The sequence below is a fragment of the Glycine max genome, chromosome 13 (assembly GCF_000004515.6).
Source record: "Glycine max cultivar Williams 82 chromosome 13, Glycine_max_v4.0, whole genome shotgun sequence".
NCBI classification, from domain to species: Eukaryota; Viridiplantae; Streptophyta; class Magnoliopsida; order Fabales; family Fabaceae; genus Glycine; species Glycine max.
In genome coordinates this window covers 30573862-30645215 of record NC_038249.2, presented here as the reverse complement: position 1 = coordinate 30645215, position 71354 = coordinate 30573862, and the positions used below count along the sequence as shown (strand labels likewise).

General features: G+C 31.1%; 8 protein-coding genes and 1 long non-coding RNA gene across 18 annotated transcripts in view; 6 read left to right on the top strand and 3 right to left on the bottom strand.

Moving 5' to 3' along the window:
* The window catches only part of LOC100789552 (probable ADP-ribosylation factor GTPase-activating protein AGD11), a 6727-nt gene extending 2016 nt beyond the window's left edge, over positions 1-4711 (top strand). Inside the window, exons 4-10 of the mRNA XM_026125128.2 lie at positions 1-42; positions 725-800; positions 1862-2025; positions 2111-2354; positions 3263-3379; positions 3477-3572; positions 4196-4711. The exon at positions 1-42 is cut by the window's left edge and continues 43 nt beyond it. Of these exons, the coding sequence (XP_025980913.1) occupies positions 1-42; positions 725-800; positions 1862-2025; positions 2111-2354; positions 3263-3379; positions 3477-3572; positions 4196-4477 (1021 nt within the window). The 3' untranslated portion in view covers positions 4478-4711. The remainder of the gene's footprint in view (positions 43-724; positions 801-1861; positions 2026-2110; positions 2355-3262; positions 3380-3476; positions 3573-4195) is intronic.
* A 6544-nt stretch (positions 4712-11255) lies between these two features.
* LOC100779952 (uncharacterized protein At5g39865) lies at positions 11256-13397 on the bottom strand. Of its 2 annotated transcripts, none has more exons than XM_003542781.5 (2): positions 13008-13397; positions 11256-12851 (listed from the first exon to the last, which is right to left on the bottom strand). In XM_003542781.5, the coding sequence occupies exon 2, from the start codon at positions 12844-12846 to the stop codon at positions 12031-12033; it is 816 nt and encodes a 271-aa protein (XP_003542829.1). In that variant the 5' UTR covers positions 12847-12851; positions 13008-13397; the 3' UTR covers positions 11256-12030. The 2 variants fall into 2 exon arrangements, with proteins under 2 accessions (XP_003542829.1, XP_014621180.1); XM_014765694.3 differs by having other exon boundaries at positions 11256-12896; positions 13008-13345.
* A 9108-nt stretch (positions 13398-22505) lies between these two features.
* LOC100789023 (cytosolic sulfotransferase 15) lies at positions 22506-23646 on the top strand. The gene has a single exon (XM_003541549.4). It carries the CDS (start codon positions 22540-22542, stop codon positions 23524-23526), a length of 987 nt encoding a protein of 328 aa, XP_003541597.2. The 5' UTR covers positions 22506-22539; the 3' UTR covers positions 23527-23646.
* Positions 23647-30076: 6430 nt separating this feature from the next.
* On the top strand, positions 30077-31166 carry LOC100779412 (cytosolic sulfotransferase 15). Its single transcript, XM_003542780.3, has one exon. It carries the CDS (start codon positions 30077-30079, stop codon positions 31061-31063), a length of 987 nt encoding a protein of 328 aa, XP_003542828.1. The 3' UTR covers positions 31064-31166.
* A 1261-nt stretch (positions 31167-32427) lies between these two features.
* On the top strand, positions 32428-45601 carry LOC100788493 (flowering time control protein FY). Of its 3 annotated transcripts, none has more exons than XM_006594339.3 (18): positions 32428-32926; positions 34384-34475; positions 34590-34658; positions 34820-34924; positions 35674-35769; positions 35861-35943; positions 36075-36146; positions 36221-36318; positions 38145-38204; positions 38298-38358; positions 38436-38523; positions 39067-39130; positions 40490-40568; positions 41370-41459; positions 42102-42187; positions 42574-43031; positions 44564-44800; positions 45433-45601. In XM_006594339.3, the coding sequence occupies exons 1-18, from the start codon at positions 32701-32703 to the stop codon at positions 45472-45474; spliced, it is 2106 nt and encodes a 701-aa protein (XP_006594402.1). In that variant the 5' UTR covers positions 32428-32700; the 3' UTR covers positions 45475-45601. The 3 variants fall into 3 exon arrangements, with proteins under 3 accessions (XP_006594402.1, XP_003541596.1, XP_014621179.1); XM_003541548.4 differs by having other exon boundaries at positions 42538-43031; XM_014765693.3 differs by having other exon boundaries at positions 32788-32926; positions 34590-34662; positions 42538-43031.
* Positions 45602-48689: 3088 nt separating this feature from the next.
* Positions 48690-50957, top strand: LOC106795501 (uncharacterized). Its single transcript, XR_001384178.3, has 2 exons — positions 48690-49127; positions 50159-50957. It is a non-coding gene; the product is annotated as an uncharacterized lncRNA (long non-coding RNA).
* A 1694-nt stretch (positions 50958-52651) lies between these two features.
* Positions 52652-57939, bottom strand: LOC100787956 (cylicin-2). Of its 4 annotated transcripts, none has more exons than XM_041008240.1 (5): positions 57770-57939; positions 56677-57692; positions 56043-56115; positions 54505-54695; positions 52652-53406 (listed from the first exon to the last, which is right to left on the bottom strand). In XM_041008240.1, exons 1-4 carry the CDS (start codon positions 57857-57859, stop codon positions 54519-54521), a joined length of 1356 nt encoding a protein of 451 aa, XP_040864174.1. In that variant the 5' UTR covers positions 57860-57939; the 3' UTR covers positions 52652-53406; positions 54505-54518. The 4 variants fall into 4 exon arrangements, with proteins under 4 accessions (XP_040864174.1, XP_006594393.1, XP_006594392.1 ...); XM_006594330.4 differs by having other exon boundaries at positions 52652-53021; XM_006594329.4 differs by lacking the exon at positions 52652-53406 and having other exon boundaries at positions 54333-54695.
* Positions 57940-58836: 897 nt separating this feature from the next.
* On the top strand, positions 58837-64635 carry LOC102664664 (pentatricopeptide repeat-containing protein At5g38730). Of its 4 annotated transcripts, none has more exons than XR_005887926.1 (4): positions 58837-59087; positions 60241-62314; positions 62418-62536; positions 64295-64635. XR_005887926.1 is itself a non-coding variant. In XM_006594338.4 (4 exons), exons 2-3 carry the CDS (start codon positions 60368-60370, stop codon positions 62493-62495), a joined length of 1629 nt encoding a protein of 542 aa, XP_006594401.1. In that variant the 5' UTR covers positions 58837-59087; positions 60241-60367; the 3' UTR covers positions 62496-62536; positions 64295-64635. The 4 variants fall into 4 exon arrangements, 2 of the variants coding, with proteins under 2 accessions (XP_006594401.1, XP_040864173.1); XM_006594338.4 differs by having other exon boundaries at positions 60241-61983; positions 62483-62536; XM_041008239.1 differs by having other exon boundaries at positions 60241-62103; positions 62483-62536.
* A 3103-nt stretch (positions 64636-67738) lies between these two features.
* LOC100787436 (two-component response regulator ORR9) lies at positions 67739-69934 on the bottom strand. Its single transcript, XM_003541546.4, has 5 exons — positions 69532-69934; positions 69072-69172; positions 68898-68975; positions 68424-68494; positions 67739-68136 (listed from the first exon to the last, which is right to left on the bottom strand). Exons 1-5 carry the CDS (start codon positions 69632-69634, stop codon positions 67950-67952), a joined length of 540 nt encoding a protein of 179 aa, XP_003541594.1. The 5' UTR covers positions 69635-69934; the 3' UTR covers positions 67739-67949.
* Positions 69935-71354: the final 1420 nt, after the last annotated feature.

Sequence of the window (71354 nt, the reverse complement as noted above, 5' to 3'; positions counted from 1 at the left end):
CAAGTTTTGCGCTGATTGTGGAACACCAGAGCCAAGATGGGTGTATGTATTTGCCTGAATTTTTACAGGAATTTAGTTTGTTTGGCTTGTTTATCTTTCATGATTATATACATCATCATCAATTCAATCATGAACTAAATGTTATTTTAATGTCTTACCAAAAGAATTTTTTCTTGCATTTTCTAAGATAAACATGCTTTAAGGTTATTTAAACTTGACTAAACTAGCAACAACAATTTTAACTTGTTTTGTCTTTACATGTGATTCTTATCTCGGTGACTTAAGTTTTCAAATTCAAGCTAAGGGATAAGATTTTATTGGGTAAATATACAAACCATAGGTTTTGTAGACCATGGCTATCATTGGTACTAATGAGTGTATATAACAAATTAATCAAGTCTAAAATCACATTTATATATTCTTTAAAATCTCCAGATTCTAGTGGAGAAAGGCATAAATTTAATGTTAATAATTATTAAGGCAACATATTTTCAAATTAAAATCATGTTGAAAGAATTATATATGGTGGATTTACAAACTAGGAACAATGATTAATACAAAAATTAGAATATATATAAAAAGAACAATTTGTGCAAAATTGCTCAAATTTTTTTAAGATATGGAATGTTGTATTCAGAGTTCATTGAGAAGTTAGTCATATCTTAAAATTAATAGCTGATATTACTCGCACTTGTTTAGATGTGATAAATTTGTTCAACATCAGGTCTTCAAGTCTTGGAGTATTTATTTGCATCAAGTGTTCTGGCATACATAGAAGTCTAGGAGTCCACATATCAAAGGTATATTTCTAGCAAATTTTTTCTGATAATTTGTTAGTGAAATTATCATTTGATTAGATTCATTTATTATGCTTCAGGGAAAAATAAGAAGGTTGTTGGATTTCACAACGAACCGATATACACACACAAACATACATATTTGCAGAAAATAACTATATGCTTGCATTAAAAGAATTATGTTAAAATTACATATGCACTATTTCCACTCTCTCAGAAACATGTGTGTGTTCAGAGGACAGATTACTGTACTCTCTTATTTTATAATGTGCTCTAGTATATCTTGTGTATCAAACCTTCTTAAATTACAACTAGTGGCATACCTTTTTATATGTGCTCATCAATAATCATTAGCAAATAGAAAAATATTAATCTTACATCACATGACATAATATTAAGAAAAATACTTGCTAGATTGAAAAAGGTCACAAATTAAGATTGCTAATACTCAAAGCGAGTTCCATGTAAAACTACAACTTTATCTAATTAATAAATCAATGTCATCTTAAACTACTGTCAACAAGAAATAGACAAAATGAAATAAACTTCGGTAGCTTAAAATTAAATTAAACAGAAAGTCAGTGTGAATATATATTGCATATTCTTAAGAATCTTTAATCAAAATCAGTTATTAGAGTCAGTTTTAGTAAACTTCTCAACAAATACGTAAAAAGAAAACAAAAAGAATTAAAGTGGTAAAATAAATCAATTTTCTCTCATAAATTAAAAATAACTTATGCATCTCAACTTAAAAAAATTAGACCAGAAAGCTCTAGAAAGACTTGAGATACATAAGTTAGTTTTAACTTATGAGAGAAATTTAATTTATTTCTTTATTAATTTATCTTCTTTTATAAATATTTATTGAGAAGTTTATCCAAACTTGATCTTAATCACTCATATGAAAGCACTCCATGTTTGACTTTATCTTATTTTAATGTGATGGGAGGGGAATATTGAACCCCTTGTCCCCATTTCATGAGCCACCATTCACCAAGTTATTTGTGCATTAATAACTGGCACACTGAACAAAGAAATTCTAACACAATTTGAAGCTATTGTAGGTTCTATCACTGAAGCTAGATGAATGGACAGATGAACAAGTTGATGCATTAGCAAAGTTGGGTGGCAATACATTATTAAATAAGAAGTACGAAGCTTGCCTTCCAAGTAACATAAGAAAACCAAAACCACATTCATCCATTGAGGAGCGCTCTGAATTTATTCGGTAACTATAAGGAAACAAAATGTCTTTTTTTGTGTGGAGGAATTTACATTATTCTGATTTGGAAATATACTATTTGATTTCTCAGGAGAAAATATGAGATGCAGCAATTTGTCGACTGTGATGACAATTTGTCATGCCCCATTATCCCATCTCAAGGAAGAAGCATATCACTTGCTCTTGCTCAGAGTAGCACTTCATACTACAATTCTTTTATGGACAAGAAACCATCTGAAAAACAACAAAGCAAACATCGTATTGGGAACGCATTCCGAAACAGCTGGGGAAGAAAAGATTCTGAGCACAAGGCTGCAAAGAAGAGTACCTCTTTGGTAATTTTTTCTTTGATTGATGTCAGTTCTATTAGTCATCTGTTAAATGAACAGAAACATTACTTTTGGAGTCAGTTAATGCAACAAAGTGGGCTACATACTAAATTCTTTTGTTGTTCCTCGATCCCTTTTTCTCTATTTTTAGCCAAAAAGGGTGAGAGAATGAGTTTTAGTAATGACTTGCACGAAACTCTTATTGAATGAGTTTCATGCTCTATATTCTGGACAATATTTGTAAGTATAGTAGGGCCTTTGCCTTTTAATGTTATATTTTAGTCAGATGATTACTAAAACAATATTTAGAAAGGAGCATAAGCAGACAATTCATATCTAGCTTTAGTATAACTTTGTAGCTTTCCCTTATTCTTAATACAGGTTTCTATGTGATTATAAAATTTTGTATGTTTATTGAGGCAAATGAATAGAAAAATTGTTAGAGATAAGGATAATTCACCATCTATCATGTTCAACTAGGTGAGCACGGATGAAAAAGAAAGGAGAAAGATAAATTGAATAGCAACATGCTTTGTTGAAAAGAAGAACCTAAATTTGTTTGCTATTATTAAAATTTCTAAGAACAAAACATTATGTATATGATACATTTTATGATAAAACACTTTTTATCCCCGAATTATGTTTGTTAGTCTGTCGTGTGATAAAATGCACAACCTATACAAGATTCAGTTTTCATGAATTGCAACATTCAGCTTTTTATCACCTATTTTTCTTATGCGCTTCTGACTTTAGAGTCATATTAAGAAGCAGATGAGAATCAAAGCATAACTATAATGTCAAACATATTTTTCTGTACCTTATTCTGAATATAGAAAGGGAAATAATAGTTATTAAATGTTGAATGTTTTTATTTTCTGTACACTAAATCTTGTTGCTTCCATTTACTGTTATAGGCAGGTATGGTTGAATTTGTTGGGCTGATTAAGGTTAATGTGGTTAAAGGCACTCACCTAGCCATTCGAGATGTAATGACTAGTGACCCTTATGTCATCCTTTCTTTGGGTCACCAAGTGAGCATCTTCATCTATGACCTACTTTAAAATATAGATGGAATGAGAAAAAAATGCGACACTTAATATGAAACACTTTTTGTATTTGTTGTTGCAGTCAGTAAAAACACGTGTCATAAAGAGCAATTTGAATCCGGTTTGGAATGAGAGCCTAATGCTATCAATTCCAGAGAACATTCCTCCTCTAAAAGTGGTAAGTTCAACTTTTTTCTTCATTTTTTGTTAATCATTAATGGTTGGTATTGGTCTTATGGTATCATAGTAATACTTGTACTTAGTGAGAAAGTGAGAATTTCATGAATGCAGAATAATATATTTTGAGACTTCAAATACAGTTATTTTGTAATTGATCATTTCAATGGTTGCAACACTAATGTTCATTCATTGTCATTTCCCCTCGAACTAGGAATAAGGCTTTAGATTTATAAGATTAACTTGTTAAACTATACTGTTATGTAGAAAAGAGGTTCTTCATCTTTCCTTTGTTTGCAATTTATATTAAAGAAAAATTAGCTAAATATTTCTTCTTGATAATTTTCATCCCTTCTTTAACATTCTTAAAGCTGGGTAAATAACATGCATATCATGACACCATTATTACCTGTTTTATCTTTGGGAATTCTATATGCCTTCCTTTTCTCCTCAGAAAATGCTGCTAATGTCTAGTAGCATTGTACTTATCTTGTCATTATTTATGCATTACATTTACATGAAAATCACTTCTATTTTATTTATATTGTTGGTAATATTGCATTAAACCATTTTCTGTGTCAGCCAAGTTTGATTGATTAGGTTTGTTGGGATGTTTATGTGCAGCTTGTGTATGACAAGGATACATTTTCAACTGATGATTTTATGGGGGAGGCTGAAATAGACATTCAACCTCTAGTTATTGCCGCAAAGGCCTACGAGAAATCGAATATTAATGAGTCCATGCAACTTGGGAAATTTGTAGCAAGCAACGACAACACCCTTGTTAGAGATGGTATCATATCTCTTGATGAAGGGAAAATCAAACAGGAAATCTCAGTTAGGCTACAAAATATTGAGAGGGGTGAGTTGGAGCTTGAGCTTGAGTGTGTTCCCCTTACTCAATAGCTGGATAAATGTTAAGGATCATAACTCAATTGAAATCACATTTTGGAGAAATCACATTTTGGAGCACAAATCATAGGAATTTGTATGTGTAGATAGTCCTGTCTCATTCTCTCTTGTACATTATTCCATGACTTTGATGGGATTACTTCACTATCCAAGTTTCTAACTTTTTTTCCTGAGTACTGGTATCTTAAGAACCTCATGAAGAATAATATCTTAAGAATTTGGTCTTTAAGTCTAATGAGGTCATGTGATCCATCTCCTAGTGAGATAAAGTTTTTGTTGTTGTACTTGTATCTTAAGGAGTTACCTTAATTTGTTAATAATGTTTTATTCTGACAACATTGACAACTCATTAAAACTTTTGTTATCAAATGATGTCTTTTGATCCATGTAGTCTACCTTTTTAAGGTAAATAATATCTCTGAAAAATGTGTTCTTTAACCAAATTGAATAAGGATTTTGATGGAAAGGTGGAGGAGGTCTTTAAACGACCTTGGTCAATTTTGGAAAACTGAAATCTATCCAGCAATTTCTCAGTATTTCCTTCTAAGACTTCATAAGGTTATAGACAGATAATTGAATACATAAATTATTCAAAGCCTTGTTTGTTTAGACTCCAAAACTTCAATTCAAATGGTTAGGATTGAAATAGACCTTCAATTCAAGTGCATAGTCTTCCATACTTTTATCAAACAAGGATTGAACACGAATAATAATGACTTTTGACCATAAAACTTTATCACCTAATAATTAATGGGTTTGTCCAACTTGACGGGATTTCGGAGTTATTTCAAATATTCTTTTTATAAATACAAAGATTTTTTTTATTTAGTTATTTCAAAATACTACTTTCATTCCTTTCTTAGTGTCGTTGTGACACATGAATTAAAAAATATAATTACCATTTTGTTTTAGTTAAAATTGTTATCTGATTTCTTATTATACTCTTTATTTAACTTATTGAATAATTTCTGTCCTTTAGTATTTTTTTTCATTTCCTTTCCTCTGATTTCAAAATAAAAAAGTAAAATAATTAAAATTCAAGTGAAGGTTAAAGTACAATTGATAAAAAATAATAACTAATAATGAAGGGAAAAATTGTTATCAATGCGAATGTTTGACAGCAAAATACAGCTTTCATGAGATGAGAGGGGAACTACGAAATATGTTCCATCTCCATTAATGAAACGTTCTAGGGTGGTCAAATTCATTAGGTTGTCCACCCATGGACCCCAAATTTTACAATGAAAAGTGTCACTTGTTACACTTTTGAAAGAACAGATTAGATGTAAGATGATTATAATACCTCCATCAATATAAGGGATTTTTGTGTTGTGTTTGGTGTACTTTCCCTACTGTCACACATTTCCCTTTTATTATGTCACACGGTGAAGTTGCAACCCAACTAGATGGTTCAACATCTACTCTCCCCCTTTAGGATCCAACAATTCCGATTATTTTCCGTTTTTTAATATAGAATAATATTTTTAATACTTTAATAAATACTATTATCGATATAATAATAAATAAATAACAAATTTGAAAATGATATATTTGATTTAAAATATTAGTTAATTCAATAGTATATTTGCATTATTTATTCTTTATTTTTTAAAATTTATCTTATTTCAATGAAAATGGCATTAACAAGTTAATTCATGGGTTTCACACCCATTTTTCGGTGTACAATAAAACCTTATACTTTGTGTCTAAACTTTTATCCCACTACTTGAATTTATAGATCATATATGTGCAAACATGTTCTAAACCAAGTTTGTAGTTTTATGTCTGACTAATGAAATCGACATGTAAACACAATGAAGTGAATATTGAGGTATTTAAAGGGTAAAACAATGTGATATTCAGAGATACTTTTGCAAATTATTACCTTATTCCGGTTGAATCCAGTATAGATAACATGATTTTAATTATGATAAATCATTAGCAATAGGGACAAATTCAGAACTTTGTTAAAGGGGGCTAAAAAAATCTTTTGATGATGCATATTATACAATAATTAAAAAAAATCTAAATTTTTAGCAGAAAACATACTCAAAAGTAGTAGAAAATAGGTATGGAGTAAAAGGTGTATTGTTTACTAATTTGTATAATGATGTCATTTTGGTTATATATATAAAAAGAGAGAGAAAGACATTCATTTAATTTATATAATTGTCAAAAAAATAAAATAAAAATATAATCTCATATAATTACGCAATTCTTATTATTACACTATGTAGAATCAATTAGAATTTTTTATAATTAAGTAATCACGTTAATATGAATATATGTGTAAACAAAAACTGTAAAATTAATCATCTGAGAGGTTTCAAGAAGTTATGGAGAGAAAATAACTCTCACAAAAAATCTACATGATTCCTTCTTATTCTTTAATAAGGGAAAAATCAAATTTATATAAAAGTGGGAAGGTAAGTTACTAATAGCTATCTGCCTATCATACTAAGAATAAAGAAAAACAACATACTTGAATTAGAATGAAGCTATGCAAAGCTTATTTAAGAATGATAAAGACCTTAACTCTGAGTATCTCAACAATCAGAATGATTCAGAAAGAGTCAGAATGCATCATTGGGATAATATCAGAAAACTAAAGTCTAAGGGTTATTCTCTTATAATATTAATAATAGATAACAAAATCTATAAATAAATTAATGATAATATAAAGTTAAATTTATAAAATCCTCACTCTTTTTTATCTACTTATTGCATTTTTTTATATATAAAATAATTAGGACAACTATTATTTTAGGACAGAGACAAAAATCAATAACAAGTCACAAATAATGAGCTTCAACACAATACATGGCTGGTGTAGAAGATTTACATATCATTGTAGCAACCCTTTGCTCCAATGCTGTACAAATTCGTTGCTACTTATAGGAACTACATGGATCGGCCTTTTTGCTCCCTTTGGGCCCAATATTTTTGGACCACTAAGGGTACCGAATCTGCTTCCTTTTGGTCCAACATTATGACACCAACAACGAATTGTCATCCAAATGAGATCTTCTTCTATGATAGGGTAAAAAGGTCATTTCCACAAAAAGCAAAATCATGACACACTATTCACACATTCATAGCAAATTTCGTATGAGCCTTATCTTTTTTCACATCTAGACTGTCAGTGTTTCTCTAATTCACAACAATTCATATCGAACGATTGTAAAATTTTCGTGAAACATTTTAAAATATATTTAAAAACTTAAATATATTTTAAAATGTTTCACGAAAATAATAAGATAAAGCACACTTTTAATCTTTTATATTTCAATTATACTCTTTTATAATTTGTAAAGTTTAATGTAGTGTATTTTTAAACTGAGTTCAAATGATTTTTTTTTTTTGGGGCATGATTCTTCTAACTTTTTTTACTAATCTAACACGTGAAATTTGTCCATTATATTTATTTAAATGAATACTTTGAAACATAACTAATATTCAAACAAAAAAGAATCATAAATATGATGAAAATCATGTGAATAACGAGTTTCAAAAATAATTAGAAAAGAATTTAATATTAGATTTTTTAATTTTCTAATTTTTCATTGGATTCATTTTTTATTTCTAATTGGATTTATTTTTCACAGAATTTTCATCATGTTTATGAACTTTTTAAGTTTAATATCAGCTGAATTATGTAATTGTGATTATGTGAATTTAATGAGACAAATTTTATATATTGAATTAATAAAAGAGTTCAAATCATGTTCCAAAATAAAAAAATAACATGATTTCGAAATAACTACTTTGTCTCACTTAAAAAATATAAAGGATTAAATTAATTTTTTTAAAAGATAAGAAAACAAACTAAATATAAAAACATATAAACAACTAAAAATATATTTTAACCAAAATAATATAAAAAGTATAGTTATACACGAAATGCAAACACACACTACTATGCTCATTTACGAAAATTATTATCATTCTACTATAACATTTGCTAACTTAAGCGTTGAAATAAATTCACCGGGATCAACCTAGTGATGAGATTGGAGCATGTGAGTAAAAACTTAGATTCAATTTTTATCATCGCCATTGTAGATAAAAAAAAATCTTAAGCTTTTGAATTATTTAGTTAATTACACGTTAAAATATAATTTTCTTCGTCTAAATTGAAGTTACCTGCGGTAGCTTTTGCATTTTAGAAGTGATTCAGTGTGTGAAAAATATTTCCGAACACACTACCATAAAGCTTTGATCAAGACAACGTGAGCCATCTGTAATAAGCTTAGACTGGTCCAAGTCTAATGTATGATGAATTTAAAGTTTAGTGTAAATTTGACAAATTTTGAAGTAGTAAAAATATTTTGCTCAATAAAATAACAAAAGAAGTTGTAAATCTCATCAAGTGCACCACTGCACATTTATCGTGCAAAAAATAATATATATATTTATTGAATAATTGATTTATTATCTTTAATAAATTTTTCCTTTTCAATCATATTTTTATATTTATAAAACTTCAACTCAAGATCTTTTAGGAGATCAACTCTAATATTATTGAGTATCAACGACTTATTATTTGTTTGTAGTTCGTTGAATAACTAATGCATAGGGTTTTCCTTTTACCTTGTCTTTGTCTTAAAGAATGGATAGTTTCGCGTTCACTCCAACTTGCACGATATAGTACTACTTGTTTTCTCTTTGTTAAACATGCAAGTTTTGACCCCAAAAAAATGCAAGCAAACATGAGAATCCATTCCCCTATATCTTTCTCTGACAGTTGCCGAAAGTTAAGGTCATATTCAATACGAGGGACTAATTGGATTTCTACGATAGGGTGCCTTGAAAAAGAAGACAAAGCCATCAAATTTGTTAGGTGGGCAAGATCCCAATTCAATTGTTGCGTATGGAATATGAATTGATTGAATATTCAAATAAACCAGGTTAAATGCATTGTAGGTTATTAAACTCTTTAGAAATTTAGAAAAAAAGGGTTGGGATTTAACATAAGAGATTAAGAGATTAAATGCTCACAACAAAGTGAAGATTGAATCCTCTCACTAAAGCCATCTTCAATGGTGTATCTATCATGATATTTATCCATTGGAAGAAAATTCTAAATAGGATCAGGTGCCACACGTGCTAAAGACCATTTAGTTGGTTATCTTATCACATCAAAACAAACTTCTATAAAAAAAAATTTAAAAATTACAATCAAGTTTTTAATATCTTTATTTTTTTCAATTAGACATTTTTATCATTCTATCTTCTTTTAGATAATTTTCATGCATTGCTCCTAGCTCCTAGCAACTAACTAAAGCATTTATCTCTCCATCGTCTTAAACAACACTCTTACGAGAATATTTAATCCTCTTAAACACTAATCACTTTTAATTCACATTCTTTTATGTTTATTTCTAAATTAAAGTTTCATATATTTTTTTAAAATTATCAATAGTTAAAAATAACTTTATATTACAAATTAAATTATTCATTATAAATTAAACTAATATATTTAACAATATTTATTTTATTCTAAATTTTTATATAAATTAAACTTTTATCTTATACAATACTAAGCTAATAGCAAATTATAAAAACTCATTTAAAAATCTCTAAATAGTTTAACGACCTACAATTTAATTTACCCAATAAATAAATATTTACCTCTAGGTTATAGAAGTAATTGAGACCAATTTTAAGTGTTTACACCTCTCTCCCCTTAAGAGCAAGTACGAGGTAAATAACATTCACACTGGAAACTCAAAATCCCATCTAACATAGTATATTACTAATTATTTTGGTCTTCAATCTACTGTATCAACTATGCAGTAGTTGCCACATCCAGCCTCTTCATATTAATAGTATTATCATGGATATAGGAAAACAACCTCGTACCAACTACCAACATCAAACATGAAAAGGAAAATAAAACCTATGAAACATCGAGAAACATCAAGAGGGTGCCAAAATGTTCCATCAGAATTTATAATTTGAGGGGAAGAAATCGATAAGGTGACAGTACCCACAATGCAGAATCTTCATTAGCATGTATCAAAGCCACGAATATTACATGGAATTACCTGTTCTCACTCTACTTCTTAAGGGTATGGGAAAGAATAATCAATAATGTTCTTTAATTTTCGGTTTTCCCTTCTTTCTTTGGCTCTGTCTTCAAAATTCCATGAAGTCTAATTACATCTACACATATGAAGATGATGATAACCATTTCAATCCAAAAGTTTATAAAGAAAATACCAACATTTTCTGAAACAAAGAGTAATGCACTCGACTTTAGTAACATTCTTTGTCGATATCCTATCAGTTTCATCACCAGTTAAAATTCTGCATTGGATTAGAGGTTAAGGTGTTGGAAAACAACAGCACATTCAACACAACATGGCATACTATGATGATGTTCTCAAAGCAGCACAGTCAATACCAAAACCCCATGAATGATATTTTTTATATTATTGGCACATTTGCACATGTCCTATGCCCATCCATACATGGAGATAATCAAGATTCAAGACACAAAGCCTGAGAACTAAAATAAGAATTACAATAACCAGGAATCATTATAAAATCAATGGCCATTGTTTGCTAATCCTTATGATTGATAACAGGAGTATATGTTTCAATTTCCCCGAAGAGAAACACAATTCTCACAGATACATGCCATTTTCATATTTTTGACATGCTGCATTCAAACAATTCAGAACTTATGTGCCATCAAAAATTTAGTAAACACAAGAAGAAATATGTGATGACAAATAGAAACTCTCAATATAAACTGTAATGGTCAATATTTGCAAATCCCTTTGATAATAATACTAAATATTTACATTGTTTCGAGAAGAAACACTCCTCGGTATTGTGAATGAACTTCAACAGCCATCATCATACTCAAATCCATCTGGTATTTTTTTTGTGTAGAAGATAATAATCACACTCTTGAACAAAATGCAGTTCAAGGAGCTGAAAAAACAAGCCATCAGCTCATAACACAAAATAAAAGAAGAAAAAACACCCAATAAACAAAAAATTCAAAGAGTGTTTTGAATCACCACATAACCTTTAACCAAACTCATTCCATCCAAGCACCTTCACCTTCCTTCAAATCAAATAACCACACCTAAACTTGTGCATCCTATATATGTAAAAACAACTACCAAAAAAACGTACACACCGTTCTTCACATGCTTTCATGTCGTCCTCCAATCAAAATTGGAGTTTAATTCCGATAACCCACTTTGATCTTCAATGCAAACCTCTATTACACACATGAAACCCCAATTCTGAGCTTCACTACGGTAATCCAAGTTGATCTTCAATGCAAGCATTCACACCACACGTGAAAATCCGACTCTGATTGTCCAACAGTACCAAAAAAAAAGAAAGTAAAATTGGAGTGTTTCACATCAGTAATATAAACTATCCGCACTTGAAACTCCAACACTGACCGGACAACAACACCAGAATCATGTAAGGAACCGCATCTATGTTTCATGCAACAACAAAAAAACAACTACACACACCAAGGTTTCAAATTTTTCTTCTTTTTATTATTTTGTTTGCGAACTTCAAGAACAACAATTAGGACACCGAATCAAGCCATTCTCATTGCACTCCAAACACCTCTTCAACACCCCTTCATCCTCATCAAACACCTTCCTACTCCCACTGCAGTTCCCACACGGCACAAACCTCACATCACCACAACTCTCACAAACGAACCCACCCTTCGTTCTGGGCAACCCTTCCAGAACCTTCTCCAGCTCCCCCACCTCCCACATGTGCTTGATGACGTCAGCACCCCCCACGTGCCGCCCCCTTATAAAAACCTGCGGAAGCGCCACGTGTCCCTTCTTTTTGTTGTTGTTGTTGTTATTCTCTCCAAACAACACGCTCATCAACTCCTTACGGTAATTTGCGTCCATCGAAATGTCGCGCTCGTCAACCCAAACCCTAAATCCCCGAAATATCATCCGAACCGCGTAGCAATCTTCGTAGGTTCTTCGAATTCCACGCAAGCTAGTGAAATACAACACGATCCGATCCTCGGTTCCAGGTAATCGAATCGCCGGCGAGGAATCGATTGATTTCGCCGGCGAATCGAGCGATTTTACCGAGGGATCCGAGTTTTCGATCGATTTCGAGGGTTTGAGTTTTTGATGTTCAGAAGAGGAAGATTTTGCGGATTCGAAGAAGCTGCAAAGGCGCTTGACGACGCTGCCGCCGCCGCCGCCGCCGCGCGAAGATTCGACGAGCTTCGTGACAGAACGGTCCAGCTGCGGCGGTTTTTCGTTGCGGAGCGTCGTGAGGGAACGGTTGAAGAAGGAGAACCTCGACGACGTCGTGTTGGCGCCGTTGTTGTTGTTGTTTCCGAATTCAGCCATCGACCCTGTTTTTTTCGTAACAAAAAGGTTTAAGTTTTCGTCTTTTCAAGCTTCATCATGGGAATTTAAAACAGGTAAATGATTATAATTAATAATTAATAACAAGAAAAATAACAAGAAACATTTTTTGATGATGAATGTTGTGATGGATATGATGATACCTAAAGAGAGAGAGAGAAGATGAAGGCGGTGAGGGGCGGTGGTTGTGTTGTTTTGTGGCGGTTGTCGTTTTGAGGAGAGTGTTTGCGTTTTGCTGTTGGCTAGTCGTTTGGGTTGTGCTGTGTTGTGTGTGTTTGTTTTGTTTTCTGCGTTTCGGTTTTGACAGAGAGAAAAGCTTGACAAATTTGTTTCTGGGGAGGAGAGAGAAAGAGAGATTTTGTTTTCGTTGCTTTTTTTTTTGTTTGAAATTTAGAGAGAGAGAATCCAAGCTAAGAAGGCAAGAATTTGTACTTTTGTATAAGGAAAATAAAAAAATTAGCTGAACAAAAGAAAAAGAAACTGTGTTTTTATTTATTCTATGTTTCTATTGTAGATATAGTGAGAGAATCAACGAGTGCTTTTTGAGTAATCGTGAGACAGGTGCCAAAAGTTGGTATGGTGCTTAATTTACCTGACGTGTTAGGTATGGTAAGAAAACTAACTAAAGAGACATTTAATATAGTAATATTAAATGTTCATTATTAATTAATTAAATTAATATAAATCCTCATTTTCATCATTAAAATATTATTTCTTCTTCTAAATGGATTCTAAAATAGGGAAGTTATATAAATAATTTCTAAGTATTAAAAACGATACTGGTAATAAGTAAACTTTCAAACTTCAAATATTGAAAAAAAAAATTCAAAAAAAATATTGAAAAAATTATTAAATTGATCTCTAAAAGTTAGTAAAAATACCAACTCTTTTTTTTAAGAAAGTAAAAATATCAACTTAGATATTAAATTAGTAATTAAATGATAATATAAAATAAATACATAAATTTTGATCAAGTTCATAAAAATCAAACTCTGATAAGGATTCAAGAATTTTATTGATGAATAATCTTAAATATTTTTATAAGCTTTAAGTAAGTCTTAAAGTATATATGATTCTATTTTTTAAGTTATAAATCCAACTTACTTGAATTTTATTTGTAAAAAAAGAAAAATAGTGAATTTTTTTTTAATGTAGTAAAAATTAAGAAAAGAAACGATAAGGCAACAATAAATAATTAAATATAGAGTATGGGCATAGGGATAACCATAATAGCATAGGCGATAATATTGGACTTTTTAGATTTCTTTGTGGGGGTGGCAAACAAGGCAACATTAGAACGTAACCGACTTTTCTAGTGTCCCGTTCGTATCATGGAATGGAATATGTATTGGGGAGTGTACCTCACACTCTTTTTGAATCAAAGCACGCGCTTAGGCTTTTTCTTTGTCACCACCACACAAGCCATATTCTTCATAAGGTTACAATGATTTAACTTTATGCAATTAATTAATTAATATTGCTAAAGGGGATTCGATTTTTTACATGACTAATACTCTAATACTATAATTTGTTTTATGACACAAATGATTATAAAAAATAATTTTATTTTTTTATTGATAAATATTAATGATCAATTTATCAATTTTTATTAGTTTCAAACTCACGCCTAGTGTTACTACCAGATCACTACTCCTAGCCATATCATCTATGTACTAAACTAACAGACAGGTAATGTTTCGAGATTAAGTCAGAGTATGCTTAAAAACTATTTTGGTGGTGTGCATCAGCTTGTGCAGAATATGATTGATTTAGAATTAGGCAGAACTCACGATCCTCCTTTTTTTTCCTCTCTTTATTGATAAGTCAATTTTATATCCCAAAAACTAATTATGTTAGAATCAAGAAAAAAATTATAAGAAAGTCGGGTAAAATTATTATAAATGATATAATTTTCTTTCAATATTGGGCATATGATTGATTGCACCAATAATATTGGGCATATTATTATTTGTGTAATTAAATATTTGAAAATACTTACAAAAATAGTTTTAAAATTATTTTCAACTTATTTTATTAAGTCTTTCATGATAATTTATGAAAACAATTTACAACTTGTATAAAATACTCCTAAAACTATATCTGTTTTTATTTTTTTGAGAGGAAAAACTATTTACTCAAATATACCTTCCATTCGTCTTAAAGCATACCTTTCGCGAAGGGATAATTGCGCTGATCATCCTTGCAAAATTAGGATTTGCTACTAATGAGACTTGCACGTGTATCCAGGATTGTCCTCAGCATCTGCTTCTTCCTTTACTTGCTGTTTCCTTTCCCCCATGATAAAAAAAAAAGTTTAATTAAACTATTTAATCAAATATACCATCCATTATAATTAGGCAAACACTAATTAATTAGTGTCCTTAGTTTATTAATTAAAGAATCAAAAGGAAATTTTTATTTATTTAAATATGTAAAATTATATCGTTGATGACTACTTTTTATGTTCTCTTATTATTTATATAATAAATATTTTTTCACTTTACAGCAGCTACTTAACCAATGCACATCAAGTCCCGCCCCATATAATTAAACATACATTTTAAACAGATTAAATTGTAATTTTAATTCTTTTAATTTGATAAATTCACGATTTTAATTTTCCTATGGAACATTTGATCCCCCAATTTAAAATTTGATAATTTTGATCCTTTCATTAAATTATTTCTGGTAACTATTAATTTGTAAACGTTGATCATGTAATCAGTAGTAATCATAACTAATAGAGTTATTAATTTAATTATAAATTTATTAAAAACAAAAAAAAAAACATCATCTTCTTCTATAACATTTTTTATGCTTATGAAGCAAGAACAAACAAAAAGTTTAACGATTGCAAGATGAAAGAATATAGTTCCATCAGCAAGCGTGAACTCCATAACTGAAGAACATTCATCAAGAAGAATCCACAAACACAAACTCATTCTCTTCCCACATGCATGGTTTAATTAGTTAGCCATCTATTACCTTCTTACTTAGTTTAAAATATTTTAAAAAATGCTTAAGGTAACTTTGAAAGTGGAGTTCTACAATTTTCTTATAATTTTAACAAATATCTTGTAATTTAATAATTTTTAAAATAAAATTATATATATTAACATATATTTAATTTTCAGTTATTTATTTATTTTGTATGTTATATATAACTCTGTTTCCTTCCCTTCTAAAATTGTATTTTAGCCATAGGGTGCTTTTTGTGAGAGCATAAAGAAAAAGATTAGAAACATACTTTTTAATTAACACACTTATTATTGGTTGAAAAAAGAGAAATTAAGTATTTTTTTAAACTTCGAGCACATGTGAGTGTAATGTTCTTTTCTTTTTTCAGTGCAAACAGAGCTGATGCATTTTGACTTAGAGATTTTTTTTTTTAATATAATTTTATACAACATAAATTATGGATTGGAAACAATAAAAGAAGAAGAGTCAAAACACTATCCCTCTTGGGAGTTAGATGTGATTAAGAAGACTAGACGAAACTCACTAGGTTGGTTAGAGGTTGTTTTAATTATAACATAATCATCAATTATCATATTTGTGACAAAATAAAATTTTAGCAATCTTCTCCTTGTAAACAATCATATAGTTGTATAAGTTTTAGACTTCAAGGATTTTATGGTGTTGAATTTTCAAACTTTATATCTACTTTTTTTTAAAATATTATTTTATGTTTTAGTACTTGATAAAATTAAGTTTCATTATTTAGAATAAAATCTACACGATGATATTTTTATATCTAAAAAGAGAGTTCAAATGCAGTTTATGTTGACATAAATTTTATAAAAACTAAAAAGTTTAGTTTTTTATATATTTTCATTATAAATATTTTTTATACGTTCAACTAATCACAAATTATTTTAAATATATTTTTAAAAATAATTATTATGAAAGTTAAAAATTTACTTTTATGATAGTTTATAATTAGATAAGAATGTGAATGTATATATTCTAATTAAATTAAAATCCTAATGTTTATTAACTATATAATATTATGACAAAAATGATTAGTTGAGAGGGGGAACCATATGGCTATGATGGCTCAAGCACAACTAAATCTATTTCATAATAAACACATTATCTGAGCTTGTCACCAGCCACACCACACGTGTGAGTAAAGGACAGAAAAATTGAAGAAAAAGTTCAGATTTCTAAAAGCATGCTATGAACTGTCAGTGCCAGTGGTGCGATTTCATTTCATCTGGTGGGATTTCATTTCACTTGGTGGGGTTTAAACAATGAAAGTGCCTGTTAGAAAATCTAAAAAGAATCTTAATTAGGATGATCTAATAAGTGTAGTGCCCTATTTCTGAGAGAGGAGTATCACAATTTTATTTTATTTTTAAACAAAGGTGTATCACACATACTCATCACTATGTACCATGCAGTAGTTTCAGAAATTAATTTCCAAGGATTATATTTATATTTACATTTTATATATAAGTCAAGATATGGTGACGAATCTCAATATATTAAACATATATAGTACGTATTTTGATTAATAAACATAATATTGAAATACAAACATTTTCACATCAAAATAAACAAAACCTGCATGTGTGTTGAAAAAAGATTGGTTAATATCTAAATTAAAGAGTGTAAATACTTAAAGAGATAAAAAGAGAAGAAAGATGATTAATATGATTGATAATGGGTGTGACTATTGTTTCATTTGTTTGGATGGCAAGAGAATCGTTACTCTCTCTCTCTCCTTATGCATGTATATATGGTGTGTTGACTATATGCAAGTGTTAAGCATTCTGTAGGCTAAAAGTAACACTCACATAATACACAAAGATTCATATTGGGAAAGAGGTTTCTCTCTTGACAACAAGAGATATGAGACATTTGTCACGATAACTTTTAAATGGAAAATCAATCATAGAAGGAATTTGCTTTAGAATCATTATTAGTTTCATTGGCTTCACCTTTATTTCTTTGTGGTTATGTTGTATTAATTGCACAAACATTATGAGTTTGGCTAAAGTGTCATATATATTGTTATAAGTTGATGCCAGTTGTACGCTAGACATTATTGGATGAAATGGGCTTGGTTTAATGAAATTATGATGCCTCCCTTTCATCGCCAAAAGGAAAAGGGAAACCATAGCAGCAAATTTCAGACCATAAATGGTAACTTACCATGTGGTTGGATAGCATTTTGTAGGGTCTTTCTTGTATCAGAAGCTTTAGACTGGTCAAGATGCTCATCACATTTTTGCTTAAGTTGAAAGCAAAATCTCAATATATAGAGGAACAATTCTTTTGAATATTTGGAACAAGAGAGGGAAGACAAAAAGCAGGAAACATATTGAATACTTTCTAACCAACAATAATAAGCCAAATAGGTATTTTTGTATAGGGTGTGCAATTCTTGCACTTCAACTTTTCAGCAACGTTGAAACTTGCACAGGGTGTGCGAAGTTCCTAGGACTTACAACAAGCTTCTATTGCCTTCGCAAGACCTCCTAAGATATAGACTTCAACTCAAATGACCATGGCTCCAAACTTGAATAAAGTTTCTACAATCACAAGAAAATAATTCATAGATCAAACATAAAAGGATATAATCTAAAAATTCTAACTAAAAAAAGATTTTATTAAATACTCAACTAAAATTTACGCAGACAAAACTCAAAAGCATGAAAGATATAACATAAATTCCCTTAAACTACTATAAAATGTAGGTATACAAGATAATTATTGAAGATGATTCCTATCTGAGTTTGAATCAGATTAATTAAGACAAATATACAAGGTATCTCTTTTGTAAAAAACTTGAAGAGAATTGAAGGGCACTTTAAATATTCTAATAGAAAACAACGAATATGTTTATAGTTGTTCAAAATCAATTTTATGTTTTCTAAAGTTTTTTTTGTCTCCTAAAGTACCTTTGAAATTCCTGTTTTGTAAAAATTCGCCCATTGAGCACTTGGACAAAACACTCGAGCAAAAAGAAAAAGAAATGGTATAACATTCCCACCAAGTTTTTAACATACTTATTTTGGAAATAATATTAAGACCTTTATAGATTTTGGATGAGAAGATGATCAATTGGTACTACAAAATTATTTTAGAAAAAAATAAAGCATAAGTTTACAAGAACATATCATGATAATTTGATAAATCATTCATCTTATCATAGTTATAATGTTGAAAAATGAGTAGATAATAATTTTCAAGTACATGATAAAACAAGAACTAGAAGAAAATCAAAGTCATTTAAATTCACTTTTCATTGCCTATTGAACTAACATGCTATATCACTTTTCATTGTATAAGAGAATTAACCATAAAAGATCATTGTCAATTATTGCGTAGAAAAAACGAATCGATATACAATAATTTTACTTTTACGACAATTAAATTATGTAATAACCAAAAATTAATAAATTGTCTTTTTTGGTCTTTTGCTTATGAAAATGTTTAGATTTGATTTAGTACGATAAAAAAAATCTTCATAAATAAATATTCATAAATGAGGTGCAAAACAGATGATTTATTTTGAAATGTTTAGGTTTGATTTAGTACAATAAAAAAAGGTTTTATTTAGTAGTGTTATTTATTTAGGGGGGTTAGAATGGTAGATTTATTATGGTTTTGTCTTGCTAGGATTGTAGTGTGGAATATACTTCAAAGTGATAAAATTGAATTTAATGACATTAAATTCCATTCAAATAGTATAAAAGTTAATTTATACACCATAAATCTGTCACAATTTTAGTAAATATACAAGGTATCTCATTTGTAAAAAACTTGAAGAAAATTGAAGGCACTTTAAATATTTACAATAGAAAACAACGAACAAGAAATAGCCTGACCTTTTTAAAAGTCTAGCCTGTCTGATAGCCTATTTAAAAGTCTATTTAAAAATCTTCTTTACATTAAATCTTTAATATTCCTAGTTGTTTTTACCAAAAAAAAAAATAGCACACCTTCTATAATAGGCTAAACAAGGCCTTAATATATAATTTGCCTTAATTTTTAATCGAACGTTAATTTTGTTGGTAGTCCTAAAAATATATTAATAATATAAACAGAAATCACCAAATGATATAAAATAATCTAAAACAAAAAAAAACTTCATACTTGAGGTAGTGTCATCCAAGTCTATCAAACCAACATATTAATTATTACAACAAAAAAATAAAGCCTACATCTCCATTCTATTTAAACAGAACCGGTGCATAAAATATCTACCAATAAAATTAATAGTAACGTCATTTCATCATTAGCTCCTCCATATTCACCATAAGATAAGATATGATAGGATATGATTGATTTTTGTATATGAACGTAATAGGATATGATAAGATATGATTTTTTATAGGAACGTAGGATATGATAGGATATGATTTTTATTTGCTCTAGAATATAGTAACGTACTAAAAGAAAAAGGAAACCTAATAGGAATAGAAAAAGGAATTATTAACAGAAATAAGAAAACTAATAAAAATAATGAGAAATATAAAGAAACTCACATCTTGTAATTAAAATTTTACTTAATTATAGGAATGGAATTGCTAGTTTTTTTAAAAAATAATATTAATTGTACCCAAAAAATAATATATATATATATATATATATATATATATATATATATATATATATATATAGGTCGGCCTATCAGGCTTATAAGGCTTTTTAATAAGCTTAAGCCTGACCTATTTAATTTAATAGGCTTTTAAAAAAGCCTGAGCATAACCTTTTAATTAAATAGGTCAGACTTTATGTAGGCCAGATCGTAGGTCCCTGTAGTCCGGCCTAGTCTATTCTCACCCCTAGTTATCATCAACATTGGAAGGAGTTTCAATGTTAAAATAAGTTGGCAATTAATCAATATTTGTAAATAAAAACATTTATAATGTTACCAACTATCGTCTAGTGAGAAATAAAATTTCCATTTTTTAACTCTTCCAACTGTCATGAGTACATGTCAAGGTGTCAAAAAATACTCAACAAAAACTAATAAGAATCCTAACATGCAAAATCTTAATTTCAAAGATTAATTGATTTATTTGGTACTTTGTTGCAATGAAAGCGTGATCACAAACCATTCAAGACAAATAATTATGATATATAAAGGTTCCTCGAGTATCAGTAAATAAGAATCTATAGGAAATGAGGTATTAATTTTTTATAGTTGTCAAAATCAATTTTATGGTTTCTAAAATTTTTGTTTATCTCATAAAGTACCTTTGAAATTTCTGTCTCGTAAAAATATGTCTCTTGTGAACTTGAACGTAACACTTGAGGAAAAAGGAAAAAAATGGTAAAACATCCCCACCAATTTTTTTCTTAAGTTTTTAAAATACTTATTTTGAAAATAATATTATGACCTTATTAGATTTTGGATGAGAAGTTGATCAATTAGTGGTACAAAATTGTTTTAGAAAAAAAAAGTGACGAGAGCATGCCATGAATTTGATAAATCATTCATTCTTGTCACGATTAATGTCCAAAATGAGTAGATAATAATTTTCAAGTTAAGGATAAAACAAGAAAGTCATTTAAATTCAGTTTTCATTGCCTATTAAATTGACATTATTTTAACAACCTTATTAAGTTAATATTCACACCATAAGTTATCATATCATATAGGTAGTAAATAAGGATTTCTCCTATCCCACTTAAAAGATAATTCTCAATTACTGCATAGTAAAAACCAATCGACATACAATAATTGTATCTTTACGACAATTAAATTATGTAATAACCAAAAATAAATTTCTCTTTTTGTATTTGATTTATGAAAATGTATAAGATGTTGTCCTTGACCTTTATAGTAATATCGTATGCATAAGGTCTGTTATATATGGAAATGTAAATCTTCATAAATGAGGTATCAAAGCAAAAGATTTAGTTTTTAGTGATTAAAACCAAATATTACGTTATCTATAGGAAAAAAGCATATTTGACCCTAAATATAAATAGAATACATGATCAAGCATTTATGTTAAACTATAAAAATAATAATATGGTAGTTAAAGTTCATAAAAACAGTAGAATACATGGAAAGCGGCAAGGCCGTGAATATCTTGACTTAAAAAACATTTTAAAATATAAAATTTCGAATTTTGTTAACATAATTTAAAAAATCAGTTTACAAAAAATATTTTAAAACAAAAAAATTAAAATGCAAGATAACACATATTAATTCAGTCAAATATATTAGGCTAAAAACCAACATTGGTCGCCCTATTTTATTCAATCTATAATTTTAGTCTTTTATTTTTAAAATAGAGATATTAAGTTCTCCAAATTTAAATAAATTAATAATTTTGCTTCAATATTTAATTTTTCAAATGTTTTTGTTCAGTTGAGTCTTTATCTTAATATATTCATTTAAGGTATCATCAACAAATAATTTTGTTAATTACAATTAAACAAAAAAAATTAATGTGAGTAAAATTGAAGATTAAAAAAAACCAGGAGACAAAATGTCTCTTTTATAATAGGATATCCAACACTGCATGTTGGAAAAAAATATGGGGACCAAAGTTTTATTTTAGTCAATATATATATTTCAAATAATAATTTAGACAAATATTTGATTAACTTGAACCACTAGGTTGATGCTATATATTAAGGTTATCTGATAGTGAGTTAAATTCTCATCAACACTATTACTAGATTGTCATTCACATTCTAGCAACTCCAATGACTTCAATGGGTGGAATACAAGAGAATGAAGATGAAAAACTAATTCTCTCCCTTCCCAAAGAGAAACCATGGGCACAACCTTATGATCTTTATCTATTCCAAAATTTTTGGTGCCCAGGAATTCATATTCAAGCAGTAAACCGTTTTCAAAAATACTTTGAAGCAGTAAAAGATAGCGATGTTGTGGTTGCTAGCTTTCCAAAATCAGGCACTATATGGATAAAAGCCCTTACTTTTTCCATTGCCAACCACCATCGTTTTTCCCCCTTAGAGAATCATCCATTACTCACTACAAATCCTCATGAACTTGTGCCTTTCCTTGAATTTTCATTTGGTGGTAATATTCAAGACCAAATTCTTCACCTATCCAACATGACTGAGCCAAGAATTTTTGGTACGCATACTCCATTCACTTCATTACCCAAATCAATCAAGGAGTCTAATTGCAAGCTAGTTTATATTTGTAGGGATCCCTTTGACAATTTTGTTTCTGCATGGAATTACTTTAATAAGGTTAAGCCAATGTCTCTTCCTGCATTGACAATGGAAGAAGCTTTTGAAAAGTATTGCAATGGGATAATGGATTATGGTCCATGGTGGAGTCATATGTTAGGTTATTGGAATGAGAGCATAGCCAACCCAAACAAAGTTTTGTTCTTGAAGTATGAGGATCTCAAAGAGGACACACACTTCCATGTCAAAAGAATTGCAAAGTTCTTGGGTTGTCCTTTCACTCAAGAAGAAGAGAGTAATGGAGTAATTCAAAGCATAATCAAGCTATGTAGTTTTGAGAATATGAAGAGTTTGGAAGTGAATAAGTCAGGAAAAATAGGCAGAGGAAACATTGAGAAAAAAGACTTTTTCCGCAAGGGAGAGAAAGGAGATTGGGTAAACTATTTTACCCCTTCTATGCAAGAAAAGTTATCAGCAATTGTGGAAGAAAAATTAAGTGGATCAGGTCTATCATTTAAAAAGTGTTTTTAGAATTTGCAAGTTGGTGATGAGCTCATGAGTGGTCTAGCATTCAGTTGTAATGTGTGCTACATATGTTATTTTTGCTTTTCCTTTTGTTAAATAAATCCAAGGTGCCATTCTAGAGACTTAGAGGCTACCTTTAGTGTAATAATCCACGTTCAATTGAATGGAAAATATGCATTAATGGTTCTATTCCTCCTTGGTCTCCAAGCCCATTTAAATGATTATTTACTTATTTAGTAGAATTTTATGATAATTTCATATTCATCATTTGCAAACTTGATTTTTATACGAGGTTTAGAATTGCAAAGCAATATGTTATAATTAATTTAGTAATAAAAAATTAATAACAATATCAGTTTCATGTTTAAACACTAGCATTAAAATGGATGGGGTCTGGTCATTTTAAATAAACATGTTGTGATATTTTATATGTTCAATTAAGTCCGGCATTCACCTGTGAAAAAGAAAAATTATGCTTCTAAAAAATTCTTCCAAATTTTATGCTCAATATGAATTGAGATTTTTTTATTTAATTTTCTTTTAATTTAAAAATCACTGTATTTTTTACTTTTCTATCTTTAAATTTTGTATACAAAATTATAAAATTAACTTATTATCAGTATATCTATATAAATCTTTTGAACATACAATAAAAAATTAAAATAAAAAGATTTTCCAAATATATTCCCGTATGTAACATATAGTGCTCGTGCGTTTTCTCTTTTTCCTTTTTTCTTGTATGTTTCTTTTTATTTGTTTTCACTAGTTTGACATCAAAATGTTTAAGAATATTGTTATCTCAATAACTATGCGCAATGCTTGGATATTTGAATTTCAGAAGGAATTCATGATTTTCAAAGCAAATATTACTGGTATAATTTTTTATGTTTTAATTCTCATTTTATTATTTATTTTAAATTTATTATTTTAAAATTTGGTTTATAAAAAATAAAAAAATCAAATGTATGTTTACATAATAATAATAATAATAATAATAATAATAATAATAATAATAATAATAATAATAATATAGTAAAATATTTAAAATAAATTTATTTCAAATATTAATTTTGTCAATAAATAATTAAAACATTAATTTTGTAAAATACTAATTTCAAACATTTAATTTAGTCAAATATTGATTTAAAAATTTGAATTTAATCAATTTTTCATTTAACGATTAATTTAGTCAAACATTAATTTCAAATATTAATGTAGTTAAATATAAATAAAAATATTTTTTTGTAACCATCGTAATTAGGTCATGTATTGCTACAATTTCTATAACGCTTGATTAAGTGTTTTAATTAGATTGCAAGTGTAATTAAATTTAATTGAAGTATCGTAGTTAATTACTTAATTAATCATGAGGTGATGCTTTGTGAGGTTCCTATATCTGATTATGATTACATATGTGAAAACTTTGTTTTAGGTGTGAATAGTAAGTTTTAGAGTGGTTGGATCGAGACGAACGCGGCTTGGGTAATACAGATGGTGTGAGTGAGTTTAGGAAGTGAAAGGGGTATAATTAGAAGGAAGCGAGAGAATCATAAACCTTTCACAAACCTTTGTAAATCTGAACCATACTAAAAAAATGCCCTCATTTCACCCTTACCGTCTTCTCCAAGACCACCCTCTAGTGGAGAGTTTGAGACCCTGAATTCCTTTGCTCAAGGGACCTTGTAACGGTGTTTTATTTAAGTTTAAGGGCTAGTTCATTGGTAAGGAATCCTTCTTTTTTCCTTCTCATCTTTCATTTTTGTTTTCCCTTCATGAGCATTTTGGAAGTTCATAAAAGTTTTCATTTCCATGGTTTTGATGTGGTTTCTGTAGATTTTGGGGTTTAGGTGGTATAGATGGTGTGGAGTTACTAGTGAAGTTGAAGAAAGCTTCCTTCTTGAACCCAAAGTTTCTTCTTTTTCTTCTTCATCTTTACAAAGTCATCTTTTGGATTATGAATAGGTAAGGGAAGCTTTACCATTTTTCTATGCTTATGTTATTATGGTTTGATTTTAATGTTGCTTGAAAATGAATCATGTTTTTTAAATGAAAGTTTAAGCATTTGAGGTTTTGAGTTTTGAAATTGGGATTTTGGATTATTTGATGAATATTGGTGAAAGTTCCTACTGGTAAAAAAAGTTTTGACGTTGTTCATGTATTGTAATTGATAGAAAAGGATTTGGATTTTTTTTGGGATGATTTGGAAGCCATGAGAGACAATTCTTTAGAATTTCAAAATTCTACAAAATTCGCGTCCACTAACAAGTTTTGCGTCCACTAACTAGTTTCCCGTCTACTTGAAACCAACCATGAGTGAGATGTGTTGGGTTAGCTAGGAATCTAGAAGTGGGGTTTGAATAGATTCTTTTTAAATATATTACCACTTCATTTTTTAATTCAATTAAAACATCCCATCTTGATTAATCAATGTTTTCTCAAAATATTGTTTCCAAAATATTATCACAATCAAGAAAACAATGAAAATAAGATCATATGAAAAACTAAGTTCTATGACCTTTTTTTTTAACATTAATTTCATTACCAAGATGAATCATAAAACTAAGGGTTTTAGAGAAAGAGAATCACACAAGAGTTTATATTGGTTCAGTCCATACATGATCTACATCCAATTGTTCAAAGACCCCTCAGAACTTACACAATTATAGAATTAAGTACAAACACTATACACATACAATACCCTAGATTTTACTTTTTCTTTAAACCCTACAAGAGAGAGAACATGAGTTTAAACCCTATCATCTCAAAACTCTAGGTAACCCTAACAAAGAACTAGAAACTAAAAAAGAATTTTAGAATAAGAACGAATGCACCTGAATGTGTAGATCTTAATATCTTCAGGCTCTTGTCATAAAATTATCAAGTCATGATGGACAAATGAATGGATCTTTGGTTAATTTCAATCTCCATAAGAAATACGGTCAACCTTTAGATGACTTTCTTGAAATATTTTCTCAAAGATAAATCATATCAAGAGTCTCTAATGAAAAGAAGACAAGATGGCATTTATAAATTTTGATAGTTAAAACATATCTAATAGATTATGAAAAATGATAATTTATTAATACATTAGAATTTTCTTTGTTATGCATTTCCAAAAAATGAGTAATTGATTATAAGAAAAGGTAATTGATCAATTCATTTTAGACAAAGAGCTTCTAATGCTTTTGTGCTTTATAGAATATTGATTGTCTGTTAGGGTAATTGATTATTTCACCACACACAAAACTCCTTAAGTTTCTAGAAGCAAGGTAATTGATTATCTCAAGCAGCAATTGATTATCCTAAGCTACAAAGTCTTCCTTCTTCTGAAACTGACTTTCATAATCGATTACTAAGTTAGGAAATTGATTAATTTGATAGTGTTGCCAATATTTCAAGTAGAAGTAAGATAGTATGCTTTTACTTTGAAAACTTAAAGATCAATCCATTAGTATCACATTTGATCCTTACTAAGCATGTAAAAAGACCTAAACCATACCACACCTACATGCCAGGTCTAAAACAATAAATACAAACACCACATCTATTAAACATGTTTGGCATTGTAAAATTATCCAACCAAAACTAAAAAGCTAAGGGCTTCTGGCTTTGATCCAACAAGATGGTGGGTATGGATGTGTCGTACTTAAAACTCTCAAGGAATCTAAGTGCGGTTGTTGATGTGAGTAGGCACGTAAATTGAGGGTATTTGGTGGGCTCTCAACCTGGTGTTATAGGTTGGTAGTGGTGGCTAATAGAAATGGGCCTATAAAATGGATGGGTGGACGGATCCCTAGATAGGTTAAGGTCTTTGCAAGCCTTACCGAGGTAAGTCACTATGCATGATCATCAATTTTCGATAAGACCATACTTCATTCGTAGGGTTGATTCAAGTTTTCCCGAATGATCAAGGTGTGACTATGTTAAGGAATGTACTTGAGTTAATTGGTCATGTAGTATATTTCTCTATGGAGTAGAGTCTCTTGTTGGGGTTTATGATTGGTGTACATGATGAAGATGATTGATGGACTTACGATGATGATGCTTGATGGTTGATGTGTGATGGTGATTCTTGAATTGTTTCATGATGATTGAGTATGAGACGACTTACTTATATGTGTTGAATGTTATTTGTTTTATTTACAATCTAATACCATGAATTAAAGATGATAGAGCTTATATAATGTTAATTATTGAGGTTTTGAATTGTGCTAAGTATGCTTGTTTTTGTAAGTTTACATTTGCATGTGACATATGTGTTTGTGATTGTGATGATCTTAAACTTTGTGTTCGTGAGAACAAATAATTAGAAGGTGGATCATTTCCTTGGATGCATCGTGGATGGGCATGCTTGGATGTGAAGATGTGATCCTTCTTGTGTTCTTCTTTGTTAGTTTTATGTATATTTTGACTGGCTCAAAGTTTAGGTAATTTATCTTTACAAAGTTGTTTTGGCTTATATGTAGATTTTGAGGAGATTTGAGTTACTATGATGTTGTGTGTGTATGTATCTACGCGCACACACACACATATCATGTGATGTTTTATTCTGGAGTTGTGCATTTTAGCCTTTGGGCCTCTAAAAGACGAAAAGTTTATAAGTACTTTCATAATCAAATTAATTGAAGAGTTTTAAATGAATTAAAATAAAGTTTTTCGCAGCGGATCATTACAAGTGATCGGACTCCTTGTTTAGACTCTAATATATATTGAGAAGCTTTAATCTATTGGGTTAACTAAGAGATTAATGCTCGGACATAGTTATACTTCAATTTTTCATCCCTCTCTAAGGATGTGATGCATTAATTGGAAATTAGACTCAAATTCCCCCCCCCCCCCCCCATAAACTTAGTATGTGTTGTTAAATGAGTCACACCCATTGATCAAATATGAATTTAAATATATTTTAACATAGTATTAAATTTTATCCTTAATTATTAATTTAAATAAATTAATTAAAACTTATGCAAATATTATTTTACTAAATGAGGAGATATAAGGTTAGTCTAGTAGTAAAGGGAGAAGGGAAGGGGGGAGCCGTCACGGGTTCAAATCCCGTTACTAACAAAAACTAGCAATACTAACAACTAACATTTGTTAATTGAAAATATTTTTTTTACTAAATAGTCAAAGTCATTCTTCTTAAACATTTTGATAAAAAAAATACATTATTAACAATTTATTCAAACTCAATTAATGTCTATTAATGCACACTATTGATATTTTATTTTTTATTCAAAAATGTATCATAGGCTGCAGAATGTATTTTCAAATATACCTCCACCCACATAGATAAATAGATAGATAGATAGATAAAGATAAATTAAATTACATCTGTATAACTTTGACCAATTATTACATCTTTTAAAAACTTTTAATTGAATAATATTTTCTTAAAAACTTCCGTTGAATTGAAAGTTCATTTCACTTAGATTATATATACAAAATTTCATATTAATCCAAATTATTTGTTACCTCATGCATACAAATTAAAATTTTCGTAATATAAAAATTTCAAAAAATACTAAAATATAGATCATTTCATTGTTTGATTACCTTCTTATTATTGTTCAATCTTGACAAAATTTCTCACAAATAATTTTGACAATGTGTTGATATAATTCAATAGTTTTATCGATAAAAATTACATTCTATATCAAGTTATAAAATGATATAATAACTATTTAAGTTACACCGGTGTAATTTAATTCTTTACACACACGCACACGCACTTATTGATATTCCATTCATTTAATTATTATTTTTCACTCAATCACACATATTAATATTTTTTTCCATTCAAAAATTCATCAAAGGCTACAAAATGTATTTTCAAATATACGACCACTAGCTTTCTTTTTATATATATATAAATATTAGTCACACCCATTCATCTTATATAAATTCAAATATATATTAAATTCTCTTTAATTATGACTTTAAATAAATAAGTAAAAATTAATGCAAATATTATTTTATTCAATGGGTCAAAGTTATTCTTCTTAAAGATCTTGATAAAAAGAAATATATTATTATTATTATTTAAACTCAATTAATGGTTATTAATGAAAATATTTTGATATTTTTTAATTCAATTACTTTTAACCACTCAATTAATATCTATTAATACACACAAATTGATATTTTTTTCATCGAAGGCTGCAAAATATATTTCCAAATAGATCCTCACTTACTTCTTTTTATACATTAAAAGAAGATAGAGATACGAGATCCAAACTTGCATATTGACTTCACCAATAAAAAAAAACTTGCATACTGGACCAAATACATCAAAGTTTTATTTTAGTCAATACATATTTCAAATATTAATTTAGTCAAATACTAATTTCAAATATTAGTTTATGAGAATATTAATTGAGTCAATTATTAATTTAAACATTAAATGAGTCAAATATTTATTAAAAAGTAATAATTTCAACAAATATTTTATTAACTTGAACCACTGGGTTGATGTTATATATTAAGGTTATCTGGTGGTGAGCTAAATTCTCATCAACACTAATACTAGATTGTCATTCACATTCTAGCTACTCCAATGGCTTCAATGGGTGGGATACAAGAAAATGAAGATGAAAAACTAATTCTCTCCCTTCCCAAAGAGAAACCTTGGGCACAACCCTATGATCTTTATCTATTCCAAAATTTTTGGTGCCCGGGAATTCATATTCAAGCAGTAAATCGTTTTCAAAAATACTTTGAAGCAGTAAAAGATAGCGATGTTGTGGTTGCTAGCTTTCCAAAATCAGGCACTATATGGATAAAAGCCCTTACTTTTTCCATTGCCAACCACCATCGTTTCCCCTCTTTAGAGAACCATCCATTACTCACTACAAATCCTCATGAACTTGTGCCTTTCCTTGAATTTTCATTTGGTGGTAATATTCAAGACCAAATTCTTCACCTATCCAACATGACTGAGCCAAGAATTTTTGGTACGCATACTCCATTCACTTCATTACCCAAGTCAATCAAGGAGTCTAATTGCAAGCTAGTTTATATTTGTAGGGATCCCTTTGACAATTTTGTTTCTGCATGGAATTACTTTAATAAGGTTAAGCCAATGTCTCTTCCTGCATTGACAATGGAAGAAGCTTTTGAAAAGTATTGCAATGGGATAATGGATTATGGTCCATGGTGGAGTCATATGTTAGGTTATTGGAATGAGAGCATAGCCAACCCAAACAAAGTTTTGTTTTTGAAGTATGAGGATCTCAAAGAGGACACAAACTTCCATGTCAAAAGAATTGCAGAGTTCTTGGGTTGTCCTTTCACTCAAAAAGAGGAGAGTAGTGGAGTAATTCAAAGCATAATCAAGCTCTGTAGTTTTGAGAATATGAAGGATTTGGAAGTGAATAAGTCAGGAAAAATAGGGAGAGGAGGCATTGAGAAAAAAGACTTTTTCCGCAAGGGAGAGAAAGGAGATTGGGTAAACTACTTTACCCCTTCTATGCAAGAAAAGTTATCTGCAATCGTGGAAGAAAAATTAAGTGGATCAGGTCTATCATTTAAAAAGTGTTCTTAAAATTGCTTGCTAGTCGATGATCAACTCATCCCCAATGACCAAACATATAGCTGTGATTTGTGCTACCTATGTTATTGTTGTTTTTTTTTTTCTTAAATAAATTCAAGGTGCCATTCTAGAGATATGGGGCTACCTTTAGTGTAATAATCCACATTCAATCGAATGAAAAATATGTGTTAATGGTTCTATTCATCCTGGTCTCCAAGTTAATTTAAATGATTATTACTTATTTAGTAGAATTTTATGATAATATATTCTTCTTTTGCAAACTTGATTCTTTATATGACATTTAAATTGCAAAGCAATATGTTATAATTATTTTTAGTAATAAAAAATTAATAACAATATCACTTTCATATTTAAACCTAGCATTAAAATGGACGGTGTCTGGTCTCATAAATGAATATAATATAATTAGAGATTTGAAATAAACATATTTTTTTGGAACAATTTAAACACGCTGTGATATTGACTTAATATGGTCAATTAACTTTAAAAATATTTTGAAATCAATTTGGTCACTGGTAATCGATTACATGAAACTGGTAATCGATTACTAGAGAATAAATACTCTGCTAACTTAGAAAATTTTGAACAAACTCTTTTGTAAAATAAAATTGTGCTATGTTTGAATTTTTTGAAAAAAATACTTCCAAGTCTTGGACTGTTGTTTTTCGATTTCTTCTATTGAATCTTGATCTTGATTGTTTTTTAATCTTGATTGTTCTAGACTTGATTCTTGAAGCCCGATTCTTTGAAACTTATTTAACTCTTGATTCTTTCGCATCAACAAAATAATTTTGAAAGTCATTACTTCCACACAATAAATTAGCAGTTAAAATCATTTTTTTTTATTTCTCATCTTAAATTTCTTCTTATTTGAAACATCATATATATATATATATTTATTTATTTATTTTGGAAACAATATTTTTTAAATGGTAAAACATTCCAACCATTTTTTTTCTAAAGTTTTTAAAATAATTATTTTGAAAACAATATTAAGACTTTAATAAGATTTTGGATGAGGAGTTGATTAATTAATACAAAATTGTTTTGAAAAAAAAATGTAAGTAACAAGAACATGCCATGAATTTGATAAATTATTCAATTTTTCCACGAATATAATGTCTAAGAATGAAGACATAATAATTTTTTGAGTAAATGATAAAACAAGAACTTAAAGAAATTCAAAAGTCATTTAAATTCACTTTTCGTTGCCCATTAAATTTACATTCTTTTATCAACCTTGTTAAACTAGTTCTCACTATAAGTTATCATATAAGTAGTAATTAGTAAATAAGAATATCCCCTATCAAACTTAAAAGAATCACATGGAATATGAATTTAAGATAAAAAGTTTTAAGAATGGACACAGGTCCAAGTCTCTTCTCACTTTCACCCTTCTTTTATTTCTTTAAACCGAATACAGGCTAAATGTTCAAGTTCTAAACAGATGATTTGAGTAAAACGCCGTCGTTCCTTGTTTCGTTCCCTCCTCTCTTTCCCGCTCCGCACACTCTTCTCTTTGTTCTTCCCCAATCCCCAACCACATTTTGGGGTTTAGGGTTTTCCTCTCTCCTCTGCAATATCCAATTTCTCCCTTTCTCCCCCACTCTCTCCGCAATCCAGTGACAATGATGTACAATGATCCTCAGCAGCAGCAGCAGCAGCACCAGTACCAGCAACAACAGCAGCAGCAGCATTTCCACCACCAGCCGCCGGGTCCGGAGTTCCACCGCGGACCGCTGCCGCCGTCGCTTCCTCCGCCGGTGATGCGGCAAGGCTCCGCCTCGTCGACGAACCTCGCCCCTGAATTTCATCATCCCGGCCCCGGAGGACCCCCGCCTCCCCATTACGACGGTTCGGTTTCGCTTCCTCTTCCTCCAATTGCTTCTCATTCTTGTCATTATGATTGTTGACGAATGAAGGGAATTTAAACGTGAACGCGTTCGCTGTGGTTTTGATTTCTTGTATTGGTGGTATTGGGTGTGTGTGTGTGTGTTTGGATGGGGAGAGAGTTTCTAGAGAAGTAGAGTTTTTTTTTTCGAGGGAGAGAGTTTTTAGAGAGAGGGAACTTTGAGAGTCTTTAGAGAGAGAAATAGTTTTGAGAGAGGGAGAGAGTTTTTAGAGAGATAGAGTTTCTAGAGGATAGAGTTTTTAGAGAGGGAGATATTTTTTTTAAAGTGTAAATAAATAAGTGTTAGATTGGTTAAATAATGCATGCCTTGGAGTGTCTCAATGCTCTTTTTCTATTATTTGTTTTCTGGATGATATTGTCGTAGTTGGCGAGTGGAATGAAGGAGGAGTTGATTGTGAACTTGAGTTGTGGACAGGAACTTTGGGGTTAAAGGGTTTTGGGTTAACTAGATGTAAGATGGAGTGTGTGGATGTGAGTTTGGTATGACTCGAGTTAACATTGTTTTAGAGGTGGTGCTTATGAGTCCGGTGATTAAGGGAATGTATTGCATATGATTTGAGCTGGATGGGTGAAACTGAGAAATGCTTTAGGTGTAATATGTGATAATGTGTGTACAGAGCACAAAAGAGAGTTGTAACAGACAAATTATATGACTGTTATGCATGATGGCGGGAGGGAAATCTTTGGCAGTAAAGTAGTTACAAGACTAGAAGACAAGTGCAGCAGTGATGAGAAATTGAGCATGCTGAGGTGGTCGATTCACTGGAGAGAAAGATTAGAGGTGTGTTTGTATTCTGTTCGACCACGTTGTTGAACGTGAATCCAATGTGAGAGGAGGATTCATGTTCAATGTGCCTCGGGAAGTTCAATTTGCATAAAATGAACAATTAAATTGGGAACAAATGTGTTAGGGAGAAAGTTGGGTGGCACTTGCTGAGGAGGGACTGATATAAACTTGCCTAAGGTACATGTGAGGAGTTAAACAACTAAGGTTTTAGTTCCAACTTTTGAAAGCTCTGGAATCTTCTGAAGATGCTACTTGTGGAATGTTTGCCATAATTTGATTTACGTGGTTTCAATAAGAATCACTCTTTGTAACCATGTTTTCTTTTGATGGAATGAGTCATTTGTTTCTCTGCGGTTCCATATATGTATACTTCCGTTGAGTACTTGAGTGATTATGTTGTTCCTTCCCGATGAATAATTTTTCTTTTATTTTTTTCTTTAATGAAAACTGTGTTCTTTATTGCTTGTAGGAGATGATGATTGAGGTGTTAGAAAAATGTCTATCCTTGTTTTGTTTTAATTAGTTCAAGGCATTAAATTTATATATCTTGTGGAAATTTTGGGATTAGGTTTTTGGTGACCATTCTAATTTAACAGTGAATGGTTTTTGCAGCTCACAGTGATATTCATGGTGCAAAAAGAATACGGAAGCTTACTCAAAGGAAAGCGGTTGATTATACAAGCACAGTTGTGCGTTATATGCAGGTAATGATTTTTGCTTAGTAAAACACTTGTAGATTGTAAAACTTTTTGACTTGAAAATTTCCATTTATGGTTATTTCTATTGAAAATTTATGGGTAATCTGAATCTGCCATCAGATTCGTATGTCGCAGCGGGATTCAAGGGATAGGACAGTACTGCAACCCACGTCGGCAGCAGCAATTGATGTCAGTAAGCTTCGGTTGATTTTGTACACTTTTATTTGTTTTTAGTTTGTATACTCTTTCCCTTTATTCAAGTAAATTAACTTAATAAATTTTAAGGATTTTCTTATTGTAATTATCTATTTGTATCCTTAGATCATAACCTTATGCTACTTTTCATGCAGATGTTGCCAGCAGTTGGCTATCCAGACAATCCATCCACAAGCTTTGCTGCTAAATTTGTTCATACATCTCTAAATAAAAATCGTTGCCCAATTAATCGTGTTCTTGTAAGTTAGATTGAAATGTTGTGATTGGCATGATGTAATATATGTTTTGCAGATTATCAGTTACAGATGTATCAGCTCTATGTTTTTCTGCTGCATCCAGACATTTCGGAACAGAAGCTGTTTGCTTCTCATTTAAATTGATTTTGTCATTTTAGGGTTCTAGGGTAGTTTGATTTACAATGTTTTCAACTATGTATATCAATGATAAAATTTGCTGTCAATTATTTTCAAATGTTTATGTATGAGACAAAATAGGTATTCAGTTAACTTATACGCTAAATTGGATTGAATAGCAAAGAATTTTGTTTGGTTAATTTTGCTTAATTAGTAAAACAAGTCGATTACATATGTGGTTCCCGTTCAATTCAATAGTTGCCATTGACATATTGGATATTGCCTTTTGGTTCTCTGACTGTCTTGTTATATAAAAATGGTTTACCTTTACAATTGCATGATTTAGGCTGTTATTACAGATTGCTGCCTGCCTGCTTCTTTTAGCAAATTGTTTGATTGCTTTATTCACAACATAATCTGACATATCAGTTGTGTTATTTTATTGAATTTTTTTTGTTGTGAGATTTTTGCACACAATGCTTTATTATATTGGGTTGCAGCTAGACACATTTGTCTCTATAATATCTTTCAATTAGTTTAAAAAGATACTAATTATGCATTTTTAATTTTTTGAATGTGCCACTGGATTGGATTTGACTTGTGATGCTGCATCACTGTTTAATTTTCAAAAATAGTGGACTCCAACAGGCCGGCGACTTATTACCGGTTCACAGACTGGGGAATTCACTCTTTGGAATGGACAATCTTTTAATTTTGAAATGATTCTTCAGGTACACGACTTTAATTATTGTCTTAACATTATTATTGTAGTCATCAGTAGTTAAAAATACAAATCAAAGGTGGATTTTGAAACACATGCAGGCACATGATCAAGCAATCAGATCCATGGTCTGGAGTCATAATGACAACTGGATGGTCTCTGGTGATGATGGAGGCGCAATAAAGTAGATACATATTTTAATATATTTGTGTGGTTTCTTATAAACTTTATATTGCATATATTTATTTATGCAGATTTTGGTGGTTAAATGCACATGTGTAATTAAAAGTATTTGTATGTGTTGCATTTTTTTAGGTATTGGCAGAACAACATGAACAATGTTAAAGCCAACAAATCTGCTCATAAAGAATCAGTCCGTGACTTAAGGTATATGTTTTATTTGTAAAAAATAAATTGTAACATGCTGAAGGGGAAAGGTTCTGTAACTCTTTTATAAACAGTTTCTGTAGGACAGATTTGAAGTTCTGCTCGTGCTCTGATGATACCACAGTTAAAGTTTGGGATTTTGCACGCTGTCAAGAAGAGTGTTCATTAACCGGTAATGTGCTTTGGATGGACCATATCTGAAAATTAGTCTTGTCCGTGTCCTGAAAACTGAATCTTAAATAGTATTGTGTTTAATATATTTATTGGGGTCTTAATACCAACAATATTTTGTTAACCTTTGCTTTATTTTAAGCTTCCTAATTGGTTATTACAGATTGCATTACTTATGGACTTGAAATTGGATTCTCTTTATATTAAATAACCTTTTGTGTTTCTAGATGTTGGGTTGTTGATGGTAGAGGAATTGAAAGTTTTAGAAATAGATAATCTATTTAATTTTGAGAGTTATTCATGGCATCGGTTGACTCTACCAGTTTGTTCTGGCATGCTGCTAAATTATTCTCATTCTCATTAATTTCAATCTCATCTTATTTGTTGTGCTGTGAATAAGTTCTTGTGGATGACTATTTTGATGGGAAGGCTTGTCTACTGCTGTGGGTTGAATGCCATCAAATTGACCATTTTCCTGTTTTAGGGTTGGTAGTAATGATTTAGTTGATTTATTTGGATCAACAGCTTGGTTCATGTGTGTGATTGACCTGTGGGGTTGATGTTTGTTTTCTCTCCCTTTTTTTCTTATAAGATTTGTTATTTGGTTGGATTCATCTGATGACCTGTGGAGTCAAGCATTTTGATAGGCTCATAATACCAGTATATAGAAGGAGGGGGAGAAGAGGGGCTGTGGGAATAGAAGAGGGTATAAATGGACCTAAGAAAGAAGGCCCACTTGTGCATGAAAGAAGGAAAAACCAGGTGGGCCAGCTGAGGGGGGAAAGAAAGAGAGGGAGAGCTTAACAGAATGGACTGGTGGCAGCATTGGAATGGAGATGGGGATGAGAGAATCATGGAAAAGGAGGAGAGGGAGAATGGTTATTTGGAGGAGGGAGTAACTGAAGAGGGGTACTAGACAAATCATGAGTAAAAAACTATTTGGCTAGGCTGAATTGAGAATCTGATTCTTCCTCAGTCTCTAGTGTCTTATTTTCCATCTTGCTATTCCATTGTTGTAGTTTTCTTTATTCTTCTCCTATATTTTACATTTTACATTGTAACAGAGGTTACCCCACTGATTTAGCTATAATTCAGTATCAATAATACTTCAGGTTTATCATTCCAATTATGGTTCCTATCACATTTTAGACCTGGTTACCTTGCTTGATGTTTCAGCATTAAGGCCCGTTTGTCATTTTTAACTGTGTTATCATAATGATTGAAGAATGCTGGTGCCTTTCTTTTTTGTGTCACGACTCACAAAGGGTCATTGATGAGGGATTGTTATTTTTAAATTTCAATTTCTAACAATTTTTTATATAACTGGAACATGATATATATTTAAATAAAGATAATGACTGAATTTTTATTTTAAATACTACACAATGGGTTGGATTACTGATTACTGAAAAAGAACACTTTGTTCTGTAATCTGTTAGAATTCTTTTTTTTTTAATCATATGTGAAATACCAGTATGGTCATTAATGTCCAACACTAACTGCATGGGTAAACTTTCAAAGTTCCTAATAAAATAGGGTCAACCTATCATTTGTACTTATTCTTGTGCCTGTTCTAAATACTTAGATTATCGTGCAAAGGTTGTTTTGCATCTTTGAATTTTCCTAGATTCAACGATTATTCCTCTAGAATTTTATTTTTCCATTACTTTTATTTTAAAACCAATCAAACTTATGTGATTACCCAATTAGTTCCTGGATTTAGGTTTTTGAAGTCTTAGAATCTATATTATGTGCATATACTTTATTTTTTGTCTGTTTATGAGACATTAACTTAGATTTATGATTGTGACATTTGAACTCAGCCAGGCCATGGTTGGGATGTGAAGAGTGTTGACTGGCATCCTACAAAATCTCTATTAGTATCAGGTAGATGTTTTAAACATGCCTTTTATGAATTTTCTTGAGCTTGTGAAATTCAATAATGTGATTACATATCCTTATTTGATTTTCACAATACAGGTGGGAAGGACAATCTAGTGAAGCTTTGGGATGCTAAAACAGGGAGAGAGCTTTGTTCATTGTGAGTGTAAATATCTGCTGATATCTACTGTTTCATGTGTTTGTTTGTGCTTATAGTTTTATACTTGTGTCATGCAGTCATGGCCACAAAAACACTGTGCTGTGTGTCAAATGGAATCAAAATGGCAACTGGGTGCTAACAGCTTCAAAGGATCAAATAATAAAGGTTGGTAAACAATCTTCATTATTCAAATTGGTGGATCCTTAATAGTGATTTGCCTGTTTTTACTATTTTGGATTATTATCTAAACCTTTGAGGATTGAGTTGTATTTTATCTGCTAATAAATCTTTCTGTGTCATTTTTCCATGTAGCACTTCCCTTTGATTTATTTCTTCTTTGACACTTTCTGTTTTTTGCTCATCATTCCCCATTTTTTTTTCTTTTACTTTATCCTGCTTTGTTATTTCTTTTTCCCTTTTGGCCTAATTATATACAGGTGAAGATAAAAATAACAAAAGAGTGATTTTGAGTGAATATTTTTGAGTGCACAATTCATACTCAGCTAAATGATAGAGTTATTTAATTAGTACAGAATACAGTTCACAAGAAGGGTAATTAAACAGTTAAACTGTCTCGATTCCTAAATTACAATGAACTAAAGCTAATTGCCAAGTGAGGTAGTAATTAAGTTGTTTATAAATTGTAAGTCCAACATATACGTTTCCCAATTCTGAGTACTAATATTCATATGTACCTTGTATTTTCAGCTTTATGACATAAGAGCAATGAAGGAACTTGAATCGTTCCGTGGGCATCGCAAGGATGTTACTAGTAAGTAACATGTCTTTCTCTTGGAATCAGAATGGAAGGATAGTTCATTGATATTAGTGTTGTAACATACCGTTGAGAATTCTCCACCTAGCGTCCACCCGTTACACATGGTTTAACCACACGTGTAAATATGATTAACTTTGTCTTGCAAGTAGTTTAGAGTAAATGAATGTGATTGTATACAATTATTGATTTGCACTTGTGATTCTAATGGTTAAATATACCTTACTAGTGGTTAACTGCGGTGGTTAGATTCTGGGTGGATGTTTTCAGTGGGATGTTTATAATTTTTCTTGAAATTAATATATCCTGCAACAAATTATATGATGGATGCTCAGAGGTATATGATGATAAAAACAGCATGCATCACCATAAACTTTTCAGCCAAAACAACATAACAGTGACTTTGAAACTTTGCTTTGAAAAGTCATTTTTACTTCTGGTATAGCATATAGGAAAAAGTTCATTGTTACATGTATGCATTTTCTTAAATTTTCGAAAATCTGTGTTTTGTAGCTGATATTAGATTAATAAATCTGGAATTTTGATATATTACTTGGCAATGAAATGGAATGCTATCAGGTTATAGTAAGACTGAAGTTGGGCCTGAATGAATTATTTGACATACAATTTACTTGATTCTGCTTTAAGTTATGAATCAAATTTCGATTGAAATGATGATTTTAATTGGTGGAAAATGACCTCCAATTCAATTCACATTGGTGTGGCCTGGATATTTAGTGTAGTTAATAATCTTATCAAAAGGCTGAGTTATTTAGTTAAAGCATTATGTGTTCGTTATTTTATTAAGATTATGACGTCATTCTCCTGAACTTAGTAACTGTTTCGTCGGCTACCATCTTTCCTTCATATATGGCTTGACTCTGCCTAACCTTGTTAGTGATAGACCGACAGTTACCATGGTAAAATTGCTGTCAACAAAAGCATCTTTTTGAGAACTTGAACTAAGAATTGGTTAACGATGAAGCACTTTAGTCTTGACTGCGGATTACATTTTTATCCATCGTAGGAGCACTTTGTGGTCACCTTTTCTGTGCTACTTTGTTTGCAGCAGCCCCTCGAATTTGAAATCAGTTCTCTGTCTGTATTATCCCTAAGCAAGAAACTCATACAGTTCCTTATTATGGTGTTTATAATATTCTCAGTGGCACTAGCACAAGGTCATGCTATGCATGCATGAACAAAGTTACTTAATTTGTTGCTTACATAGTTAAGTTTTGATTGTTTACTGGGTGGTGTAGTGTTACCATGACTGTAGGGTATGAGTATTTTCTTTAATGCTTCTGCAACTTTGATAAAATGGAAAATAATTTTTCTGACTTTTGACACTTTTGTTAGCTTTGGCATGGCATCCATTCCATGAAGAGTACTTTGTCAGTGGGAGTTACGATGGTTCCATCTTCCATTGGCTTGTTGGGTAAATTTGTTTTCTCATTTGCTTTCTTCCTTCTCTGTCTGCAGTTCATACTTAAGATTATTTTATACAACATTCCTGTTTTTCAGTTTTCTTATGAAGTTTCTTATATTTGTTATTTATGAAGTCAATTGGACTCGGGGTTTGTTTTGGGGAACAACTTCGTTAAGCACTTATTAAATAAGTACTTATCATGTAAGCACTTTTGTGTTAGTTTTTATAATTGAAGAGAAAATAAGGTTAAATTATTTTTGTAAAAGTTTTAAGCTTTTTTCATAAGTTATTCTGGAGAGTTTATTGGAATAAGTGGAAAACAGGTTATGGATGTATGATAAGCTCCCTCAAACACTTATTTAAGTGCTTATATCATAAGAGAAATCCAAATAAGTTGTAAATATAATGGATCCTCAATCTTTGTCCAAATACAACTTTTCAAATTAAATTTAAATAGGTACAAACTATCAATGACTGTGTCATAGAATTAAAATATGTTGAGATTTGCACCATTAAAAATCTCTGCTGAATATGAGCTAATGCTTGACAGATTGGGATGAGGTAGAAAATATCAGCTAATTTTTATTTCTAGTTGTGGTACCAGTGAGTTGAATTTTCACAATATTTTATTACAGTTTCTGAAATAGTTGGTTGTTTTCTGTTTTTTGTCTATGTTTGTATTTATCGAGAGAGATTGCTTAGGTAGGTAGGTCCATAACAGTTCCTCTAGGTAAAACAGGCGTTGTCTGTTCAATCCCCCCCAAAATTTGGATTGTAGGTTTCTGATTATTACATTTAATTTGTATACAGGCATGAAACTCCACAAATTGAAATTTCCAATGCTCATGATAATAATGTGTGGGACCTTGCATGGCATCCTATTGGCTACCTTCTGTGCAGGTGAACTTTATCTTGCTCTCTGCTATAGCATCTTATGATACATAATGGATTTCTTTCTGTCTCTTAGCTTCTTGGATGCCCAATGTTCTAAAGCTAGTGTAATAGTGTTCCATTTCCACATACCTGTCTTTCTGTTAATACTAAATCATGTAACTGTTTACTTTTCAAATGTTTTCCAGATCCAAAATACTATATTCTGAAGGAATTTGAAAAGAAACTCCGATGGCCATAAGATTTTTCCAGTATATGGATAGAGAACTGAATTTTCATATCCTTTTAAATCTTTTGGTTTTAATGTTAATTATGCTATACAATTTCTGTACCCAAAATAGTGACATCTTAGTTGCAGTGTTGTTAAATGGTGGTGCCATGGCAGATTTTTTGCTGACCCTCAGGCAATTTTTGATGGGAGACCCGCTATGGCTGTGCCATAGGCCGCAATGGCATGTGTATATGGCATAATTTTGGCCTTCTGCCATAGTTCTTAGTTCTTACAATCACATATTTTGCAGCTATGTAAAAAATCCCGAAATCATTTTTGGTAGACATTTTGTAATCCTCTAATTGATCTGTTGATATCTAAAGAAGGTAATTACTAATAACTAACTCTAACTTACTGAAGTATCCTATTTTCTTGTGCAGTGGCAGCAGTGATCATACAACAAAGTTTTGGTGCAGAAATAGGCCAGGAGACCCTGCTCGTGATAGATTTAACACTGGCATGCAAGGTTATTTGATTTCCTTATAGGCAAATTAAGCAGCATATTATTTCATGACTTCTTCAAAATTAAATCATTTACCCTTTTGATGTCAATTTTCATTTAATTATTGGACTATATTGTTTGACGGGCTCATATTGTTTTCGTCTTCAACATTTCATAATAAAGTGAATCCTTATAAATGCACTCTGTTAGTGTTGAACATTTGCTTTAAACTTGAGGTAGAGGTTGCAATATTTGAAGGCCTTTTGTTGTAGGATGAATATAATTGTGGGTGGTAATTCTTATAGTTAGAAACACTGCCTGTTATGAAAGATAACTGATGAAACATCATTAGTTTGAATTTGTTCATCTGTCAGGATATGCTGAGCAAAGTCCTGTTGCTGGTCGGACAGGTGGTAATTTTCCAATAGCTGAAGGCCCAACAACTCCAGGACCATTTGCCCCTGGGTTGACTCGAAATGAGGGTACCATTCCAGGTGTTGGAGTTGCAATGCCCTTATCTATTCCTTCTCTTGACATGCCTCAAGGGGAGCAGAAGCAGCCCCATCCTGTTTCAATGGGTGCTCCTCCTCTTCCCCCAGGTCCACATCCCTCCCTAATTAATGCCAACCAACAGCAACCATACCAACAGAATCCTCAGCAGATGCCACAACATCAACACCAGGCTCTACCACAGCAGATGGGTTCTTTGCCTATGCCTCCAAATATGCAACAACTACAGCACCCTTCCCATTCACCCTTCCCAAATATGCCTCGCCCTCCACCCCAAATGCCTATTGGCATGCCAGGATCTATACCAGGGATTTCATCAGTGCCTACATCACATCCAATGCCAATGCCAGGTCCAATGGTACAAATTCTTTGGAACTTTTCTCTTATTCCGATTTTTCCTACAAAATATGGTAAAGTTATGTGGATTTATCTTCTTCCTGAAGTAATAGATTGTTTGAGTGTTGTATTAGTGGTAGCTGTTGGGGGCTGGATCTTTAATGTTTTTGTTGATCTTTCATTAGCATGATAAAATGTATCTTTTCTTAATATCTGAGGGATGTAATTGGAAATTTTGTGGACAAGAGTTGGAAAACGTTTGTACACTTCTAAGAAGCTCAAATTCCCCCTTTTTTTGTGATTATTGGGGCCCGTTTGGTTTGAGAAATCATTTTTTGTTTTCATTTGTTTCATAAATAATTACAAATGTGCTATCTTTTATACACCTTTTTCTTGTTTTAGAAGATATGTATCGAAAATAGTGGAAACTTAGGAAGCCCAGATACATAGTATGATGTGATACAAATGTGTGGATAAAGAAAATTTTAAAAAGTCAAGATACAACACGTCCAACATTCGTTTACAACACACATGCACAATATTTGTTTTCAAATTACCAATTACTCATTAGTACATAAACATATCAATAGTCAATGATGATCATAATATACAAAATTGATAGTAGTAAGCATAGTTACATATCTTCCCCCCATCCATCTCAGGATATGATCTTTTCTGCTATGAACATGTCACAAAATATACAATTTCCCTGCCCCAGTTGAAGTTAGAATATCACAAAAAAACCTTTTTAACAATAAATATGACAATAAAAAACTGCAGAATGAAGTTATATCCTGAGCTGTATCTTAGCTAAAAACTAAAATGGAGTTGTATTGGGTAATTTATTTTGAAAAATATATATAAAAAAATAATGGATACTTTTTGGGTATGCATCAGGATGTATTGGATCCTTATCAGTGTTGGATATGTGTTGGACAGCGACAATTTTGCATTTGGAGTATTTGGGCTTCATAGGTGTAAACAAGAGTATTGTTGCTTTCATTGTTTTCTGTACAAATCTTTGAAAACAGAGAACATAGGAAAAGCAATATGGCATAGAAAATGTTTTCTTAACCAAATTAGGGCCTTATGTTTTCCTGCCTGCCTTAGCCCATTAATTTGAGCTTATGATATTACCACTAGCTTTTCTGTAAAATAAAAATAGAATTTTTTTTATCATACTCTAATAGAAGAGATGCATTCTCTTTGCACAATTAGGACACAGAAGCCATCTTTCTGCACTTGGTGTCTCATGTTCTGTGTGTGCACTGGAATAATTATATTTTGTCACATTTAGTCCACTCTGTAACGAGTTAAGAATTTCTAGTTATTTGGAGGGCTTTTGTGTTATAAGGAAATATGATTAAATGATTTAATCAGTGGAGAATAATATTTATGGATGCTAGCTGGTACACATCATTCTTTGAGGAAGACTACTACAATAAGAAATCAAACCATTTCAGTAATTGTACTCTAATCTAATAGATTAGGGTGGATTCTATAATAAAGTTTGATGTACATTTAACAGAACCATTTTGAATTTTTTTCCTTCAGGGGATGCAAGGGGCGATGAATCAGATGGGTTCTCCAATGCCACAAGGTCCTTATGTAGGCATGAATCAAATGCATTCAGGATCCTTGCCTACAAGTGGAGGGCCACCTCTTGGTGGTTTTCCAGGAAACTTGCCTAATATGCAAGGGCCATCAAATGCTAATTATCCTCAAGGTGCTTCATTTAACAGACCTCAGGGTGGCCAAATGCCTCTGATGCAAGGGTATAATCCTTACCAGGTGGGATAATATGCTTCTGCTTCATGAACCACTTAAAAATTGAAACTTCTTTTGTTTTCTTATCTTTTTCCTTTATCATAAATTATGTGGTTACTTGAGTTGTGTTTTGATAGCTATTAAGCAGTGCACATGTCAAAGTATAAATTATTTCTATGTTTGCATCGCAACAATAATGACTTCCCTCTCCCCAAACACCTTTGGAACCATTTCTTACTTTCTCGTTTCATTTATTTCACTAATAAGAGATGTTGTTTGATGCATAGCTGAGTAGAGTGCATAAGTATATGCATTTATTTTCTACTCCCCTTGTCCACTTGATAATAGAATTTATTCAAGATCTGTCATTGAGAAATCCATTTCTTTTCATTTCTCTCTGGTCCATTGAGTAATAAATATTTATACATAATCAAGTGCCAAAAAATGCCTGTCGACCAAGACTGTTAGCCTTGATGATCTTATGCAATATCTTTGATAGTCAATTACTTGAAAATTTCACTTGATCATTGGATCAAAAAGGGTCTGAATATGTGGGAGGAGCTAGTCTTATGTCTTGAGGATTAATTAATTTGTTTTGGGAAGTGGACTGTCCAATTCTGAATGGAAATTAATTCTTATGTTTTTGTTTTTTGCAGTCTGGTAATCAATCTGGGATGCCTCCAAACGCACAACCATAGAATAGGAAATTGCTTTCTTCCTTAATAGCTGTAATTTTATCTCTTTTGATTTCGGTCTCTTTCTGAAATTCATGTATTGATCTGCTGCTTGAAGTTCAACCTAAAGAAATTGTTTCTCTTTTCTTCATTTCAATTTTGTACTTTCCCCCTTTTGTTGTGAATGATTTCATATTTTAGTTAAGGTTTACAGATAGGTTGGCTAGACGTAATTTACATTCTACACATTTGTTTGACTATTATATGTTATATTAACGGCATTTTAAATTTATTTTAAATTCTCAAATTATTAGTTAGTTTTTTTTTTTCAATTCCCTATCAATTTTTCTAATTTTCTTATTTCATATTTTCCTGCTTAATCTAAATTAAGTTTTCTTTGATAAGGTTCAGAGTTTTGATATGGCCAACTTGTTTAAACTTACAAAAAGGTGATTTAAGAAAAAAATGTTTTGTTTAAGAAGCAAATAAGATTTGTTTCTTCAAAAAGTAGAATTTTTTAAAAATAATTTACACAATTACATCAAAATAGTAAAAGAAATATTTTTAAAAAGGGGCTAAAGAAAGGGAATATTATTATATTTAATTGGAAAAAGCACCTATTGACCAAACAAACTATACTTAAACAACTTATTAGTATTATGTTTTATTTTGTTACCTGTACAAAGCACGGTGATAATCAATATAATTATTCTTATTCATAGATTATATTAATAAATAGAACAATGTGATAAAGTAATCAAATTTTATTAAATATAACTATGTAAATGTATGTATGCTTGAAGAAATACTAAAGGTTAAGCAAACAAATTGTTTTAAGACTAATTTAAGGTCAAACAAACAAGATAAAAAAAGATAAGATCTTAGTTTATTTTGTTAAAAGAATCTCACACTAGTTGATAAGTTTTGGCCTCAACAATTATTTTCAACAATTCAAAGGTGTTGGTAATCGATTATTAGGTATTGTGATGGATTACCAGAAACAGATTACAAAAGAGCTTTTAAAAAAGGATTTTGAAATTTAAAATTTAAATCTTGTAATTGATTATCAAGTGTCTATAGTCGATTACCAATAATGACACTTTGGAAAATACTTTGAAAAGTCATGACCCTTCAAAATATAACTGTGTCATCGATTATCATAAACTTATAATCGATTACCAATGAGAAAATTTCAGAAAAATATTTTGAAAAGACAGATCTCTTCAAATTATTTTAAAAAGGTACAATGATCCTATATATATATGTTTGACTTCGAAGAGAGAATTTTTTTTAAGAGAACTTAATTGCCAAATGCTCTCTAAACAACTATTGGCCAAACACTTGTAAATCTATTGAAAATTCTTTCAGGAACTTCAATTTGTATCATCTACTCTAAAGGAGAGAAATTTTTCTATTCATCTTATAAACTCAGTTGTAATCAAGAAACTGTTTGTCTCTAGGCTTTTGAAAATCTTGAACATAAGGGTGAGAGATCCCAAGGTGTGTGTTCAAAGTCTATAAAGTGATAGTGGAAAATCTCAAGTGGATTGCTTGAGGATTAGACGTAGGCACGAGAAGTGACTGGAATCAGTATAAATCGAGTTTGTAATTCTCTCTTCCCTTATCTCATTTATTTTATTGTAATTTATTTTATCTTGCGCATTTAAAAGAACATTATTAAATTGATTATTTCTTCTTTTTCTACATTCTGAGCCTATCATATATCATTTAAAAAGGGGATTAAAATTTGTTAGTGAAAATCTTTTTAAACTTAATTCATCCCTCTCGAGTTATTGAGGCTACTTGGCCAAAAAACTATACAAATATTCCTTAAAAAACTATACAAATACAAATATTTTTATAAAAAAACAAAACTATACAAATATTTTATAGTAACAAGGTTTTAGGTTTATAAATTAAAATGTAAAGAAATCGCTTGCATAAATTAAATTGATTCAGCAAACCTTTTCTGAATTCATTCCTTATTTCTTACTAGTATAATACCCTTGGCAAAATTTGTTTCCAGAATAATAATGTTTTCATATTGTTTGGGGGAATTTTAATTACTCCAATTGAACCTTTTAGGTCACATTCAGTGAGTGGCAATAACCTCTAGTAAGTGGTGAAACTCGCAAATATACAAAGGCTTTCTGTTCTACTCAACAAGTGTATCAGATATAGAAGCTAGAAAATTTATGTAGCCAGCATTATAAAAGATTATACATAATTAATTCATAAAATCTCTAAAAAATAGAAGTATTTTTTTAAACTTACAAATAGAAGTATTAAAAACAATTTATATAATAGTTTGTATTATTGGTTAAAAATTATAAAAAATTATGAATGAGATTAATTAAATAAGAAATTATAATTACAAAATATTCTAATTTTTAATAAATTTTAGCTAATACTAAAAACACATTTCAAAATGTGTTATAAAATTATTAATAATTTTTTTGGCAACAAAATAACATGCATAGTCCAAATAAGAATTTGGTAAGAAAAAAAAGTCCAAATAAAAATCATTCTTGTTTTTTTCTTCTATTGAGCGAATCTTTTCAGGCTTTTGAGTCCACTCGCGTGTCCGAGATAATGGTTACCCAGCGGGTCAAAGTCAGGTTCCACGCAGTTCACGCTACACTTATACAATCCAATGGCTGCAATTTTCTTATTCTTATATTTTTAAGGTGGGATGGGAATGCAATTATAAGGGTATGAGTAATGTTTGGTTACTTTCATGATGTTACGCGTATTTGACACAATTTTTTTTTTAAAATTGATGTATATCTAATATTTTTAGACTCTATCCTAATTTGATTTTTTTTTTCACTTTTACATCTCTTTTACTCCTTTAAGTTGAGTTATTTTCATAGGGTTAATTTATCTATTTGGTTGAAATATATTTTAAGATCGATATCTATTTAATTTATATAATTTGAAAGTATTTTTTTCTATATAATTTATATTTTAATTTTATTTTAGTTTCAATAGTTTAAATATAATTTTTTAATCTTTAATTTTAATTTTTTTTAGTTTGTATGATTTTTTTAGTTCTTATAATTTATATTTTAATTATTTTTTTAATTTTTATTTAAAAAAATATAAAAATAATGAGTTACAAAATAATTATAAATTATCATTGAGAATTAAAATATAAAATATAAAATATAAAAACTAAAAAAACTATTTTTAAATTATAGGAAAAAAGGAATTAAAATATAAATAATAAACATTAAAAAAATTACTTTCAAACTACATAATTAAAATAAAAATATAAATGACAAAAAATAAAAAAAATTAAAATATAAAGGATAAGAAATAAAAATTCAAGAGACCGAAAAAGTACCAATTGCGGAAATATAGAGATTTAATTAAACCTTTCTCCCCACATATTTAGGTTTTCTTTTAAGTCTTTCTTCTGAGTCACTAAGAAGCTGCACTTGCTAAAGTTTGATACTTGCTTCTTTTTTCTTTCCTAGGTGTGAAGCTTTGGAGGAAGAAAATTCAACTCAATGAGGCACTGCTGAAGAAGAGGTTCAACCATCATGCTGCTGTGGCTCATGATGCAGATCAGAAACCCCACATGTGCGATGCTGTGATGGATCTCTTGCATGAGATTCACTCTCCAGTCTCCAAAATGCAAGCTGGATGCCAGATCTCAAACCAGTGCTAGCAAGGTATGGGATTTCTTCAATTCATGTGAAAGTTCCATTTGGCAAGGAAATTGAATCTAGTCCTTGACAACCTACGATATCTTGTTGCAAGCAAAAAAAAGGTATACTAGGTTTGAAGGGAGCTAGTGGTTCAGGTGTTAGAGACAATGACAAAGAAATCATCTTTATTTGGTTGATAACTGGGATTTTTGAATGGTGGGTATGGATGGGATGTGTGAGATCTTACTTGCCCGATATTTGTACAATGAACCAAGGATGGAAGGTGAATCTGATGTCAAGGTTTGTGTCAGTTTTATATGAGTTTGATGTTTTAAGGGTGACAAGAGTGATTCTTGAGGGAATTACTAGATCAACTTATGTTACAACAGTAGTTGAAGCCGCAGGATAAACAACTCTTGAAAACTCCTATCATTCCATTAGTCCATGCAGGAAGAGATCATTTGCTACTGGAATGAGAAAGTGCATTGAAAATCAATATTTGAGAATTTTTGAGAGAGGATAGCAATATTGTCCTTGCTTTAAGTTATCACCACCTTTCTTCTCATCTCAAAAGATGTTTTGCTTACTGTGCCTTATTCACAAAAGATTTGTGTTTGTAAAGGAGCTTTTAATCTTGCTGTGGATGGCTGAAAATTTTATACAATACTCTCTTGAGAGTATTTAGAAGATCAATTATCTCAGTATGTTTTTAAAAACCAATCAGTCAAAGGCATGTGTTTAGTCATACCTTCTCAATGATTTGGCAAAATATGTTTGTGGGGACTTTTGTTTCATGTTGGAAGTTGAAGAAACACAAAAATAGATATGGAGTTTCTAAAAGGTTTCAGGTTTTATATAGGCCAGGAAATTACTTATGTTTCTATCACTAAGTATGGGTCCTTTGGTATATATGGATTTTGGCATTTGTCACGCTCATTGATATATGGTTGTCCCCCAAGTTTAAGTTCTTACATGCCTTATCTTTGGCGGGTTATTGGAATGTGACTGAGTATCCTGACATGAAAGTTAATCTTAATGTTGAAATGATTTGGCAGGAGCATGCTTATAAGTCATAACCACACGTGTACAATTTGTTTATTTGGAGCTGTCCTAAATTTGTATCATTTCCCAAAAGGAAGACTGTGTGCACCAGGCCTAATTGTATGCACACCCTCCTCCTTCCTTCTCTTAGTTGTCCACAACTGGAGTCACTCTCTAATGCCATCAAATGGGAAGTTTTGCAAACTCCTCTTAATTACGAGACTCGAGGAAGCAAAGTTCTCTTCACTACATGCAGTAAGAGAGTTGCTTCAACCATGCAGTCAAATAAAGCGAGTCAACTAGAGCAATTACATGAAGAACATTGCTAGAAATATGAATTTTGGTTCTTGTCTCTCACGTTGATGTGTATGACTTGTTCTCCATGGGACTGTGGGTATTGATTGCCGTGTTTTATGTTCTACTTTTTCATTTGTATCATTGGAATTCTATAATTGAAAGAGTGGGAATATAAAAATGTGAAGGGTGTTGTTTTCTTTTGTTTAATAAGACAGCTTCTATACAGAATTATCCTAAGCTAAAAAAGCACTTGCCAGAGCAACTTCCATGTTTAAAATACTAGTTATTTACAATTGCCAACAGCTTGTGGCTTCTGTTTCAAAGGCTCAAGCTATTGACTTCACCAAATTGTAGGGTTCAGTTAGATTTATAGGGTCCAGTTAGAGATATAGTTTGTAGGATATTAGTTATTTGTTGTTGATAGTTAGTTACTAATTGGATGATGCCTATAAATGGCTTCATGTAGACTTGATGTAATAACTTTTACTCATTCAATCAAATAGCAATTTGACTTTAGTCTCAACTCTCTTATGAACCATGTTGATGTATACTGTAGATAAAATACCTTGCATTTGTAGCTTTATGAAATAAGGGTAATGAAGGAGCATTGGAGATGGTCTCCTACTGATTCCAACCTTAGAATTAAACACTATCATCGATATTTTGGTGATGTAATAATGCTTTAAATTCCAATGAAAACACTGAGCTATCAGTTTCTCCTGTGATAAGAAAGGAAGACAAGTTTTCAAATTATCCTGTTATGTTTATAAAATCTCTGGATTTGCATGTATTTTTTAAGGTCAAAAAAGAATTTTTCACAGTCCCGAAACCATTGAACTTACTCTAATGTGAAAATAAGAAAAACAATGGAAAAGAATTTGACCTTGAAATGTGTGAAAACCCAGGCTATCATCTTCATAAGATAAGTGCAAATATAGGATCTCTCTTTGAATTTCCCATATTGTTCTTGTTTTGTTTTGTTTTTTGTTTTTTTTTTCTCTATCTAAATTGTGATACTAGCTGGAGCTTTGAATCTAAGCAGAAAATAGGTGTTTTCTATTGTCAGATTATCACTTTCTTGGGAACTATTTTTAAAAAAAAAAATATTAACAACACACTTTCAGTATATTCTTTTAAACATATTTTCTCTTAGAGAGAGTATTAGAAATAATGTCACATTTCTCTTATTTCAGAATGGATAGCATGTGTAAGTTATTTTACCTTCGTCTTTCATACTAGCTAGAGCTTTGATCATGAAAGAAACAATATGATATTGAAAAAAGGTTGAGATACATTTACCTGTAGAAAAGTATTTTTACCTGGGAACTCTTAAATTAAGAAAAGGTTGGAAGAAGAAGGGTTACGATTGGATTCTGTTTCCCATAAAGGTATTTTTTTGTTGTTGCTAATTTTAGTAAATGAATATAGCTCGTTAAGCTTGGAACGAGAGATTGATCTTCATGGCAACTTGGGCATTAAAAATGTAGATTTGTGTTTAAGTTATACTAGTAACCCATTTTCGTTTTAGAAAAAAGTAGTAAAGTTAACCATTTAAAATTTGAGAAAAAATAAACATGGCAATTTAATTTTTTTTAATAGAATAATAATGTTTTGATTAGAAGTGTTAGTCCTCCAGCATAAAAAAGTTAAGAAACATGCATTGATCATGTTTGGTTTTGGGGCGATAACGTGCCTAGTTGTCAAGAACTGGCCTAAAATTTTCGTAATAAGAAAAATGTAGGCTTTATGTGTCCGCTTAATTTTCATGGTTTAAACATTTAGTCTTTATAGTTTAATTATTTAAATTTTCTCACTAAAATTTAATAGAATAAATAATAAAAACACAGCAGAAAATGTTTCATATAAGTTTTTCTGTACTAATCTATATAAATTAATGATACATCACATCTTTATCACATTTCTATTATTGGATGACGTTTTTATTGAGGAACTTAATTTGAAAAATTAAAATAATTAAATGCTGGCAATTAAAATTGTAAAAACTTAATTTGAACAACCAAAATAACGCATAAACTAAAATAGAGATTAAAAGTGCATGTTAATAAAAAATGCAATTTTATCTTAATTTGATTTTTTTTATACAAAGATGACATTAAATTTAGAATCTAAAACTTCATACAGATTACTCAAACTCCTCTATTACAAGATCAATTCTAGCTTGTTATCTTAATTTAAAAGCTGAATTGTAATAATGTTCATAAAAAAACTTTATAATCAACATATAATAAAAAAAGCATTATTCCAACATTTTTGAAGCCTTTAAATAACAAATAAATGTGTCAACACATAATATATGCACACCATCCACAAAATTGTCTAAAAATATGCACAAAATCTTGTTCTGGACTTTTTTCGAGGAAGAAAACTACGAGACGCTGCTGCAGATGTTGAACATCAAGCAAGTGTCCACCAATGCTGTGGTTGATGAAGCAGAACAAAATCAGAAATCGATATCTGAAAGCTTGGCTAGATGATGTCAAAGATGCTGTGTTTGAAGCAGAGGACCTCTTGGACGAAATAGACATCAAAGTCAACAAACGTGGTGTAAGGGGGTGTTGCCTATCACCATTACAACTATGACTTCATTAATAGATGAAATCAGAATCTAGAATACACAGAAATTTACATACTAATGCTGCTTTACAAGTAAATATTTCAAGAGCATTCATTTTCAATGGCAAAATAAACACAGACAGCATCAAAGCGAAAAAGAAAAATAATGAAATAACCATGGTTATACGAGGGTGGAGCTCTTGGTGCAGGTTTTTCTGTTATTTCAACACTGATTTTGTAACGCTGTGTATCTTAAATGAAAGACTAATGATAAGTGTTTCTTCAAGATATGAGAGTAACAGTAGTTAGATCAAGTACTATTGTAAAAACCACCAGCAGAATTGTCTTCGTAGGCAAGATAGACCTTGTTTCCTTTCTCATCAGGGGTATACTGTTATGTGAGTATGAAGATTGCAATGAGCAGCCAGCCCAATGTTAAGTCAATATAAATTAGAAAAAACTATACACACACATAAGAAATTAAAATTTCATACAAGGAAAATATATTAAAAAAAATCGAGAAACAAAATTCAGAGCATTACACAAAACAAATGAATAAAAATATTTATATATGGTTGTGAAAATATTTGTAGTAAAAGGAAATCACCAAACTCCTATCAACCAAGCTCAACCCAGTACTTAAAACACACAAAAGATGAATATACTTATTTTTATTATTACATTATCACTTTATCATACATTCATTTTTTTTTAAAAATATATCCATAATTGAAAGCAATGGGGTACGAAGTTTTTATATCCATAATTGAAAGCAAGCATTGAACCTATTCACCATTGCAATACATCTCACCTTTTTCTAAGATGAAAATATTCAAACACTCAGAAATGAAATGATATGTTGCCCATTCCTGGAACCCGTATTCATAGAAATAAAATAATTAATAACCAACAGAGAATTTGACCATGACAACTCCTGTAAGGAACTCCTATCAGTTACCACTCTGATGTTGTGCCTCCCCACAACAATCTCTAGTCTCCTCTAAGGCTCTTGGCCCCATCTTCTACCCAAGCCCTGGTCATGGCAAAGGCTGTGTTTGACCTCTAGTTCATATTGTAAATGAGCAATTTCCTTCTTTTTAACTTCTGTTTGTTCCCAAAGCTTGCATATCCTCTCCTTACATGATATTCTATTTTGTTATTCAAAAGGTTCAGTACATAATCCTCAACCCCAGACCTTAATCTTGAGAACACTTCCATGTATGATTCAATAGTTTCTCAGCCCAACTCACATCTTCAGCCACTTGGATTAGTCACTCTTAAATATTTTGAGTATAACACTTAAAGAACAACATGAGGTGAACACTAAAGAGAAGCCATAAGCATAGACCTCCTCTACAATGTAACAAAGGATGGTTTACGAATTCCATCTTTAAGAATTCTTTCATATAGTTTATACATGTACTTGCCAGCTAAAACCCCAAAATTGAAAGAGCATAAAAGATAGAACAACAAATAATAAAATAATTACCTAAATATCACTTCTTATAAATCAAAAGTATAACTACAATCAGTACTTCTACTTTTCTTGGAGATAATGTTCTTCCATTTATCCTTGAGATCAACAGGAGTACGAGTCTCATCAAATACACGACAGCCAAATTCCAAAATTTTCCTCCAAGGGATATTCTGATTTTCTGTGGAGAACTTTGATACTCCTTCCTGAAATGTGAGAACCAAAGCTATAATTGAGAAATAAAAGCCTTGTGCGGCTATAATATCTTAGATGAATATTGTATAATACACCTCGTCCAACGGAAAAAGCTCCTTAATTGATTATATATGTTTTACAACTTTAAAGTCCATAATAACTTATGAGAACATAAAATGTTTACCAGGATGTTGGAAACTGTCCAAACTCCAAACAAATCATAAATACACAGGACATTATAAAAAGAAAATAATAAAATAATAGATTTTTCATTGTTCTGTCCATAACAAAACCCATATGCCATTCATATCAATCAGGAAGTAGAGATGTTAAATTGGATTTAATGCAAAAGATAGTCATAACCCAACAGCATCTTATGATGAACGTTGCACCAAAATGCTGGAAACACAACCACAAAAAGAAGCATGGAAGTTACCTCAACATTCTAGTCTACATATAAGTGTTTAGCAATGATACCTGGGTTGGTTGTAATGTTATGAAGACATAATTAAATCACAATTATTTAGAGCATGGAATTCAAGGACTATTTATTAAGTTAATATCACATTTAATCATAGAAGTATTTTAGTAATTTTTGAATTTCCAAGTTAGAATGATCAGATTTGTGAATTATAGGAGCATATTGCTGTCTCTTAGGTTTTGTGATGCCAATCGTGCAACCAAACCCTTGGTCTTATCTTTCTTCTTCTCTCATCTTCATCTTCATTTATATCTTTAACTTTTCTATGCTACTCTGGTCTGTTTTCTTGTGCAGATATAATTAAAACTTCCATCCCACTCCCACCATAGCCCTGGTTGAATTTTAGCTACACCTATCAAATCACATACCTTAACTTCACAGGCAATGTTCACAGTACACGCACAGCAAGCAACAAGACACTAATATCCCCTATCTTTTTGTTCATTTCTCCTGTACCTTCCAAAACATCAAATGGACTTTCAATTCACCTATTTTGTACCATTATTTTACCCAAGAAAATTCAAATTCTTTAGATGGCTTAGATCACCCCTCTTTTTATTACATTGATGAACAGCCAAAGTAAAACCATTCTTCAAGATTGTTGGGTAGATATGCAAATTAGGGTTCTCCTTTCAGTCGCAACCCCACTGCCTACGATATAATGTTCTTGGTTTAATCATGGAATGCAGAGATGTCTACTTCTCACAAATTCAGACCCATATACTTAAACAAAGGTACATTATATGTTTTTCAACTATGATTATGTATTTGAAATCAAAACTTTTGTTTGAAGTTTTAACCCATTTGACATTGTTAGAGCTTGATATAAATAATTCAGTATGTTCTAGGAAAATATGATATTTTATGAAACTTATACCTTGAGAACTTTTTCTTCTTCTGCTGTCCAAAGTAATCTCTTACGCTTTGCAGCCAGTGAACTCTGCTTCATTCTGCAATTGAGAAACAATACACTATAAGATTGAATTGACCCCTTTAATTAGCTTCGGAGAAAACAAGTCTCCTTCTCACATGAAAAAAATTAAATTTCAATGAATCAAAATAAAACACTCATTCAATTATGCATCCAAGGTTTTAAACTGCTGCAGATGAGGACTGTATTGGCCATAGTAGCCAATGACAGTAACTGTAACACAGAACCACTACTGCAATTTAAACCTCAATAGTACCAGAGTTTCAAAACCGCAATTGCAGCTACAACATTGCGGTCAAGGTTTTAAAATTTCAGTCTGGGTTGCAGTTTCGCCACATCAAATGCAGCCACAGTTGAGGTCATGTTACGGTCGCAAACACCCCAAAAACCCTTGACATTGTGGACAAAATCATGGTCGTGGACCGTTATTTAAAATCTTGATTGTGGTTTTGGAGACCAAAATCCTCATCACAGCCATCGGCTGCAATTGCCCACAATTTTCGTAATCACAGCCAGCTGGCAACTAGACAGATGATTCGATTTCAACAAATGACTCACTCACTATCACGGGAAACCTCACCTCTGTGGTTGCTGCCCCAAACTCGTAGTTTTGAAGCTGGTAACTTCCTCCTCGTTGGCAACTTTCCCTCTAGTCTTATAATGCTTATTCTTATGCTCTTGTTGTAACGACAAAGATTTCCTTGCGGAAGTAACCTTCTTCTTCTTATCCTTCCTTTTCTTCATCGATACAGCCACAGAATCCGAATCATAGGTCTCACTCACAGAACTACTCATCACAGCCACCTTTCCCTCCTCATCTTTCTTCTCTTCAGATTGTCCTTCTGTTTCCGTTTGCGTTTCCTCCACGAGTTTTTCACTGTCCCGAACCTTACCCTCATCTTTCTTCTCTTCAGGTTGCGCTTCTGCTCCTGTTTCTGTTTCCATTTCCTCCACATGTTCTTCACTATCCCGAACCTTACCCTCCTCTTTATTCTCTTCACACTGAACTTCTGTTTCTGTTTCTGTTTCCACCACGAGTTCTTCACTATCATCTTGAAACTTATCCTCCTCAGCTTTATTCTCTTGAGATTGTGCTTCTGTCACTGTTTTTCTTTCTCTTTCTTCCACGAGTTCTTCATTATCCCGAACCTTTCCCTCCTTTTCTTTATTCCCTTCTGGTTCTGTCTCAGTTTCTTCCCTATCATGAACCTGATTCACACGTGCCTCTCCCTCCTCATCTTTATTATCTTTAGACTGTGCTTGTGTTCCTGTTTCCTCCATGAGTTCTTCACTATCCTGAACAACCAGATCCACATGTGCAGCCGCACGTGCGTGGTCGTGATTGTCCAGAAAGCGTGACAAGTCTCCCTTGGCTTCCAGGGCCTTCTCCCTGAGGCGTCGACACGTGTCAACGGCGCGCTTGTACCAGCAGTAGGGGCAGCAGAAGTTACCGGAACCGTCAAATTTAGGTCCGGTGGCGAGGCAGGTGGCATGGACAGCGACGGGGCAGCCCCTTCCGCTGCAAATCAAAAGTCCATCCTCCTTGGCCTCCTCGCCTTTGTTATTGCAGTGAATGCAGATGGTATCATACGCATCCTTTCACAAAATTGAATCGGTTAAGGTAACGAAAAAAAGGAAGAAAGAAATGGAAAGAAGAGAAGAGGGAGAGATACCCAAAGAATGGGAATGGCGGAGAGGGAAGAAGGACTCAGAGTTGTTGCAGATGCCGCACGCCTACGTTTGCCCCTGCTCTTTCTTCTCATTCTTCTTCCTCAAACTCATACATACTACACCACCACCAGAAATTATCAGCTCATTCGGCTTTATTACTGCTTTTAGTTTTTAGGTAAAATTGCAAATTTATTTCCTTTATTTGTGTTAGATTTTTTTCCTTTATAATTTAATTTATAAATTTAAATATTTACCATTACTTTAACCCTAATATGTGTCACATTTTTATTGGATATTGAACGTCATCCATATTTATTAGATATTAATTTCATATACATAATTATGTCAGTTTAATAAAATTAAGATATGTGACAATTAAGATTTAATAAAAATAGGTCAGATAATTATTAAAGTTAAAATATTAGTATAGATTATTTTGTTATGTATTTTTTTTGTTGGTGAGACAAGTTATTTAAATCTCTTGTTTTTCAAAATCAAAGTTGAAAGATTAGCATAGATTATTTTGTTATGTATTTTTTTAGATTTTGTAATGTATTAAAAAATAGTAATTTCGATGTGAAATAATTTAATAATTTATTTTTAAGATTTAATCTTTTGAATATTATCTAAGTGTTTAATACAAGAAATAATTTTTGATCAGATTTTATTTATTTTTTAATCAAATTTTAGATTAATCATGATTTTTTTTAAGATGAATCAGAATGTTAAAGAAAAAAAATCAAAAATTAAAAAGTTAATTTATATTTATTTAAAATCTTAAAAATTACTTTATTTCATAAAAGTAGTAGATTTTATAAAAAAAAAATTAAAATAATTTCTCATTTTAATTTAGAAATTTATTAAAATTAATTTTAACTTTTTTTTTTGTTGTTGATACTAAATATCCAAATGCTTTGTCAATAACTAATATTTGTTAAAAAAAAACTTTGACGGGTCATCCCACGTTTTTCGATTCACAAGTTCATTCGAATCCGCAAGACTTTAGAGAATCAAATGTATTGGCACTCATACTATATATTCTTGATAAATAGTTTTTAATTTTTAATTGCTAATTATTAAAAAAAGAAACTAAAATAAACAGATGAAAAACAATAACAATCTAGACTGATAACTTTTACGACAAAAGCTACATCAAACGGCCATTACCATTACCTGGGTTTTACCTTAACAACAGACGCTATCGTCAAGAGTCTGCAAAAAATTTAGTTTCTGTCGTTCTGAATTCCAGTGTGTCATTATTTATCTACCCGTTCTTCAATTCAAATTATCTCTCTGCTTTGAATCGTTCACTAAACACAGGTTATCTTCAAATTTCTCAGTTTCGTTGTTTGCTTGGCTAGTGATAGTAGCTGATTGATGTAATGAATGCAATGCAAGAATTCTTAGGCTACTGTTGATTCCTTTGTGTTGAGATTTAAATGTTGAATAAGATGCATACCTGGTGTTTGATGAACGTTCTGAGAGATAAATGAGATGACGTATGTTTGATGCGTGGTATAGTATGCGTATACTTCTATTACTACCCTTCCATGCATAATTATTAGCTTTTCATTCCCACTCCCACGCATTCTCTTTTCCATGTGAGTGAACTACACCATGCAATTTCAGGGGCTGTTATCCACATCGTTGATTAAGGAAAAAGCTTATGCAAGTATGCAACTATATCCCTATTAGACATACTTTGGACTTCCATTACCATCGACTTGAGATAAAAGTATTATCATATTTGGACTGGGAAGACTTTCCAGATGTGACCTATCGGAAGCACATAAATCAATATCTTGCTTTTTTTGTATGCTAATGCTTAATACTAATTAATTACTCTTACAAAACTGCAAATGTGGTTCATCCCAAGTTTGATGGCCTTCTATTTTTAAATTCAAATAAAATGGAATCATGTGCAGTTATAGTACAACTATCACTAGACATATATAGCCGGGCATTGCATTATTCTTACCATATTTTACATGTGTATAACCATGACTATGTTTTATTTTGCTGTGTGACAGTGTCATTTGTTCCTTAACTGAGCTGAATAATGTCATATGATTTATGTAGCTGACTTCACCTAGTGGATTAAGGCTTTTGTTGTTATAGTTGTTGTTATGTCAGTGTCATTTGGTTGGCAACTGAGAAAGTATCTAAGATTACCATATTTTTGGGCTGATGCTTTTGGAAAGTTAACACCAAGCTGTATCAAAATAAGCTAAATAGCTATGAGTTGTTCATCTTAGTTCATTTTCAGGCATGATTTTTCATTTTTGTTTGAAAGATAACGATTTAAAAGCTATGTTTACAAATAGTAAAAATGAATTAACAGAATCCAAACGACCATCAACTAGGACATAATTTTTTTTTACTAATTTCAGAGTTCATTAGAATATTATAAACATAGGCTAATTTAATTCTTTCTTATTGGGTAATATTTTAATGAGACATTCCACTTCTTCAGGGTTATCAAGGAATGTGAGAAAGCAACACATGAGCAAGAAAAACAAATTGAAGAAAGCAAAACGTAGCACCAAAGGATGGTTGTGAAATGAAAATGATGGGCCTTATTGATCATATTATTCATAGACATGGTTTTGATTGGGAATCATAACCAATTTGTTGATAGTCTGTGTGCATTTGTGGTCAAGGGTCACTGGGGCGATCTGTCAAAGGTGAAGAATGTTTCTGCTCTCACTTCCTCTACCATTCACCAGGTACTATTGCAGCTCTCACTCTATGGTTATGGGCTCTCTTATTCCTTCCCATTCTTCAAATGGCTTGACTCCATCCCACATTATAGCCATTCCTTGCAATGTTCATGGGCCATGATTCACATCCTTACCGAACATAAGCATTTCAAAACTGCACAACACATGCTTGAAAAAATTGCTCACAAGGATTTTCTTTCATCCCCTTCAGTTTTGACCACTTTGGTGAGGACTCATGACAACCAGGAAGTTAATTCTCAAGTGCTGAGCTGGCTTGTCATACATTATGCCAAGTCAAAGATGACACAGGATGCAATTCAAGTTTTTGAGCAGATGAGGTTGCATGAAGTCAAACCTCATTTGCATGCTTGTACTGTTCTTTTGAATTCCTTGTTGAAGGATGGGGTTACTCACATGGTGTGGAAAATTTACAAGAAAATGGTTCAAGTTGGGGTTGTTCCCAATACATACATTTACAATTGTTTATTCCATGCTTGTTCAAAAGCAGGAGATGTGGAAAGGGCAGAACAGTTATTAAATGAGATGGATGTAAAGGGTTTGCTTCCTGATATCTTCACATACAATACTTTGATATCGTTATATTGCAAGAAAGGTATGCATTATGAGGCTTTATCCATCCAGAACAGAATGGAAAGAGAGGGGATAAACCTTGATATTGTTAGTTATAACTCTCTTATTTATCGATTTTGCAAAGAAGGCAGGATGAGAGAAGCTATGAGGATGTTTAGTGAAATAAAAAATGCAACTCCCAATCATGTGACATATACTACATTGATTGATGGTTATTGTAAAACAAATGAACTGGAAGAAGCTTTGAAAATGCGTGAAATGATGGAGGCTAAGGGATTGTACCCTGGAGTTGTTACTTTTAATTCAATTTTGCGCAAGCTGTGCCAAGATGGCAGGATAAGGGATGCAAACAAACTCTTGAATGAGATGAGTGAACGGAAAATTCAAGCTGACAATATCACATGCAACACACTAATTAATGCTTACTGCAAGATTGGAGATTTGAAATCAGCTTTGAAATTTAAGAACAAGCTGTTAGAAGCTGGTCTAAAACCTGATCCATTTACATATAAGGCACTGATTCATGGGTTCTGCAAGACGAATGAACTAGAAAGGGCAAAGGAGTTAATGTTCAGCATGCTTGATGCTGGATTTACCCCCAGTTATTGCACATACTCATGGATTGTAGATGGCTACAATAAGAAAGACAATATGGATTCAGTTTTAGCACTTCCAGATGAGTTTCTGAGTAGAGGTCTTTGTCTTGATGTTTCAGTATACAGGGCATTGATAAGAAGGTCATGCAAGGTAGAAAGGGTTGAATGTGCTGAAAGGTTATTCAATCATATGGAAGGAAAGGGTATATCAGGTGAAAGTGTTATCTACACCAGTCTTGCATATGCTTATTGGAAAGCGGGGAATGTACGTGCTGCCTCAAGTATGCTAGAAGAGATGGCTAGGAGAAGGTTGATGATCACAGTCAAACTTTATAGATGCTTTAGCACTTCTGATGCTCATGAAAACAAAGTGTCACAGTTCTTCTGGAATCATGTGGTCGATAGGGGTCTGATGTCAAGAAATACAATGTATAAAATACAGCAGAAGCTGATATGATGATAATAATGCTTATGAAAGAACCCTCACATCTTGAATATTCTTTCTAGACTTGTTTGCAAGGGCCAATGCATTGCTTCTGGTTATCAGTGTCTTCCTTCATGTTTTCACTTTCCATTAGAATTTGGAAAATCATCGAGATTTGGGAAAATATATGATAGGGACCTTTTACAAACCTTACATGTTAAGTATCATAAATCATCTTGTTTTAAAACCTATTTATGCATCATTTTGTTTATAAAAGTTATGACTCTTTACAGTATGTGACTGTGAACAATCACTGCAGTTTTTCTTCTAAAAAGGTTATATCATAGAAGAACTTCACTGTGTTCTCCCTCCCTGCATTTTCAGCATATTGGGATGAAAACGCATCTTCTATGCAGCTAAGTCGTCATGATCAAGCAGGTATTTTCCTTTTGGTTTGGATAATTATGGGACTTCAATTTTTTCTTACTATGATAATGCATGTTGTGTCAATAATTTCTATACTTAATGCTTATCTTATGAACTACAATATTGATAGTTTCCTTCTCTGTTTTTTATTGTTGGGATGGGGGGAGGGAGAGAGAAAGGGTACAAAGAAGACACGGAAATTAGAGTAGCTTGTCAATCTCTCTACATATCTAGTGAAAGATAAGTTTAGATATTTCCTCTTTAAAGTCTGAGTGTTCCACTCCAAACAAACAAACCAAAATTTTCATAGATATGATGCTGCTATCAAAATTTGCCATCCTAGATCACGGCTAAATAAATTCATGAAAGAAATTGGTCCACGTTTAAGGGCACTCCCAAGATTCGCCTAACATGTTAGAAATCCTACTCCATCTGTAAGTGGATTAATTGTGTCATAAACATAAATGTGCAGTTATTTCTTAGTCGGAGAGCCACTCGGCACACACATCAAGATAATTTTTTATGACACAAAATCTAGTAATCTACAATAGTTCATTAGTATTAAGTCTCTATCATACAGGAAAACTTTAGCATGGACTTTGGATTTACATAAGAGTCTTTTCAAGAAGGAATCACTTTCCCTTTGTGTGCTGGGAATTCAGGCAAGGGGAGAATGTGAGGATGCCATTAGTTAGTACCATATAAAGTGGAAGGACTGATGATCGTCTTTTGGACTCCTAATGGTCTAACAAGTGCTATCAGAGTTGATGATTTGAATTGATTGGACAATTATTCGAGAAATGGTGGTTAATGAGCAGTAGTACAAGCAGGTCACCCAGCCCAGTGATGACTGCGGAGCAGTAAGTAACACATGAATTGGCTCTTGGAAAAAGTAAGCTTGGTACATGGCCTGATCCAAGTGACAACTGGTAAAACACTAACATAGTGGTCAAGATGTGGCTTAGTCTAGTGAAGAGTGTTAACACTTGGTAGATATGTTACAATTTACAAAGAGAGACTGTAGTACTTAGGAAAGGTCCTTGCTGTTTAATATTCAGAAAAGATTTATACAAAGGTTGTGGGTTAAAACATAGTGTTGGGCCCGCTTATGTAATTTCTCGATATGTACATTAAAACATATCTCCTCAAGTGTTTGGACTAAAGCTGGTAGCATAAAACTAGGGAATGAATAAGAAATGGACGAATGACTTACTAGGAACCTTTCTTCATGTTTTCAATTCATATTGTTGCTTTGGTCTAGTCCATTTATTCAGCTATGCTATATGGTAGTGAATGTTGGGCTTTAAAGGGACAAGGAGACGAGGGAAACCAAAAAGGACATCGGAGGAAATCATTAAGGGAGATCTCAGACTTATTAATATTTTTGAAACTTTGGTTTTTAACCATGTCTAATGACATCGAGTAATCCATGTAGCTGACTTCACCCAGTAGGAAATGGCTTTGTTGTTGTTGGTTCAGTCCATTTGTTATAGGTTGGCTTCTCTATTTGTTACTGGTGGGGAAAAACAATTGAAAATTACATGCAAACAGGGAAGAGTTAATGAGGCAATACAAGATAACAACAGAATAGCACACTCCCACTTTGTCTGTGATCTTGCAACATCACATGCTGTATTGACAACGACAAATGAAGCTAATGAGATGTTTGTTTGAATGTGATTGTGGCAAACATCAAGCACTTTGGTTTCAATGCACATAGACATTGTTTCAATATGTGGACAATATTTATAGATTAGACATTTTTGTCAGGTTTACCAGCAGGAATTTCAACGAGTTGTGAAGGTTACATTGGCTTGAGCATCATACAATTTTCGCATCCTAAAATGCTGTGGAACGTGGTTGATTGTTCAATATCAAGCAGCATCCAGTACGATATGGACTTCAGAGGTGAGGCAAACACACGTTCCAAATCAAGACAGTGCTTTTTGGAATTTCAACTTGAAAGAGTTTGCATCAACAGTATGCCATTTGTGCCCAAGTTCAATGTATCTCACGGTGTTGCATACTTGCATCATCTATTTGATTGTGATGTAACAAAAGCGTGATATAATTGTCAACAGTAAACACTATTTTGAAAAGTTTCTTTTGAATATTGTTGCTTTTTAGATTCAATGATTACAACTGTGCAAGTTTTTTTGTCTTAATATGCTTATTATGAATATCGTTCATAAAAACAAAAATGATTCCTAGTTTTATTTTATGTTTTATGTTTTATGTTTTATGTTTTATGTTAGAAATTACCTCAAGTAATGGCCACCTCAGATTAGAGGGACGCCTTGGGGGATACATAACGGCAGCTTAAGCAAAATTAGCATAATTTCAATAAATGAAATATTATCAATAAAGGAAGATGTTAGAGACTATCATGATATGGTGTTTAGAAATAACCTTGTTTTTTAAGCAAGATGTCATGGATTTGATTTTAAGATCTGAGTATATGAAAAAAAATATTTGTTCAGAGATACAAATTTCTTCAATGGATTTTAGACTTTAAGATATTAATTTTTGACTCATGGTTGAGAAGTACTTCCGGTTTATCCCCCAAAAGAAAAAGATGTTAGAGAGCCTAAATTTCTTTTCTCAAAGTAAATAACATTAAGGCTAAACCTCCATTAAATCCCACTTCCATTGCATCTTATCATCATTTTCTAGGTCTTTAGTTTTTGAATGATTGTTTGATTATTTGGTATTCTACATAAGTTCATGTTTAGTAAAAATAATTGATAAACTAATTTATGTTATTGAAAGATAGAAAACTAGTTTTTAACTAAAGCTACGTCAGGTTATTGAATTAGAAACATTTAATTAGTTGTTGAATTAGTTAATAAACATAAAATTATAAAAAAATAGATAATAATATGATTTGTTTCTATTTTTATTTTTTGGATAGAAATATATTTTTAGATAATCATAGTTTATTAAAGGGAACAGTAAATGAAGAATTTTATTAAAATATTAAAAATAAAAATGAAAAAGTTATAATAAGATTTAAGTTCAAATAGTATGCAGAAAAATGCTATTAGCTAGTTAGGTAAGTTTCTTTACAAATTAGTTAAATAAGTCATAAACCAAATAAAATGACTTGTTTTAACGTTTTTATTTAGCTGTGACTCTCACTCTCCTGCTTCGATTGAACCACGTCCTTCTACTACTCATTACTTAACATTTAAAATAAAGTCAAGCATGCCACCTTTTTTTTTTTTTTTTTTTTTTGAGGTTCAACGATGCCACTTTCTTTTTATCATCATGTTTCAATAAAGAAATTTCTTTACTTACCCATCGATCACCTCCCTTCTATTTTTTTTTTTTTGGTACACAAAGTTCCGTCATTTTTATTTGAAATGGTAAAACAATATTAAAAAAGATGATATTTGTTTTTCAAGAAATTGAAGCACGAGGTTTTTTTCTTCTTCTTATATCACTATCAATATTTGGTTATATTCTAAAAACAACATAACACCATCATTTTTTTATATTTAAGAAATTCTCCTTCAAAAGAAAACCAATCAATTTCTCCAAAAAGTTTAAAAACTATAAATTCCTCGAACACAAAATATTATTCTCCCAATTTCTCACTTTATCTATTATCTATCATATGTAGAAGAAAAAAAAATGAAATTACAAAGTTAAATTTGCTAATCTCTTATTTTTAAGTTACGTTTGTAAAATCTAAATTTTCTTCACTTCTTTTGTAACTCTTTTGATTGTAGTAATATATCACCGCACTATAAGCATTTATTCATTTTTTTTTTTACTTCACTTGGAGTCTAACTTTCACTTCACACTCTTAATATTTTTTTAACTATTTGGTTTACCCTCTAACCTTTTTTTGTTAATTGCAATTTTCTATGTGGGATTTAATTCTTGTAGTTGTAATTAAGAGTGTACTTGACATGATTTATATCTTTGGCTAGCTAATAACTTATAACTGGTCGCTTATTATTTTCTTACCATATAGTATATCCCTAACAAAATAATACAAAATCACTTTTACCTATCCTTCACATTATGTTCAAGATCTCTTTTCACCTCCCCATAAAAAAATGCCTCTTTGCGTTGTCATCACAGAGCTTAGTGATTTAAGTCAATGTCTATTTCATAGAAGTCTTCCCTATATTATATGCATTTAATTTGCACTTGACTTCTCATCCATCTCCTCCCGATTAGCATTGTTTTAAAGATATATTTTTCATTCCATATTTTGGAAACTTTGATTTACTCTATAATCTCAAATTAGCATTGTTTGATTGTTCTCTTTAAAACGATAAATTATTTAGATTTTTTTTTATTATCGTAAAGTGATGCTTCTTTTCTTCCATGAATTTATTATTTTGCACTAATGTTCGATATTTTTTACGGTTTTGTGGTAACCAACAAATCTCTTATTTTATTACGTAAATACATATTGCGGAATATGTGTTTTTATTTTATTTTATTTTATTATGTAAAAGATAATGATGTATGAATGATACAGTAAAAATAAAATACTGTAAAAATTATTAAAGCATTTTTAATGGTGATATTGTTCCTTGTTTGAGTTGTTTCGGTTACCACCAACCAAAGAAAATAAGAACTCATTACAAAAAATAAAAAATAAAAAAAATATAGAACTGCTAAAAGATCTGCATTTTAAAGGTTTTTTTTTTTTACCATTACAATGCTTTTTTTTCTTTTTCTTTTCTTGTTACAATTTACAATGTGTTTAGCAAACTGGATTATAATAAAAAAAAGGGAAATAGATTTTTTAAGTAAAACAAAAATTTAGAATTCTGATCCTAATAGCTAGATTAATTTTTTTTTTCATGATTTTTGTTTTCTTATTTTATCTCTATTGATTAACTTAAATATAAAACAACTATTATAAATAATTTAATACCTTTTTACATAGTTTTATAATAAAGAAAAGGAATCAATCCAAATCAAATAAATTATCTCTCTACCAAAAAAAATCAAATAAATTATTTTTATCTAACATATCCAAACACAACTTATTTAGAACAATGAATTATAACAACAGTCGATTATATCTATAATTAATTATAAAAATTATCCAATCCAAACTAGACTTTAATTTTAAACATATACTGGAGGAACTCTAATTAAACAAACAAAAAAAAAAACCCATAAAAGTTAAGCTAGGAAGAAAGTTGGGGAGTCTGCTTGAGGGTAAACTGATAAAGGACACAATGGAAATTAAAAAAAAAATGTCAAAATGAATTGCTATTTGTTGACCAAAATTGAATGAAATTCTTTCTCAGGCTATTTACATCAATGACTTATACCCTTTATCCCTTTTGCATGATTATTGACAGCCTAAATTTTTACTACCAAGCCAGTGAGAGAGAAGAGGAAAATGTTATAGGCACTACCCTATGTTTCATCAAATTTTAATTTGAAACCAATTTTAACTGCTACATTTTATCCTGGTTTTATTTGGGGAGTGGATTTCCTTCATGTCCTTCCTTTTGTTATTGAAGGGCTGGTCTTGCTCTTCCTTAGCTCTTGATTTCATCAAGTGAGGTTTCAGCTTGTTCACATCTGCCTGTTGAACTGGTTTCAGAAAGAATTCTTCTGCACCCTCTTCCAAGCATCTGATACAAATAAAATAAAATAAAGATATGTTAGTGAAATATAAATTTTAGCAATGTGATGCTCCCTAATATATATTTGAAATTTGGAAGAATAAAAAAGTCATGTTAATCAAATATGAAATTTAGCCATGTGATGGCCCACTGATATGTGAATTTTTTAATTAAAAAAGGGCATGTTCGTCAAATATGAAATTTAGCCATGTGATGCCCTCCTAATATGTGAATTTGAAATTTACAAAATAATTAGGTTGGTGTTGGATTGGGGTTATAGGATTCAATTCCCTCACCTGTTGATCCTTGATGGTACATTCTCTGAGGACATAATCACAACTGGTATGTTTTTAAGAGATTTAGATTCCTGCAAATCAAAGAACTTAATATTATTTTTCAACATCATCAAGCAGAAGAATATACAGGTTGTCAAAGATATATCATGATGGCCATGAGCAAATTTGATTTGAGATTTGTTATATTGGATATTTGGGAAATATGCCAACTCAGATGTCAGAAGGGATTTTTTTATTTTTTTATTTTAAAAAAAAGTTGTCTGAAAATTCATGATTTTTATTTAAGAAATAAAATCATATCCTTTCAAATTGTTTTTAAAGCAAAATCACATCCATAGTGCATAATTTGACCAAGTTCTGTGATGCATTCATATGGTATGGTAGAATTCAACGAAATTGAAGCTAGATTAGTTAAACAAAAAAATGATACAAGCTTCATAATAAGTTTTGGTATATATCCTCCAAAAAGCCTACCTTGATTTTTCTCAGCAGATCATAGCCAGTCAGTCCTGGCATGCAGTAATCTGTTATAATCAAGTTTACATCTACATCCTGCATGAACAATTGAACCAATGATTAATACAAACTTGTCTAAAAAAAATGTTTTAGGCCATATGTGTAAGTAATTAATTAGTTAGAGAATTGGACCTGATGAATTTCTGATGCAACAGTAGTGTCAAAAGTCCGCAACTCATCTTCAACCAAACCAAGAAATTTTAAGGCCTTAGTGGCAGAGTCCAGTGTAGTAACTGTGATTTAAAAAAATATTCACAAGAATCAAACATCAGTTATCAAATTCCTTACCCCAAATCCCACCTTCAGAAAAAATAGCATAAATGATTATACAAACAACATGCTCATATCATATGTTTCTTCCATCACATGACAATATCAAGGTTTTAAATTAAGATCACGGCCACAGTTTCGCCGCGTTCTTTGATATTGCAGGAAATTGCACATAAATGTGGTTGATGCAATCATAATTGCAGTCACAGAGACACGTTGCAGCCGAAATCACGGTCAACGACCATTTTTCAAAACCTTGGTAGTATAGCAATATAAGTGCACATTAAAAGAGATAAAAACAAATAGTGGACAAAAAAAGTACCATGAAAGGAAGAGGTTTTTAGGAGCCTCTCAATCAGCATTCTGTCAATAATACTGTCATCAACAGCCAAAACATGGAACTGAGCCTCCACAGTCATAGCCATAATAACTTGGAAGATATAATTGTGTGCTAGCTAGCCACAACAGAAGGAGAGAATTGGATGAAAGAATAGAACAAGGAAGAGGAATAGAGATGAATAATAATGTAATGTAATGTGATGGAATGAGAGTGTGACATTTTAAATGGGAACCCATCATGGTCAAGAAGATACATAATCCTCATAGGAAATCTGACAGTTTGGAAAGTGATATCCCACAGATTTCATCAAGAATCTCAAGGATCTTCTAGGTTGATTTTTGAATTGAACAAGAAGCAAAGGAGGTGGTGGAATTTTACCAAATTTAAAAAACTAGACTTGTTCATTATTATTTTGTTTGACCCTTTTGTCAATGATAAGCAACTGTTGGGGTGAGTTGGTTTGTTATAATAATTAATACTTCTATTTTCATTCCATTTGCCTTTTCATAAGACCTAAATGGCATTGTTTAGAGACAAAATAAAAAATAAAAAAATCTTTATACCATTCATGCATGTGCATGACTTGCTTAGTGATTTGCACTTAACCCCATTTACTAGAAATACTAGCTAGTATTATAATTTCCTATTGACTTGTTTGTGCTTTTACAAATTTTAAAGGACAATTTGGAACCTTGGACCAAAACCATACATTATTTTTCAAGGGAAAACCAATCCTCGAAACATAACTCAATCTTATTTTACTTTTCTATAATATTTGTCTTGTTTTTAATTCATATATCATTCCTTGTTTGTGTAATACTTTAAATATCTTACTCTTTTTGTGGTTACTCGTCATACGTACTTTAAAATCTTTTTTAAATGGAAGGAATACACAATACGATCAGGTTAACTTTTTTTGGACATTTTCTTTACTCATAAAACTTAAATGAGGTGGAAAACTAGGCATGTACTTGAACCGACGTACCTATAAGAACAGTTGAATATTTCGAGTGAGAAAATTTAACCAAAGATTGTAAACTTTAATTATAATCAAGGTTTTAAAGAATAGTTTACGCAATTTCGTATACGACCACAATTACAGCCACATTAACTATCATTTATATATAATTTCTCAAATATCAAGAGTAACAACGAATCGCAATTACAATAGCAATTTAAAAGTTTGAATATAACAACTTCACTAAATTATTTATTATTTATACGTAATTTTTCGCATTATCAAGAGTCACAACAAATCGCGATTACAATTACAATTTAAAACTTTGAATATAAAAAAACTTCACTAAATTATTTACTATTTGCATGTAATTTCTCGTAATATCAAGAGTCGCAATGAATCTCGATTATAATTACAATTTAAAATTTTGAATATAACAACTTCACTAAATTATTCTTTTTTTAAAAAACTTTAAATTATGCTTAGTCTCCGATCATTACCATAGTATTTTATGTGGGTCAAAATCAACGTTAGTTCTTTCATTAGAATGTCATTGACTTTCCAATCTGTTTCCCCATTTTTTTTATTCTCTTCAGGGGTCAATATTAATATGAAAAATATATAATTGAAACAAGATCAGCGTGGCAGCATGTGATTTATTTAAATAATTAATATAAGATATTTCTCATTGATTTTTTGCTGCACATAATCTGACAGCAACACTGGGGAAAAACTTTGTTATCTGGAATGATTTTCCATCCTAATATTGTTATTGGAGTGCGATTCGTTTTTCTATTTTTTATGAGAATCAGAAAGTAAAGTAAATGAGAGATGACATGTTATATAA

Bases quoted from the DNA above. Each gene is read 5' to 3' on its own strand.
- LOC100788493 (XM_003541548.4), top strand. From the start codon at position 32,701: ATGATGTACAATGATCCTCAGCAGCAGCAGCAGCAGCACCAGTACCAG. The intron at 32,927-34,383 runs GTTCGGTTTCGC...TGGTTTTTGCAG, and splicing joins CCCGCCTCCCCATTACGACG to CTCACAGTGATATTCATGGT. The intron at 44,801-45,432 runs GTGGGATAATAT...TGTTTTTTGCAG, and splicing joins AAGGGTATAATCCTTACCAG to TCTGGTAATCAATCTGGGAT.
- LOC100779952 (XM_003542781.5), bottom strand. From the start codon at position 12,846: ATGGCTGAATTCGGAAACAACAACAACAACGGCGCCAACACGACGTCG.
- LOC100787956 (XM_041008240.1), bottom strand. From the start codon at position 57,859: ATGAGAAGAAAGAGCAGGGGCAAACGTAGGCGTGCGGCATCTGCAACA. The intron at 57,693-57,769 runs GTATCTCTCCCT...ATTTTGTGAAAG, and splicing joins CCGCCATTCCCATTCTTTGG to GATGCGTATGATACCATCTG. The intron at 54,696-56,042 runs GTATAAGTTTCA...CTCACATTTCAG, and splicing joins AAGAAGAAAAAGTTCTCAAG to GAAGGAGTATCAAAGTTCTC.
- LOC102664664 (XM_041008239.1), top strand. From the start codon at position 60,368: ATGGTTTTGATTGGGAATCATAACCAATTTGTTGATAGTCTGTGTGCA.
- LOC100789023 (XM_003541549.4), top strand. From the start codon at position 22,540: ATGACTTCAATGGGTGGAATACAAGAGAATGAAGATGAAAAACTAATT.
- LOC100779412 (XM_003542780.3), top strand. From the start codon at position 30,077: ATGGCTTCAATGGGTGGGATACAAGAAAATGAAGATGAAAAACTAATT.
- LOC100787436 (XM_003541546.4), bottom strand. From the start codon at position 69,634: ATGGCTATGACTGTGGAGGCTCAGTTCCATGTTTTGGCTGTTGATGAC. The intron at 69,173-69,531 runs GTACTTTTTTTG...TTTAAATCACAG, and splicing joins AAAAACCTCTTCCTTTCATG to TTACTACACTGGACTCTGCC. The intron at 68,976-69,071 runs GTCCAATTCTCT...TTGTTCATGCAG, and splicing joins TTGCATCAGAAATTCATCAG to GATGTAGATGTAAACTTGAT.